Source organism: Salminus brasiliensis, chromosome 5 (genome assembly GCF_030463535.1).
Source record: "Salminus brasiliensis chromosome 5, fSalBra1.hap2, whole genome shotgun sequence".
NCBI classification, from domain to species: Eukaryota; Metazoa; Chordata; class Actinopteri; order Characiformes; family Bryconidae; genus Salminus; species Salminus brasiliensis.
In genome coordinates, this window is record NC_132882.1 from 20,800,886 (window position 1) to 20,852,630 (window position 51,745).

The 51,745-nt window shown below is 39.4% G+C and overlaps 4 protein-coding genes across 4 annotated transcripts; 1 reads left to right on the forward strand and 3 right to left on the reverse strand.

The window, feature by feature from the left end:
* Positions 1-2,832: 2,832 nt before the first annotated feature.
* On the reverse strand, positions 2,833-5,279 carry gpn2 (GPN-loop GTPase 2). Its single transcript, XM_072678827.1, has 5 exons — positions 4,416-5,279; positions 4,159-4,315; positions 3,600-3,760; positions 3,370-3,500; positions 2,833-3,118 (listed from the first exon to the last, which is right to left on the reverse strand). The coding sequence occupies exons 1-5, from the start codon at positions 4,830-4,832 to the stop codon at positions 3,046-3,048; spliced, it is 939 nt and encodes a 312-aa protein (XP_072534928.1). The 5' UTR covers positions 4,833-5,279; the 3' UTR covers positions 2,833-3,045.
* Positions 5,280-6,730: 1,451 nt separating this feature from the next.
* On the reverse strand, positions 6,731-11,352 carry snip1 (Smad nuclear interacting protein). The gene is made up of 4 exons (XM_072678828.1): positions 11,066-11,352; positions 9,297-9,420; positions 8,084-8,607; positions 6,731-7,653 (listed from the first exon to the last, which is right to left on the reverse strand). The coding sequence occupies exons 1-4, from the start codon at positions 11,227-11,229 to the stop codon at positions 7,395-7,397; spliced, it is 1,071 nt and encodes a 356-aa protein (XP_072534929.1). The 5' UTR covers positions 11,230-11,352; the 3' UTR covers positions 6,731-7,394.
* Positions 11,353-12,271: 919 nt separating this feature from the next.
* dnali1 (dynein, axonemal, light intermediate chain 1) lies at positions 12,272-15,455 on the forward strand. The gene is made up of 6 exons (XM_072679829.1): positions 12,272-12,462; positions 12,677-12,798; positions 12,889-13,058; positions 14,499-14,674; positions 14,771-14,935; positions 15,026-15,455. The coding sequence occupies exons 1-6, from the start codon at positions 12,382-12,384 to the stop codon at positions 15,059-15,061; spliced, it is 750 nt and encodes a 249-aa protein (XP_072535930.1). The 5' UTR covers positions 12,272-12,381; the 3' UTR covers positions 15,062-15,455.
* Positions 15,112-28,316, reverse strand: gnl2 (G protein nucleolar 2). The gene is made up of 16 exons (XM_072679826.1): positions 28,164-28,316; positions 27,336-27,420; positions 27,059-27,153; positions 25,511-25,650; positions 23,079-23,263; positions 22,871-22,937; positions 22,629-22,787; positions 21,614-21,727; positions 20,303-20,431; positions 18,646-18,750; positions 18,400-18,558; positions 17,427-17,534; positions 16,722-17,230; positions 16,323-16,408; positions 15,814-15,893; positions 15,112-15,621 (listed from the first exon to the last, which is right to left on the reverse strand). Exons 1-16 carry the CDS (start codon positions 28,225-28,227, stop codon positions 15,487-15,489), a joined length of 2,220 nt encoding a protein of 739 aa, XP_072535927.1. The 5' UTR covers positions 28,228-28,316; the 3' UTR covers positions 15,112-15,486.
* Positions 28,317-51,745: the final 23,429 nt, after the last annotated feature.

The window sequence follows — 51,745 nt, forward strand, 5'->3', positions numbered from 1 at the left end:
GGGTGGGCTTTGCGTGAGGAGGCGAGAGAGAGAGAGAGAGAGAGAGAGAGAGAGAGAGAGAGAGAGAGTGAGAGTGAGGAGGCGAGAGAGAGAGAGAGAGAGAGTGAGAGAGAGTGAGAGTGAGGAGGCGAGAGAGAGAGAGAGAGAGAGTGAGTGAGAGAGAGAGTGTGTGTGTGTGAGAGAGAGTGAGAGAGAGAGAGAGTGTGTGTGTGTGAGAGAGAGAGAGAGTGTGAGAGAGAGAGAGAGTGAGAGTGAGGAGGCGAGAGAGAGTGAGTGAGAGAGAGAGTGTGTGTGTGTGAGAGAGAGTGAGAGAGAGAGAGAGAGTGTGTGTGTGTGAGAGAGAGAGAGAGAGAGAGTGTGTGTGTGAGAGAGAGAGAGAGTGAGAGAGAGTGTGTGTGAGAGAGTGAGAGAGAGAGAGAGAGAGAGACTGGAAGACTGGATCTACAAAAAGTGCTGTTTTGTCAGTAAAACAGCTGAACCAACCTCTGAACTCTGAGACCTTCATTACCTCCATGAGATCCAGCTGAATTTAGTCATTTATACTCATGGTGCTGTAGACTCCCTATATTGTTTAATGTATGGGAATAGAGGTGCACAGACAGTGTAATGAGAGCCTTCCCTTGGAAATAGATGAGTAGTAGTTGAATAGAGAGTAAAGTCAGTCGGTTAATGATGCTTATTTTCAGCTGCAAGACCACTTCATCTGTCACAGCGAGGCAGATACTGTAGCTTTTAAACGATAGCCATAGATGGGACCTGTCACTATGTTCAAGACTAATTGCTCTCCGTTTTTAAGGCACACTATATGTCCAACTATTTGTGGACACACCTTTATAATGACTGCATTCAGATACTTTAAGTTGCACCCATTAACGACCCAGATATGTAAATGCACACCTTACTTCAACAAAGGCGGGAGACACTCCTTTTTGTATTTAATTTGATTTCAATTAAACATAATATAGATCTCATGTTTTGTAGAGTAGCTAAAAAAACTATGGATATCCTCTTTTTTCCCATGTTGTTTTAACATGTATGGAACTAATAATTATTATAAGGACAAGCCAAACAGACCATTTTAGTTAGAATTTAAAAATGTTTAATGAGCATAAAGAGTTTTTTTTAAATAATTTGATAGTTGGCATGCCAGATGTGTTAGGGCGTGCCAAATGGCGTGCCAGCAGTTTTAAAATGTGCCGGTTGTTGTGGCAGCTGCTTTAGGATGTGCCGGATGGTGTGCTTGCTGAAGTGCCTGATGCTGTGCTGGCAGGTGTGACGGCTACTTTAGGATGTGCTGGATGGTGTGCCAGCTACTTTAGGATGTGCTGGATGGTGTGCCGGCTACTTTAGGATGTGCTGGATGGTGTGCCGGCTACTTTAGGATGTGCTGAGTGGTGTGCCGGCTACTTTAGGATGTGCTGGATGGTGTGCCGGCTACTTTAGGATGTGCTGAGGGGTGTGCCGGCTATTTTAGGATGTGCTGGATGGTGTGCCGGCTATTTTAGGATGTGCTGGATGGTGTGCCGGCTACTTTAGGATGTGATGGATGGTGTGCCGGCTACTTTAGGATGTGCTGGATGGTGTGCCGGACGGTGCCAGCTACTTCAGGATGTGCCAGAAGGTGTGCTGGCTGCTTTAAGATTTTCTGCATGGAGTGGCGGGTGGCTAGGGACATACTGGATGGTGTGCCAGATGGTGTTTTGGCTGCTTTAGGATTTGTCGGTTGGCGTAATATGTGCCAGGATATGTCAGATGGCATACTGTCCACTTTAGGATGTGTCCAATGACAGCTTTAGGATATGCTGGTGTGGTGGCTGGTGTGCTTTAAGATGTGCCGGCACCTGGCAGCCAGAAGGTGTACCGGGTGGTGTACCAGGCTGTGTTCCGACCAGAACCTAGCAGCTGGGTGGTTTGTCTGTAATGCAAGTCCCGGGTGAAGTGCCGGCTGGCCAGATCTCTGAAGTAGGTACATTCTTTACACAAAATGAGAAAGTAATTACTTTAAGAAGACAATCAAATGCTGAACATTAGTTACAATTCTACAATTTTTGTGGATCTGAAAGATCTACACAACCCTTTACATTCCAAACCAATCTTAGCTTGTTGTTCTGTCTGGCACCCTCTGGTGGCAGATCTTATTCAAAACACACTATCAGCTTTTCCCAAACCATTCCCTCCTCACTGACACTCCATATGAAGTCACACTCTGTGCTGTGAAGGGTGCTTCCGATTAATGGGAAGAGCTGCTTTCTAAGCTGCCCCTCTGTGGCGTTTTGTGGTTTAGTCATCTCTGGTGCTCACTCACTGTTGGAGGATTTTATAGCCCATTCCCCCTCCAGACTGATCATTTAGGGACAGCCCTTATGGTGGGAAGCCCGCCACATCAACAAGCAAATGGAAGCAGAGTGGACAGGCGAAGTGAGTAGGGAACAGACTGAGATTTGGGGTATGGGCTCATTTTTAGGACATGGGTTAGTTCTAGTCTAGGACTACACAGCATTCTGAATGGAGATTCTTCACTGAAGGGAAAATGTAGTACAAGGCTAGGCTTAATCCCTGGGAAACGACCCATTTGTCCAACAGTATTTAGATACACCATCTATTAGTGACTTTAGCTACATTAAGAGGCACCTATTGCTATTTGATTTCCTGTCATTTTAACCACACACAATTACATTTAACTGTAGTCTGTGTGGTATATGGTCGAAGTGGTATATGATGAAAACTAAAGTTTTTGTTTGATTTGTCAGTTATTTCTAATCATTAAAATATAATAAAACATTTTGTACAGAAATTGTGCTTAATAGCTTCATCAAATAAAGCAAACAGAACTTATTGAACATATTTTATTAAAAATAACTTTATTATTATTAAGCAATAGTTTTCCTTGCAAAATATCAGTTGACAAACTAAAAATATCCATGCCGACTGTTAACAGTCAACTGGTTTAGACTTTCATCATCCACTGATCTTTTCTTAAAAAACCTAAGAAAATCAGTTGAAATACCAAGCTGCCGGGTTAGGCTTCCACTGGTAAAAGCACAGTTACAAGTCCATAACCTCTTCTTCCAAAGTCTTTTTACTGGGTTCCACATATCTCTCTTGTACTCCGAGAGTTCTGAAATAAAAACAACGTTAAGGAAGATGTAAACATGCATTAGCCAACTAGTCTATGAAAGTCTGCTTTGTTTCTGTGAAAGTCTTTCCTAAAACAATACCCACCTCCTCCCACACACACACACACACACACACACACAATATATATTTTTTAAAGCTGATTTAGTATCCCCCTAACTGGGTATTAAAAAAAACCCAACAACATAAACAAAAAAAAAAACGGAGACAAAGAGACTGATCAGGCAAGGATACGAGCTGAACTGAAAATCTGCCCCCACAGCCGCAGACATCATGGCCTGTAGATTCCTTTCCTCCATGTCACCAAAACAGTAACCATTGGCCTTGTCCACTGTCCGCAAGACTTGCGTCATGCTCTCCTTATCCTTAGAAAATAAGTCACAGGTAAAAGATCATTATTTAGCCTGTGTAAAAAAAAACTGTGGCTGCGAACAGAGTGAAAGGGGCAGATTGAAAGCACTCACTTGCACATTCAGAGGTACAAAAGACACCAGACCATAGTCCTGAATGACCTCAGCCAGCTTCACATTTAGGTGATGGAATTTCTTGAAGAACGGGTCTGAAGCTAGATGTTCCACCAGGTATGATAAGTCCATAACCTCAGTGTAGAAATCAAGGTTGAAAGCTACAAGGGACGATAAGACATTATCATACTATGCTTAACTGAAAAGACAAGATAAGTGCTTGCCCACATAGTAGAGATGATATTTTGGAAGTGTTATTGGTGTTGGTCCAAGATCAGCAGAAAATTGATATTTAATGGAATGGATATGAGAGGGAAAATCAATTTCATAAGCGTTACATATCTATGCTCAGATAGGACACACTCACACTGTATGATGTGATGTGAGCTGTGTATTTCTTGTGACGTAGTTGTTTTTTTTTAGATGCTCATCTTAAGTTAAATGATTTAAGCTTAATAGTTCTTAATAGACATGTATATGTTTATTATTGTCATCAGAAAAGAAAAATGGTACCCAATGGTATCTAATACACATAACACAATCTATCACACCTACTCACCCAGCCTGCCGTACTGTTCAATCAGATCCATCTTGGAGAGAACGTTGACATGAGGCAGCTCCACCTGGAGCATGGTGGACAGGGAGGTGCAGAGCACAGAAATGAACTTGGCTGGTTCAGCACAGTAATGGGAGTCCACCAGATGCACTGCTGTCAACTAGAAGCATTTTCAAGGGTTACTGACCAAAGATATCAGTGCTGTAACTCAACCTCTCAATTTGCCAGAGCAGCTTCAACTATATGCCTTTGTTACCTACCCTGAAATTCCACTTGGACAGCTGGGCAAATATATTTTTGACTGAACTGTGGTGAGTGTACAGCTCCACCTGGCCAGGACAGTCGAACAGAAAGTAGTGATCATGGTGCTCCTTCAACTTGCCCTCCAACCAGTCCAAATTGGCCTCCAAGTATTCCATGCTGTAAATAAGGCCACCATTAGGGCCCAGTTTCAGACCATCCATCACATCGTCCAGGGTGATGAGCTCTGATATGTCCACTGCACACGTGTATGGCAGGCCCTCGTTTGCGGGGTCCATGTTTATCACCACCACCTTACGGCCCAGGTGGCTCAGGAACTCTTGCATTGCACGGCAGTAGGTTGTTTTGCCTGAGCCAGGTGGCCCAATAACAACTTGACCGAAACGCAGAGGTGGCTGTTGAGGCTGAGAAGACATGATGGAGGTCCACCACTACGCAAAGTAACGTTAACTATAAAAAATGAGAGGCTTTACAAGGTACAGGCAGCAGGTCACTCACGAGACACTACATACTGCTATATACTGACCTGACGGCTCTGACATGCTACACAGTGCCCTGAAATAATGAGGCTCGCAATCACATTACTGCTTTCACTCGAGTACCATTTAGTCCGCCTTTAAAGGGCTAATTTTACAGCAAAGCCCAGAAAGGGAGACTTTTTTAATCACAAATATCTAACTACTTGGATTTAGAGAAATTGATGCTAGGAAAGCTAGCGCTAGCTAGCTACATCATTAAGAGTTACAGTGTTAAAAAGCAATGCGAGTACAAAAATCAAGCTAGACATATGATACAAAATGAATAAGTTAAATTATAAAAGAGCTACCAAGTACTCATGTCGAGAAATACCGGCATACACTAACGATACACCCCCAACGTGAGTAAAGGCTGCTGATAATACAGCCGGGTCAACGGCTCACTGGGCTTCAAAATAAAAGTCTCTTAATGCAACGAGACTGAACATGCAGTTCCCTGAGAAAGTGTTCAACTCTTAAGAGTTATACTCAGAGCAGCAAACGATATATAATGTTTTATTTTTTACTACAACAGAAAATCACTTTAAGAACACTTAAAACTTGAATATTTTGTTTGCAAAAATAAAGAAATTCAAAAAGCAGTCTATACTATATAACACTATATAACACTATATAACTTAAATGAATGGATGGGCTACTGAATAGGCAGATATACATAAATTATATATATAATTATATATAAATATAATATATATAAATATACAGTAATTTATGTTAGTAATATTAAGTCCTTATTATTCCCACATTTTTAATGTAAAGAGATTTTATTCCAGGTTATAATTAGCATATTAGCCCAGATCAGCAGGAAATGTATGCAAAATGTAGAGAACTGCTGTAATTAAACAAATAAGACCCTACAAAGTGAGATACAGTACTGTATGTAGACAGTATGAACTAGGGTTAGTGGTACATTTTAAATGTTAATTACTGTACTATATATATTACAACAAATGTGTTTTCAAAAAGTATGGAAACCTTTGGTTTTTGTCTATCATATGGGTCCTTAAATATTTGCAAATGTGGTCAGTGACTACAGTCTGTAGCTAGCTATAGGCATGCTGGCATTTTAACTTAACATTGGAAATTATGAAAATGTATTTGGTGTTTTAATTCAGACTATCTGATTAACAGCTATCATTATATGATAGAGCGTTGTGGAACATGTAGCTCTATGCATACATTAAATCTGTTTACATATATATATAATATGTAAACATATTTAATGTATGCATATAGCTACATGTTCCACAATGCTCTGCTGACTAAATAACTGCAGTTTCAAACTCTTTAACATGGCTTTAACATTAGCAGACAATGCTTCACCCTGGACTCTGGAGCAGTAGAAACATGTGTTCTGTGGTGTGAACAATCACACTTCTTTATCTGCCAGTCTGATGGATGGGTCTGGGTTTGGGCGAATGCAAGGAGAATGTTACCTGTCTGACTGCATTGTGCCAACTAAAAAGTTTGGTAGAGGAGGGATAATGCTATGGGGTTCTTTGTGAGAGGTTTGCCTAGGCCCATTAGTACAGAGCCCTGGCCTAAACCCCATCAAACGCCTTTGGGATAAACTCTAATGGAGATTAAGAGTCATGCCCTCTTGTCCAACATCAGGGTCTAACATCACAAATGCTCTTCTGGATAAATGGCCAAACATTTCCAAACTTTTGTTGAAATTGGGATCAACTCCATATTAGTGCCTATGGATTTAGAATGGGATGCCGTTACACATACACACAATCTGCAAAATACTTTGTTCAGATATACCAGAAACACAATTATTTCTGCCTGTTTTTATTTTACCATACAAAACATCTAAAAATACAAACAGGATACTGATCTGCAACTCAAAATTTGTCAAGCAAGAATGTCATCACCTGTGGACCAGAATACAGTCTTAGCTGTCTTAGTTTTACAGAACAACAATGAAGACATTTTACTGCTATGTAACATTAAAATAAGAACATCTACAAACTACAAACAGCTTTTCATATCAAAGCAATCAGAAACTAAAATAAGTGAAACCGCTCACACTGCCTATATCCAGTGTATTTACAATGACAAAGTCTGGATGGAACATTTTTATTGACAACAAATTATAATTATCCAAAATATATGTAAAGTAATTTGCTCTGGCACTGAACATTTGATTTAAAAGTACTACAATTCGGCAGTGCTAGACAATGCAAAGCTGATAGAAAGCGTATGCTGTTCACCTGAGAATAAGAGTTAAACATAGAAAGTTGTCAGGCTGAAGCCCATCAGTTTTTTTTTCTTTTTAATTTTAGACCTTGTCCACAATGTAACGGTCATGTCAAAACCAATAATAAAAGAACAACCCATCATTTTCTGGGTCAATCACAGCGATCTTGATCGTGTAGTCAGAGCTCCTTTTAAGAGTCCTATACAAACAAAAGTACTTTGGTGAACTTTGAGTGGTCACTACTCGTCAAGGCCTTCGTCCTCCTCATCCATCTCCGTCTTACTATCAACCTCAGCGGTGTCAGAGAATTCATGCAGGAGCACATACTCCCGGCTACTGAATCCAAATTTCAGCACATCTTTCTCCTTGAGCTCATAGTACCGCTGTGGTTCTATGCGCTGGTTGTTCAGGTATGTTCCATTGCCTGAACCAAGGTCAATAATGTACGGCTTCACTCTCCTGCCTGTGGTCCCGTCTGCTCGCGTGTGCTCCACCAACCTGGAGAGGACAAATACTAAGCGTTACATTAAGAAATGATATGGTACAAACCCATAAGCATGAACATGCTCCTGAATTCCAATTATACTCTCTGTGACTCCTGGGAACAAGAACATGAATTACAGGATGTTGACCTTTCAGATCTTTATCCTCATATCATACCACAGTTATTACTTTAAGGAGAAGTTTCAATCTTTCTATATAGCCTGTCCAAATCACATTGTCAGTCTCACACATGCTACTCCTATCTTGCTCTTACTTTTATTTTTGTTCCATTACAGATGTCTGATAAATGTGAGCACATTCAAACAAAAATGCAAAGCAAAGTCGCTCTTTATAGGAATCTCTCATGTACTTACAACTAATGCTTGACCAGATGTAAAACAATTATGCCAATTATGCCACACTAACTGCTGTAAACCATCCTCACCTGTACTGAAACACAGCATGCTGTTTGGAACAGGAGGGGTGGTCAATAGGTATGTCAGCTATCTTCCTTTGTCTGCCAAGAAGATACGCACTCTGCCGGTGGATATACATTACTGGAAGAGGCTCATCATTCTTGAAGGGGTACAAACGCCATCTCCTTTTTGGGATTCTGGCCTCAGGAGGCTCGTTGTACTTAATAACCACCCCTCGAAATGTGTTTGTGTCTTCCACCAGAGCACCCGACAGTTCAAAGTTGGGCTTCTCTTTCTCAGTGTTAGGGGCAGGCTCGTTTTCCTCTTTGTCACCAAAATCTTGCATCTCATTTCCACTGTCATTTGCCTCCTGCCTAAGACGGTTTTCTCTTCGCCGCTCATTGTGGTGTTCCCTTTCTGCTTGCTGTTGCAGGCGTGCTTCCCGCTCACGGGATCTTGCTCTCCGTCGCTCTTGCCCTCTTTCACGGCCTTCCTCCCTCTTAACCCGCCTCTCATCCTGCCTATTTCCTCTTTCACGATGGTCATCTTTTTCCTAAGCAACAGATTATGATTAGCATCCACTAAAACAGCAACTTAATTCAGCAACATCACAAATGCAACAATGAAAAGGAGTTCCGCTGAATGCTTATGACAGCAAAATGTAAATGACAAGGAATCTGCTTTTGAAACATGATGCTAAAGAATATCAAGATTTTTTTTTATCCACTTCCTGCCCTTTTCCATCTCATGAAGCCCTTGTTAAACAATCTCTTCTGTTCCATTGTGTCCCTGAACCCAGGGGCATAAAAAATAAATCATGTAATTATATTACTTTAGCTGACTACGCAATGACACAGATCCTTCTCAAATACAAATTAGAAATGGGTGAGTGATATTTAGAGCATCCAGTACTTACTTACAGCTGAAGTGCCATTACATACTAAGCAACTATGTTACTGTCATGTGATATACAATTCAGTTATTAAACATCTTTTTAATAACAACTTAACCATCCTTTATATGTTATGCCATTCTGTGGGGCCAAGCAATCCTTAATTATACACAGAATGAAATTAAACATTTATATTCTATGTACTATTGAATACAGAGTAAGCTATACACCATAACTTAAAACCATAAACCTGCCAGAATCTTAAAAACATAGTGATTCAGATTTTTGGTCATACTCCCCAGCCGTACACCAAACAAATTACGATAACTGAATCGTGCAGTTCAAGTCACCCGCTTTATCCGAACATCAGTGCTGCGATGTGGACTTCGACGCCCTCTGGGAGATCGGTCCCTTTCCCTGTCCTGTTGCTGTCCTGACGATCGGTCCTTTCTTCCTGGTGATCTGTCTTGTCCTCTGTTTAAAAAAAAAAAAAAAAAAAAAAAAGACAAAGATTTGTTTTCACTCTAAAGTGCAGATTTGACCTGTCTGACACATGACCACCACAACTACTACCAATACTAGCTACCTACATTACTTCTATTAGTACTACTATTACTGCTTCTACAAATACTATAATTACTACTACCACCGACACTACCTATATTACTTTACTACTGCTACTATGCAACTATTACCACTCCAGCTACTATTATTATCACCACCACCACTAATGCTACCTCCATTACTTTTATTACTACTACCTCCATTACCTTTACTACTACTACCACCACCACCAGCACCAATAGTACCTCCATTACCTTTACTACCACCAGCCCTTCTACCTAAGTTACCTTTACTACTACCACCACCTGCACCGATACTACCTCTACTACTATTACTACTACTACCACCACCACCACCATTACCTTTACTACTACCACCACCTGCACCGATACTACCTCTACTATTACTACTACTACCACCACCATTACCTTTACTACTACCACCACCTGCACCGATACTACCTCTACTACTATTACTACTACTACCACCACCACCATTACCTTTACTACTACCACCACCTGCACCGATACTACCTCTACTACTATTACTACTACTACCACCACCACCACCATTACCTTTACTACTACCACCACCTGCACCGATACTACCTCTACTACTATTACTACTACTACCACCACCACCACCATTACCTTTACTACTACCACCACCACCAATACAGCCTCCATTACCTTTACTACTACCACCACCACCACCACCAATACAGCCTCCATTACCTTTACTACTACCACCACCACCACCAATACAGCCTCCATTACCTTTACTACTACTACCACCACCACCAATACAGCCTCCATTACCTTTACTACTACCACCACCACCATTACCTTTACTACTACCACCACCTGCACCGATACTACCTCTACTACTATTACTACTACTACCACCACCACCACCATTACCTTTACTACTACCACCACCACCAATACAGCCTCCATTACCTTTACTACTACCACCACCACCACCACCAATACAGCCTCCATTACCTTTACTACTACCACCACCACCACCAATACAGCCTCCATTACCTTTACTACTACTACCACCACCACCAATACAGCCTATATTTCCTTTACTACTACCACCACCACCAATACAGCCTCCATTACCTTTACTACTACCACCACCACCACCACCAATACAGCCTCCATTACCTTTACTACTACCACCACCACCACCAATACAGCCTCCATTACCTTTACTACTACTACCACCACCACCAATACAGCCTCCATTACCTTTACTACTACCACCACCACCACCACCAATACAGCCTCCATTACCTTTACTACTACCACCACCACCACCAATACAGCCTCCATTACCTTTACTACTACTACCACCACCACCAATACAGCCTCCATTACCTTTACTACTACCACCACCACCACCAATACAGCCTCCATTACCTTTACTACTACCACCACCACTACTACTAGCTACCTCCATTACCTTTACTACTGCTACAGCATCGAGAGAGCGTGTGCGTGTTTGTGAGTGATGGACAAAGAAAGAGAGCAGAGAGTGTGTTGCTGACCGGTGGTCGTGTCTCCTCGGGGGGCTGCGGCTGCTGCTGCGGCTGGAGTGTGAACTGGAGCGGCGCGCTCTCTGAGGCCTAGCGGGGCTAACTTTCTCCTCCTTGATTCTAACTTTGCCATCGCGAGGAGAAGACCGTCTGTCTCGTTTTCTGGCATCCATCATGAAAGCCGAGTATTTTCTTTTATCTTCGCGAAGCTAAAACCGAGAAAACCCCGCTTCTAAAAGCTACATGCTTTACAAGAAAACTTCTACCTCCTCCTCCTCCCGCTGATCCGTGTACGCTCACGAAATAAGCACTGCCAGGCTGTGGGGACGGAAATTTAGTTCCGCTTGGTGGAAACCTTCATCGCCATCTGGTGGAGACGCTGACCAGTTCATACACCATCATCTCGTGTATCACCAAAACACAGATCTGCCACTTCTCGAATTTGTTTCAGAGTAAGACATAACAACGTGCGCAATATTTGCAGAATCAATGTCAACACAATATTTAGATAATGGACAAAAATAATACTGAATTGAAAAGAACAAATAAAATTGCCTACTGCCCTACATATGCAAAAACATATTCTGGTCTTGAAATCTTGCGTTACAGATTAAATCAAATGTAAAATACATCTCTATTAATAACGTTACTGCTTTAGGTAGCACGGTGCTATGTATAGTATGGTACTATGGTACTGGTGTTATTGAATTATGTGACCGTACAGAGCGCTGTCAGAATCACTGACCCCTGTCCCAAAACCTGTATTTTTCACTGAAGGATTAAAAGTTAAATCATAAGGTTGGTGTTTCACTGTTTGTTTTTGGAGATGTTGTGGGCTCAAATGTTCTTCAACCAGCTTTGCATCATATCTAAATATCTTACCAGCTGTCTCTAAATATCATAATCATCATTTACGTAATACATCTTGAGTGTTTTGCATGTCCAAAATGTTGTATTGTGCCTGGGATTTTATTTGGACGAATAAAATGATCTCTCTACAGAAAGAAAAATAATCGCTACTCTTAGTTATCTCTGTGTTGTGGATCATGTCTGAGCTTTCATATGTATAAAACCTCGAATGGAAATCTGCACACATTTGTGGAAAAAGTCCACAGAAAATGTTTCGTGTCGTTCGGCTTGTTGAAGAGTGGTCTGCGCATGTGAGCAGGCATCGTGAAACAGCGCCTCACCGGTCACAGATTTCGGTGTAACACCTGTTACGTTCGAGCATCGCCATAGTAACTGTAAACAACTCCGCCAGTATCCTCCGACTTTCTAATCTAGCAATTCTGAAACTTTCACAATTTTCTTAAATTCACTTTGTAAAAATGATCCCTGCAGTCGACTCTTTGGTGAAGTATGAACCCCCGGTGCTGCTGACCAAGACCACAGACAATAAATCACCTAAGGTAACCTGCTGGAGACATTTTACCTTAGCTAGTGAAGTTAGTGAAGTTAGCTGTAGCTCCGCTATCTAACCTGGCGCTGTTGTAGCTATAGCTAGCTATACATAAGTGATGAACTGAAAGAAAGACAGCAGCATTCTGGTCCATATTCTTGTTCTTATGCTAGCTAACATCCCATTTAATCCCATTTTCTCACCCACACACCTAATGAATCCAGGCTCGATCCTTGAAAGTGAGTCCACAGCCGCCGGCCGTGTCCGGCCCCGTCCCGCCTCCACCGAAGCCCAAATCTACCTCAGCAGAAACCGAGGACATACTTAATGCCATTCTGCCACCAAGGTATGGCCTGTGTCTCGTAATGCTTCTGTGAGAGCTCCTCGTAGCTTTAAGAGTGTTCATGGTTACCAGTTGCAAGCCATGGTGTTGCAGGGAATGGATGGAGAACAACCAGCGCTGGGTGCAGCAGGTTTCCAGTGCTAATGCCACACGAATGGATGTAGTTCACCTGCAAGAGCAGCTGGGCCTCAAACTGCTGCAGAGTCAGGCCAGAGAAACCGGCATCTGCCCCGTCCGCAGTGAGCTTTACTCACAGTGCTTTGGTGAGTTAAAACATCTACTAGAGCAGCCAGATGCCCCATGACTTATTATTTCAAAAGGTGTTACTAGACACTAATAGCACTGTTTTAAAGTTTATAGTTTTTTTTTTACATTATATATTTTTACTGACTTGAAATTACATTATAGAGGCCTGTTTTCACTTTGACATGAGGCTATAGATTGATTTGTAAATTCTTGTTGAAAAAGCCAAGTTATTTTGACCTTAAATCCATTTATAAAAGCAATTAAGGGGGTAAAGGCTGTAGAATAGTCTTGCCAATGGAATATGACTCTCTGGAGAAGATAACCACAAACCTATTGGCAGCATGGCTAATGCCAGGTGTGGATGAGAGGGTATTAAGCCTCCCAGCACTGAGCTGTGGAGCAGTGGAAATGGGTTCTCTGGAATGACTCTGGAATCACTTTTTTGTATGTAAAATAATTTCTTTCTGCATAAAGTTTCTCATTTTTGTCATCCAATCCACATTTGGGATCAGTTGGGGAGTTGGGGATGAGGTAGGGTGATGTCTAGTAGAAATCAAGACATTACAAATCTAGTAGAAAGTCTTCACTGGACAGTAGAGACAGTTACTCCAACAACTACAGGATAAACTCTCTTGTAATGCTCTTGATTTTGGAAGAAACATTGTGTCCATATAGTGTACCTCTTGGCCCATACATTCTCAAATCTGTCACAAAATGACATCAGGCAACTGTGTACTATGTAACCATGTATTCAGATAGAACAAAACAGACAGTAAAAAGAGCTTATGTCCCCAATACAGTGCCTATAAAATTATTCAACCCCTTGGACATTTGTCCCATTGTATTGCTTTTACTAATTGAATCATGCTCAATATAATTTGGCTTTTTTCCACAAGAATGTGAAAAGTGTTGTACTTTCTTTGTACTACAAATCACATTCACTGCACTCAGATGATCTCTATTTAACTAATTGTGAGAATACTAGCACCATCTGCCTGGACCTCTATTAAATTAGGTCGGTCACTTTAACTTTCTACTCAATTGTATTACCCTAAATCCATTTATGAAAGCAATAACATGGGTAAAGACTGTAGTAGAGTCTTGTCAATAGCATATGACAATATGAGCAGCTAAACATGAACCTATTAGCACTACGGCTAATTGGGATGAGCTGGAGAGTTGAGGGGATGAAGCAGAATGGTAATCATCTAACATCTTGAGCGTAGTAACACTTTGATCATTGAATGCAATCAAATCATCACAGCAATGCTCCAAAATGTCACAGAAAGCTATAACTTTGCTTGTGACATTGTACTGCACTAGCAAAAAAAAAAAGTTCAGAACGATTTATAATGTATACTTTTTCAATATTCTTTAAGACCATAATGTCACAGTCTTGTTAATAATACTTAACAAGAAATGTAAACACTTTAAAAAGCATACTGTTTTTTCTTTAGATGAGCTAATCAGGCAGATCACCATCAACTGTACTGAAAGAGGGTTGCTGCTTCTACGAGTGCGTGATGAGATTCGTATGACTAACGCAGTCTATCACACCCTGCATGCAAGCTGTATAGCCTTTGGCATAAGGAAAGCCATGCAGGCTGAGCAAGGGCCGTCTGGCAAGAAGAGGGTAAGAACTGCTGGTTGCCTTAGAGTCTCTCCAACTCTAAGACTCTGTACTTTGTATCTTCTGTAAACAGAATCATAACAGAGCTGTACTCTTAAGATTTCAGACTTGGAGAACGAGAAGAGGGATCTGGAAAGGCAGGTGAATGAGCAAAAGGCTAAACTGGAGGAAACCGAGAGGCAAGAAGCTGAGCGGCGACAGGTTGAGGAGAAGCAGCACACAGAACAGATCCAGCTCCTCAAACGCACCAACCAGCAACTAAAGGTACAACCAAGGGAAGCTGCTAGTGTCCATGCCGTCTTAGCATGACAGTGAAATGTAAATGTAAACATCTCGTCTTCTCCCTTTTTTTAGGCCTACCTGGAGGAAATAATCACTCCAAAGAAATGAAAGTCTTCAGGCAGAGGCTTTTCGGCTAGACCTCTACTAAACAATGCATGTTTGACATGTGCACATCTGTCCACATTATTGATTTATTGGTGATATGATTTATTGGTGATTCTCCCATCCTAGAGAACACCCAGTTTCAGTATTGCTGAATAACAACATTTACTTAAGGCAGACATACTCAGGTAATCAGTGATGAAATCTACTTGAGTGTTTTCAAATAAAGATGGTGTAGTGGCTCATAACCATCATTTTCACGTGGGTGGACGGATGACGCCATTAATAAAGTGCATCTGTAAAGTAGTGATTTGATCACAGATGAATCAAACCATCACAGTAAATGCTCTTCATACACGTCTCTCTACGTCCCATCCCAATGTCCAAAACTTGACAGGTCCATGACCAGACACTTGTTCAAGCATATGGCCTTATCGCTTTGCTCTTTTGCCTTTACTGCCTTCAGTGGGCATTTTCCGGTTCTTGTTTTTGTTCTTGACGTTGTGTGTGTCATAATAACGAACGCCAACTTTCTTCACCCTCTGGGCACGCTCCATTCTTCTTTTCTGTATGGGGGAGATGGGCAAAAAAACAAAATGGAGAAAGAGAAGATTAATGTGAGTGATGTGGGCTGAGGAAGACCAGAAGCATTCTCTCTACCCTTAGAACACTATAAAGAGCACACATCCATCTGAAGTGTCTGCATAGATAGATGAGATGTCTGACATCAGTAGGGGATCTAGGAGAACAGCACGTACCTCTTTAGATGTGAGTTTGTTCGGCCGCGCCGTCTCCTCGTCTTCCAGAGCTTTCCTCTTTCTGCCGATATGCGTCACAGCTGAAGAACAAAGGGAAGCTGATGAGTGTGACTGTTTGCTCCTTAGAAACACTAAACCATTCTCTTATCATCCTGAGCCTGCACTGCTCCAAAGAAAGTGTGGTCTCTTACCCTGATGTGTTTGTGTGTGGGAGAGGAGGCCACACGCAAGCTAATCTATTTTATTCACGTCTCCAAACAAAAGCAGGGATATAGTAGTACCTTATATTATGTAAACACATACTCCATTAGGAACTTCTGAAGCATTGTATGGAATTTATGAAATAGTCTCTAAAAGAGTTTTCCTGTGAGACACAGTTTATAGTTAAGTTTATAGTTAACTGCCAGATTTATTGGTGTGTTTGTGCAGGGAAATCAACAAACCAAATCCCTTTAAAAAAAAAAAAAAAGTAGTTGGTTTATTGACAATTCTTATTGAATTGCATTTACCTTTCTGTTGTGGTTTTTTCGTGCTCTTCTGTTCTGTTTTCACTTCACTTGAAACCAAAACCTTCTCAGAAAGGCCCTTGGGAATTCTGTTTAACACAAAAACAGAAACCTTATTACTTACAGGACACCCCACATATTGTCTAGAGTCTTAGAGGTGCTGCCAGGTCTGTTTCAGCCTCATGGGCTGAAAACAACAACAAAGCAATGACGCAGAACATACTGGAAAATGCAACATAAATCAGTAGACGAGGCCAATGCTCCTGCCAGTCTAGAGGCGAAAAAAGGGCACAAGTTCACCTTACGGAACCCGAGTCTGGTTTTGACTGCCTTGGACAACCTTGTTAGAACAAAGGAAAGCACACATGAATAGAGAGGGGAAAAATGAAGGGGTATACAGACCGGATGGCAGAGAAGCGCTTGGACTTGGCGCGGTCCAGGAAATGCTTCAATTTGGATATCTTCTCGTCCAACTCTTTGTTCACCTCGCGTGCACTCTTGCCCTCCGCTTTGGTAGAAGGGCCAGCTGCAGACAATTCCTTATCATCCTCCGCTTCTCCCCTCTCTTCTTCTTGCTCTTCAATCTCGCTGTTCTCCACCTCTTCCTCCTGCTCGTCCTCACTCCCCTCTTCTTTTTCATCCTCCTCTGATCCAGAAGCGTCAATGAGGTCAGGCATCTCAACTGGCACAAGGTCTTCCTCACTGAACTCCGGTGCTACATTAATTTTGCCAAAGTTCTGTCTGACGCTGGCCAAGATCTTTTGCATCTGTTCATGTTTCTGTCTCTGCTGCAGTGGCACACCCTGCTCAGTGGCCTCTGTGGCCTCGGTACTCTGCTGTTCAGGCATTTCTTCACAGCCATTCTGCTCTGCCTCTAGTTCAGATGCCTCCATTGGCAGCAGTGCCTTGCCCTGACAGGAAGGACAAATGTACAAATGTGAGATCCTATGTAGACCAAACCAGAAACGGGTCATACTTTCAAATTCTTTAAAAAATCCTCTGTTATAAACTCACTTTGTTGGCCGTGCGTTATATTGTTTTAAACATATCTGAATCATAAAAAAATAGGATTAGCATTCACAAGCATGAATCATTCCTTAGGTTTACCTCTTCATCAGGATCAAATCCAGGTGGTTTCACGAAAAAGGGGATACGCCCCCTCTGCCAGTCATTTAGCACCATTTTGGAGACAGTGGACAGGTCAGGTTCTCCTCCCTATATACCAAATGACAGTGAGACTTTGTGTTTATGATCCCTTACTCTCTATTTAATACTGTACTACCATAACGCAAGAACACAGAAATGACTGAAGATAGAGCATCTGCTAAAGCACTGATAATCACATCAAATCATACCAGACCTTAACATTCATAATATGTTTTATAAGCCCTGACAAGGGTGCTGCTCAGCCCAACCATCTCTGGTAAAAAAAAAAACCCAAAACAAAACAAAACTCTGGAATGACTACAGATTATATGGAATATTAATATGATTGCAATAAATTAATATTGTAAAATTGCAGATTTATTGTCACATTTAGATCAAGCAATCACAATGAATCAATCTATTTTAGCATTCCTTAGAGCGATACATGCATTCAAAAAGATGATGTTTTATGTAAAATATGTATGTAACCATCTTTGTACTGTGAATTTGTAATCAAACCTATGTGAAGAGCTTCATTAGCATTGGCTTGCCACAGGGCTCATTCTTTCCCAATGCAGATACCTGCAACCCTTGACAAAGACTGGCCAAACTCCCGCAGGAGCTACAAAAGCGTGCAGAAATTATTTTCATTTACCTTTTACTCAATTTTTATAAAAACTTATCATGCCTTTCTCATTTAAATTGAAAACCTTTGCATAGTTAAAAGCAGGTTTTCATTAACAATCAGAAATATAAAAAAAAACATATTGCTGCTCAAACTGATTCCAGACCTATTCTGGATTCTACTTCTTCCATTGGCATGCTTAAGCATGTCTGAAACTGGGCTTGTTTACTGAGAACACAGAGTAAACAAACACTGAGCTGGAACTGCACTTCAATGTGCTGTGCGATCCTTCACAATCAGAAGCCAGACCTTGAGTAGTTTCCCCGTCCGGAAGGCCAGCTTTTCCAGAAAGTCCTCGGCTGAGCTCCAGGACGGGATGCGATATGTTTTCTGGACGTACTCAGCCTTCGCTCTCTCCAAAACAGCTCCAATGTGATCCTCTGGACTGCGAATCTTCTCCACCTGGACCTAGGATACAAGTGTGAGTGAACACAACGTGATCCGATGAATAGGGCAAGACGCCCACAGAAGCCACGCTGAGACGGAAACTCTTACCACTCCCTTCAACACAATGTCAGTCTCACTGTCCTCAGAAGGGTAGACAACACCAGGGCAGTCAATCAGGAAAATACGCCTCATCAGTGTGATGTATTGCCAAACCTAGGAAGCAAGGAGTAAATAAATATGAAGGGATCATTATGACCATCCTTTATGGTGACTGGACAGCAGTACAACACAACGTAGCCTCTGCATTTAACTTACACATGGTGAGCACACACGTGGAGCAGTGGACAGCCACCTCAACACCCAGGGTGCATTTGTGGGTTAGGTACCTTGCTCTAGGGCACCTCAGCTGTAAATATCAATCCCTCCAGGGAATCGTACCAGTGACCTTTTGGTCCCAAGCCCACTTCTCTATTACAATGTTCATTAAATGTGACCTAAATTAAATGTGTCTAATCACATATGAGATTCTAGAAAAAATGTTGGTTACAGTTGTTCACTTGTCCCAGTTATAGCTGCTGGACAAGTGAGCTCAACAGCCATCTGATAAACATAAGCTGAATAAAATAAATATTCTGAAAATGGTTAACCCTTTTGTTTCAGATCTTTTTGTAGTTTATTTGGGGTTTGTGTTCATTTCTGATTTGGACATGATTATGGAGTATACACTAATGACAAATTTAGGTTAGGTTTTAGGATTATACAAGTCTCTCTTTGAAAGAAGCCTTTACTGGCAAAGGCATGACTGGATGTCTGATTCCTAGGCACCACACTTACACATGCATTTAAAAATACTGAAGCTGGGATTTTCACTTTTGAGAAAACAAAGAGAAATAAGGTGGTCCGATTAAATAATGGCAACTGAAACACATAATAGTGATTTCAGTCTGAATTCAATCACTTCAATTAACATTATGTAGCATGTTGACTTTAAAATAATAGCTTTAAAAACTCCACTGACTAGAAATAGGACTAGGAATAGGAAGAAAGGCATCTCCATCATTGCTTCTCTGGACTTGAACTGCTGCAGGCCACTTCTTAGGAGAACTGTATAATGCTCCAGTACCAAGTCATATTTATGTAAAATCCTTTAATATAACCAGCACCTCAGTCTACATGCTTCTTTCACTTTTAATAATGAGTCTGCATCTCCCAGCTTGTCCAGAAATGTGTAAAGCATGTCCTTCCCGACTGTAAGGGGAGCCCAGGAGCAAGAAATGCCAATTTTCGAAAATGCTGCTTAAATAGCTCCCTTTTATGCCGAGAAAACACATACCCACTTCTCTTTGTACAGTGAGAGGAAAAGTTTGAAAAGCTGGGAAGGGGTAAACAGGCCATTTACACACCCTGGAGTGAATACAAGGTTGTTGTGGCCAAAATGGAACTGCTGGAAACTTAAGACATTCAAAATGTTAACACATGTCACAACCTGGTGGTGTGCCTTACTTGCATGTAATCTTTTGATCACAAGTGTGCTCTGCATTAAACAATTTCAAAACGGTTTAAACTAATGTGTAACAAGAAACACATAGTAGTTCAATGTCAAAGATTCAATCAATGATTTAATATTATAATCCACCTCACTACCCCCCCCCCCCCCCCCCGCCCCACCACCCTGGAACAAACTAGTACACAATCACATTGTGCAAATTAATAAACTTTGCTTTACTTTTTTTTTTAAATCCATATTTCTTTTTTTAAATCATACCTTAGTCTCACCAGCGAGGGGCGCCACATTGCAGACCTTTTTGGAGCGCAGGGTGTTAATAATGGAGCTCTTCCCTACATTGGGGTAACCAATAAAACCCACACTGATCTGCTTCTTGTCTGCGTGGAGCTGGAGAGGAACAAGACATAGAACAAGAAAATGAACAATGTGAATTAAAGGGGCTGTTAACTCCACTGCAAATATTACAAAGATCTCAATACTGGTGAGGCATGATTATGATGACCAAAGTTAGGAAAACAATTCTTAAATATATCTAAGCTAAACTTAAATGTCAAAAACAAAAACAATATGCTTAATTAGCTTTGTGTTGGCATTACAGACCACATTGTGATTGACAAAAGTGTTGGTATAGCAATAAAAGAAACCAGCAGGGCTAAATAAAAAAACAAAACAAAACAAAAAAATAAATAAATAAAACCCTTTTGAAATGAAAATGTTAAAATAAAAATAAAATAAGACAAGAACAAATACATTCTTTCTATCTACATTATTTCTATGGATTCTATTTGGAAAGTAGGCTCACCTCAAATCTAACCCAGGAAAAAAACAATTACAAGAAACGTTCAATCAAATTCAAAATAAATGTGTGAGAAATGGTATATAAACATTTAAAATGAACACAGACAATAAAAATCAGCTGTACAACACCACACTGTCTTGTTAGCACAGTCAAAACTATTTCCACCACAATCTCAGCCAGGACATATAAAAATAAGCACCACATCAACTTCTCAAAAAGATCAACAAAAATTTGAATGGTTTCCCATTGTTCACATGTTCATGTCTAAAATCTTTGTAAAGGGGGAGACCAAAGGAAGAAAAAAAAAAACAGTTTGATACATGCCTTATGCAAGCCTCTTTAAAGTCATTAGATGGCTGGATTTACAACCCTCTCCAGGTAACCATGATATTCTGCGCTGTTGTTTTCCCAAACCTAAGAGTTCTTCTGTTGTATAACTTTCAACTGAATTTATATTTTCAAACCACCTTTCTTCTTTTGTGTGCTTCCAAGCCTTTGTTTACGGTTAAAGTCCCAAAAATAGCCCTGAAGCAGATGTGAAGACAGAAGTGGAGCCCAGTAGCTGTGAAGGTGATGGAAGAAGGGTGCCAAACTGCTCTCCAAGCCTCTGCTCTGCTGCCTTTACGGACCAGATAACTGATAACATCTTTAAACACCAATCAGTCGGATAGAACTTGAGCGTGCTGGTCACTGTGGTGCCTCTTACTGATTGTGGTCTGCTTCAGTGGAACGAGAGCAAATGTATGAAAACAGCTTGCAAAGACACTCACCTTTCCAAACTGCCGGAGGAGCTGAATAAGAGAGCCCTTGCCGAAAGAGTTGGTTAGGCTGGCATGAAAGGCGAGAGTGGGGTACTCCTGAGACAGCACTGCAACCCAGCGTTTCTGATGAGCGAGCATACACACAAGCACATCTGCTTTACTACCACCATTACTTTGTGTATTACTGTAGGCTAATGCCACATCTACACCCACCCCGAACCATAATCACAACCCTAATTTTAGGTAACTTATAACTAAACCTAACCCTTGTAACACTAAGCTTAGTCTCAGTAATTTACAAACCTATAAACCCTAAACTTCACTTTATCTGAATTGATCTTTCTGTTATCCCCCCCCACAAATGTCAAAAAAATAAATAAAAAAAAGCTGTAGATTTGTGTTGAAAACAAAACAAAACTGAAGTCCTCAATTAAAGCATGTTATTCAACTACTGTGAGGACAGTTGGTTCTTACAGAAATATAGTAGAACAAGAACACACACTTCTACGTCTGAATTTTAAACGTCTGCTGAAAATATGGCACTGGTGTCTAATGACATCAATGCTGTCTCTCCCAGGCCTAGACAAAATAAGTGATCAAGTTGCTGGTTCTGACATAACACACACTCATGCCAGTCTAACATCATACCACCGAAAGCAGGACAACAAAAGCTGCTATGATTTAGTCTTTGGTGTCCAAAATAAATCAGCAATTCGGACACAAAAGAAAATAACCCCCCCCCGCCCTCCCTCCCTCTCTCCCACCAAACAAATGCTAACGATCCACAATGCAAAAGCCTGTAACTTATAAACAGTTATCTGTTTAGTCTTGGTTTCTACACAATTTTAGATTAAAAAACAAGTATCTAAGTAACTAGTAACTAAGTATCTACACATCCTTTGCAATTAGTGAAATGTATTGTGTGTTCAGTAAAAAGTGCTTAACTGCACAAAGACAGGTGGCGTAGGTGTCTACAAAAAAGTATAAAATCACAATAGGAGAAAAAGTCCTATTAAAGGCTCACCGTCACCCAAGTGGGAATAAGGTCACACTTGTTGAGCACAAAGATGAGGTGTTTCCAGGGCTTCTCCTTCTTCAGGTAAGTCTCAATGTTCTGGGACCGGGTGCCCATGGGGTCCCGAGCATCCAGCACTTGGATAATAACATCTGAAGAGTCGATTACCTGCAAAGAGAAGAGGCCATTAGCGAGGCTAGTAGAAGCTAGTAGAGGCCATAATACCTTAAATGATGAGGTCACAAAACTACCTTATAGAGCTCTCCCCAGATTCTCTTTGACTGTCCCTTCTTGAAGATCTCCTCACGAACTTCTTCTCTAAAGCAATAGGTTTGAACATGTTTATTTAGTTCAAGTCTCAAACAACTTTGAATGACACACATCCTTGCTACATCAGCCCTGACAGAGCATGCCTCTTTGCCCAGGAGCTGTAAATGACATTAAATGTGGTCTTCTCACCGGACACCACTGTCCTCAGTCATCAGGTCTCGGTCTTTCTCTGCGCTGTAGCCCTGAGTTGAAGCCTCAGCCTTCTCAGCCAGCTCCTTCAGTTCCCCAACACTCAGGTTAGGCCTCTTTCTCTGAGCCTTAGGCCCAAATGTGGTCTCAAATGTCTCTGTGTCCAGAATATGTACTTTGGAGTTCTGAAAGCACAAAGAGAACATCTTCACTGCTAGGTTCTTTCTAACTCGCCCTTCGTGGGACAAACAACAAAGGTAGTTTCACACACACACAAAAACAAATAAACAAACAAAAAAAAATGAAATTGGGAGGCTTTTTCTCCACCCTGTGTTCCATTTCTCCCCAACTTCATCCATCATGACCCCAGGCCTTTTTCAAAAGCTTCGCCTGACGTCTGAACTCTATTAAGAGTTCTCAAGTCGATCAGTTCTCAGACTCTCCAAGGCCAGGAAAGCTCAGCCACAAACCTCTTCTGTACCAGTACAATTTACGGCCTGCTGCATTGGATTAAAAAGCTCTTTTGTATAAAATGCAAACCAAACATTTCATTAGAGCATAATTAACAGTGAGCAACTTCTAAATGCATAAGCACTAAAACAGCTAGCACACACAAGAGTATAAAGCCATTAGACTCATCTGCACCGTCGGTCATGTCAGTGAGATTACCAACCATGCCCTAGATGCAAAGCTTTTTTTTTTTTGGCTGTTGTCTCTCTGAGCCCCAAAGAAGTTTTAAGAAACAATATTTTTTTTTAATAAATCCATCAAAGTGCTGGACTCAAATTTTCAAGCTGTAATTCAAAAACATCAAGAACACACCAGTGAGTTCAACAACGGCAAAGAACCAGGGGCATAAACCAAAAAGCACAGGCCGTACAGATCTGGGACAAAGTCTGATAGACAGATCAGCGAATATGGGCTCTTTATGATCTAATGCACACTAGCTCATCTGTGAAACACCATACTCATATTCCTAGTTATATTTAAGTAAAATTCAGTGTGCTGAAATATGGAACACTACGTTTTCACTATCCAATTGCTTATGGATTCTTAAAACTCTGAAAGAATCCCTAAAACAAAATTTACACAGTTAAAATTGTATTCTTTTATGATCACAGGCTCTGTATAAAGTCTGGAAAATGCCAGCAACAAAGCGAGTGAGCAGCTCCATAAACAAAAATCTCCTCAAAGCACTTCTCCTGAAGCACAGCACCAGGAGAAATTACAGCTAGGGCAGATTGACACCATTAATACTCAGGCCTCAATTACAAAGTAATATTTAAAAAAAAAAAAAAAAAAAAAACCCAGACAAATTCACCAACACCACACGTAAATTACAAGAAAAACAATTTTGGTGTAGCTGTAAATTAGGGTCCAGCAGTGTGCCAAACCAAAGTTAGACCCATAATGACCCCTAAAAACGGAAAAGAAGTCATAATGGTTGTAACACACAGGCTGGACAGGCAATTTACAATTCCTGTCAGAATTGTCAGAACGGATAACTTTTAAAGATATCTTTCATTTCTCAATAAAATCAAATGTTCCAATCAAAACAAATTATGAGAAACAACCTGATGTGTGCAAATCATACACACCTTCAAGGGAGCAGAAAGAAAAACATGTTCAGATAATGCCCAGCTGACACCCACAAGCACACATTTCTGAAAGACGGCCAACACTAGGCCAGCACACACTGGATCAGAGTAGCCTAGGGCAGTTGGTCAGAGCTTACAGAGACTCACCACAAATCAATGCAAGCATTAAAATCAACAACAGGGCATAACGTCAGGTTTTTTTTTCCCCCTACCACAACCCTGAGGCATATTTAAAAAAGAAAAAAAGAAAGTGTCATGGGTGTGAAAAGGAGAACGAAAGGGAAGCAGACATTCATCTCTCACTGCTTTAAGCCCTGAAAGGTCTTACTAACACATGGAACCGATTAAGGGGGAAAAATCCCACTGAAAGTCAACAACATTTGCCGAGGGAACATGAGGAACCAAGCAAAACGTTAAGTGTTATTTCAAGCATGTTTTACTCTCACTATTCTTTAGTATTGGCAGAGACAAAGTCCAGAAAAGCCAGAGAGAAAGGTTTCCCTCCACACTGATCTCACCTTAAAATACATAAATCAATTCGTACACAGAGAACATTTCCACAATACCACAACGATGAAGATCAATGGTTTGGCCTTTGTGTCTTTGTACTCAACAGCATGTACTGGTCTTCACAGTCTGCATTCCTTACTCCACCTACCTCCTATTACATACTTTCCCCATTAGCACCATCAGTAATCTACCTCTACCATCAGGAATGCATTTTGGTAGCAACATTAATAGGATGTACTTGGTGCAACTTACAGCCTGATTCAGAAGCTTTTAACAAGTGTACTAGCAGAAGGAGCTTTTTTTTGTATTTGTTTTTATACATACGTGAGCTTTGATTCGGTCGTGGAGCAGAGACATGGGAAGCTTGCTCTGGCGCATAACCACTCTGTATGGATCCTTCTTTACAGCGCCCATCTCGTCCTGAAACTTCTGCAGGGATGACTGCTTGATGACCCGAGTATTAGCTGCATAAGTATCAGCGTAGACAGAAACAAAGAAAAAAAAAAGCAGTCTGACACACACTCTACGAACTTTACATATAATAATGCACTGGTTTAAATGTTTACCATTTACTAAAAACACTGGATAGGTGTGATTACAAGTGTAGTGTGAGTAGGGAGAAGTCTTTGTGGGTGCAGTGTGACTAAGCATAGGAACACTTCCAGTAAGTAAGTGCAGGATGCAGAGTGTGTTTGTATGGAGTAAAAGTGTGAGGAGACCGGTGAGATAACTTGTGGGCTGTAGACTGGTACACTTTGCTGTCTGTTCAGCAGCCTAACTGCTTGGGGCTAGAAGCTGTCTCTGAACAGACTATTCATATTACAAAAACACCATCAAGTCTCAAGTCTCCTGCTCATACACCAGCAAGGTTCATGTCATCATAAAACAATATAATTAACATATTTAAACTTGAAATTAATGAAACAGATGGAGTGGGGAAATGGGCACAACAAACATGGGGGAAACATTTGTTGTCCCCTCTCATATTCTCTTATTTTCTCATATTCGCATAGCAGTGCCATCTATACATTTCCAAAGCAATTACACATATATTTCCTCAGGAAGATCATTTTTGAACCATAAAAGTAACTGTTTAACTTTTGATTACTTATTTGTATGTACAAGTCAGATGATTAAGACCTTTACTGTTCGTTTCAGCACGGTGTTTAACAAGTGCATATAATAATAATAATAATAATAAGTTTTTTTTCTGCACAATAAATATTATTGCTGTCATTTCTATTGGTAAATTCATTGTGTTCCTTACATTTTTGTACAATGTAAAGGACAACTGAGAGATTCACTTAGTCAAAAACATGGCAAAAACATAGATATAAGGTGTAAAATGCAAGTATTTCAAATACACTTTTAAATACTTCCAGCCATATGGATCTGAATACTACTAAACTTTGCCAACAGTTGAGAATATTGCACAGAGAGAAAGCAAATTCAAAGACTTCCAACAGGAAAGAAAGTTTTACATAAGCATATGGAGACAGCCCTGGTTTCTTGCATCAGAGATCTGCTACAAAACTGTACTGTGCAGCGGATGGAAAGTGTATTTATTAAGCTTCACTTGATGTTTTTTCTTCTGCGGTATGTACAGGGCTACTGTTTAACTACAGCTTTGTATCCTTTAAATGTTGTTGCCTGCATAGTAGCACCATCCCGACAGTCCTTTTTCCTATTGGACCTGTCTGGTTTTTAGTCTAACGCCATGTCGATTGAAAGATTTTTAGTTGTTAGAGAAGAGCCATTTGTTATCAGAGCACACATCCAACATGAGCAAACCTGAACACCTATTCTATTTACTTAAAGCAACGTATGGTTACCCAGATCATGATCAATGCAATCAATGTCATTGCAACTCACCAAACCACTTGATGTTGGGTTCAACTCTGGCTACAGTCCCTGGAGCCACAGTGGACTGGTACTGTAATGGCTTGATGACTTTACCCCGATTATTACTGGGGAGAGAGAGAAGAAAACACAGCAACAAATTTTATATATATAAATTCACATTATAACGCAAAAAAAAGTATGACTGACATTAGGAGAAACACATTTCATCTAATTTTTCCAGTTGTCATTACTCATTAATACATCATTTGACAGTCTGTCATCACAGAAGTGTAAATGCCAGGATTACCATCTCTGTTTTTGTCTGTACATATTCAGACGCTTGATAGTAGCACGGTCCCTCATGTTGTTTCCTCCAGTTCCTTTTACTCGATCTAGAAAAAAACAAAAAAACAATGACATCAATCAGAGGCTAAAGACAAGAATAACAATGACAGCAGAAATTAATATTTTAAATAAATATTAAGACTGCATACTTGCACACACACACACACACACACACACACACACACTTGTATTATGTATAAATAATAAATTACATTGTATCATTTTTATTGCCATTCTTCGTTACTGCAGAGCATTGTGTTGGCATGCTGTACCTTGTGTGTGTCTGTGTGTGTATTAAAATATCTATAGATGTTGTTACTGGTACCTCTACACAGTCCAGTCATACAATGTGTAGTAATGGATGCTAACTCAAACCCTTCTAAAGTTTAAATCTGTGGATTAAAGAGGGGGTAAAACAACAAACCAGAAAGATCAACTCTGATCTTGGTGCATTTACACAAGGAAACCAAGCTTCTCTTGTTACCAAAAACAAGCCTCCTCGCAAAAGTGAAGGAAATCCAGACAGTGAGCGAGCTGGATCCGATGATTGTCGTACATTATCGTTTCTGAGGTTTCGGCTTCGTGACTTTGCTAGGCATCACGTCAGTTCGCATGCAGACATAAATAATGATTTAAAAACAAGAAAGCTGTACAGATCATGCAAATGCACTTAAATGCGCCAATCGTGACATCGTGCGTTCAGTATTAACGTAAACATCCACTGTCCATAGCTGGCTAGCTAACGTTAGCTGTTTACATCTAGGCTGAGAAGAGTGAAGTCGTATCTTACCGGGGTTGGAACTGGAGTTGGACGGGTTTATGGAACTTTTGCCTTTGAATTTCGGCTTCGTCATTTTGGTCAGTGATCGAGGATCCCCTTGTTGTGGTTAAATAGACAGACCTGCTCCGCTCTGTTCAAATACACGTGTTACCGTGAAGGTCCACATGCAGCTCGACGGAAATGCGTCATCAGACGAGCGACTCCTTTATGAACTTTGAATGTGAGTCTGAAGGTCTGCTTTTGACAATGAATATTTGTTTATAGTTTAGAGTTTAGCCTGACTAAACTATCTGACAAATTAAACAAACAACCCCATACGCACCTACAATCTGTCCTCTTTAAAATCATGTTCCTACCAGAAAGAATAATATTTTAGATATTTTTAATTTGAACATAATATGAATCGTCGTTGTTTACATGCTGTACTTATTTCTAAAATGGGCCAATATAAATGCTTTAAAATGAACAAATCCACTGTAAATTTGTCTAAATTAGAAATACAGAGCTTTGCTCTGACAGCAACAGTATTTTATTTCTCTGTGATTGGAAATCCTAGCAAACTGGGTTCTACATTATGTACACTATTCTATATCAGCTGTAGCATTAACACCACTGACAGATGAAGTGAAAAACACTGAGTATCTACATCTACAGAGGCATCTGTCAGGGGTGGGATATATTAGGCAGCGAGTGAACAGTCTTTTCTTGAAGGTGATGTGTTAAAAGCAGGACAAATGGGCAAATGTAAGGATCTTCACCACTTTGACAAGGGCCCAATTGTGATGGATTCACAACAGGGTCATAACATCTCCAAAACATCGGGCAGGTCTTGTGAGGTTTTTCAGGTATGCAGTGCCTTCAGTATCTCCTAGAACTGGGTGAAGAATGAACACCCGGTTCACCAGCGACAGGGTCACGGGCACCTAAGGCAAGTCACAACTTGCAGCACTTAAAGGATCTTAGGGTAACATTTTGATGCCAGATGCCTTCAGGGGTCTTGTGGAGTCCATGCTGTGAATGGTCCGATCTGTTGTGGCAGCACAAGGGGGGCACCAGAGGAGCCCATTTCTGAAGCTATAGAAGATTTCCATTAGTTTAATTATTATTATTATTATTATTTATTTATTTAATCTCTTTAAAAGGTAAAAACCCTAGGTTGGTAAATGCTGTTGGTCATTTACTGGGTCTTGTAAAGCAGGGTAGTCTGTTCAGATTCATTCAAGTGTCGCAATCTTACTTTACCTTATTTACCAGTTTGAAGAGATATAGTTGTAGAAAAACAAAAACAAGGCAGCTCAGAGAAGACAAAAATTAAAAAGAAGGATTTAGTAAAATGCCCCAAAATTTTGTCTATATTCAAGCGGGAGGGCTGTCAGACATGAGACGTGCTGATGGGTATCTGTCTCTGCTTATTAGCTGTTAGGTACTGAAAAGCTATGATCAGTTTTCAGAAATAAAAACTAGAGGTATATCTGAATGTTAGCCTTGGCTTTGAGGTAGAATCAGTGGTCTCAGAATTTCCAGTAATGTTACCAGTGTTGGAAACGTTGACTTAAATGTCAGAATGTGACTGCTGCTAAAATAGGCTAGATATCTAAAAAAGCCACCAAAATGCAGAACTTGAACTGACTACAAGTAGGTGGCACTAATAAATGACCATGATGCTTGTTCTTATTACACTATATGGACAAAAGTAACACCTACACTTACAGAACCTTTTACAACTTCCCATTCTAAATCCACATGCATTAATATGGAGTTGCTTTAACAGCTTCCACTCTTCTGGAAAGGCTACAAGATTTTGGAGTGTGTCTATGGGACTTTTTGTCCATTCTTGCGTAGAGCATTTGTGAGGTTAGGCACTCATATTGGACAAGAGGGCCTGGCTCTCGATCTGTGTCCTATGTGTTTAAAGGTGCCAGAGCTCCATGCAAGCCAGTCAAGTTCTTCAACACCAAACTCCAGAGTCCAGTGGCTGTGTGCCTTACACAACTCCATCCGTCACTTGGCATTGTGCTTAGTGATGTAAGACTTGCATGCAGCTGCTCAACCATGGAAACCCATGCCATGAAGCTCTCAGAGCTCAGGTTCTGTGCTGATGTTAATGCCAGGGGAGATTTGGAACTGTTGGGCAGTTGTTAAGTCAGCAAAGTGCTGGGGACTTTTATGCACTATGTGCCTCAGCACTCGGCAACCCCGCTCTGTAAGTTTTCATGGTCTGCCACATCATGGCCGAGTTGCTGGGGTTCTGTCTTAGTACTTCTGTCCATATTAGTATATCTCTCAGTTGTCTTGGGCCAGTCATCTGAGAATCAGTTTTTTTGAGTAGTGAACTAGTAGTGTTGTATGGCCCAGTGAAACCTAGCAATGCTCGTACTGTCACCTGTCAGACTGGCCGCTCCAAGTCTTGTCTTCACAGTTGAATCTGATATTTCAGCATTAAGCTTTGTTACAAGGTTTTGACAGGCTCTTGACTCAGAAACTTGTCTTCTGATGCTGTTGTGGATTTGAGTCTGTCAGACCTCTTCCAGTACCAGACCTCTTTAAGTTTTCTTCAGTTTCCACGAGATGTGTAGATGGTAGGGAACTCCAGACACTTTGAGATCTACAGTCAAGCTTGAAAGTTTGTGAAGCCTTCAAGGTATTTATTTGTAATTTCAGTTATAACAGTTATAATGCTCTGTATGTGTTTCTTTGTAAAGTTCTTATTCTTATTCTTATTCTAAAGCCCAATTTTCTTCCATTGCTACATACCAGCTGCAAGGTGTTAACCAATAACTTAAACACCCCCCCCCTTCTTTTTTATACAAAACATTTTCTACCAATTGAGGTAACTTGGAAAAATTAGGGGTGTTCAAAAACATTTGACCAGAAGTGTACCTTATTTACTTCACTGCAAGCATCTGATTTTGAAGGCCTTTATTCTAATGCTCCCTATTATTAGAGCGGATTGTGTGAACAGTAAGAACTTCAGTGCATCCAGAAGAGGGCATACATGCATAGGTCTCGTAATTACTCACTGGCATCCTGTCCAATGTATAGCCTAATGTACCATAGGAAAGTTGATTCTGCAGTATCCTACAGAGTATTTTCTTAAGGTTTATGTTGGCTAAGGTACTATTGTCTTTTTCTATGAATTTTGTAAGTCTGCGTAACTTTGAGAGATAATCTTTAACAATGCCATAATCATCTCAACCCATTTTTGAGGGTTCTTTACTTACCCACATGTTTATCAATAAGAAATGCTGTTTTCTCATTGGACGCTGTTTACAATACCAGTACATTTCCCTAGAGTCCAAGTTTATGCACCGGATCAAAACAACATTTGGAGAAATTAACTAAGTGGTACAACGCAGACAGTTTTGAACGTACACTCAGCCTTCGGTTTCCTACAGTAGAAGAGTCCAGACCATGGAATGTTCTCTGTTCACTTTCACATGGACAGGATTGAAACTGACAGCGTCAGAAATGTGCCGCAAATGCACTCAAATCACAGACACGGCAGCTGCCTTTTTTTGCCAAGTACATGCCATAGTCTTATTCAACCAAGAAAGAAGACCCAGAAACCCTTTTTAATTATTTTCAGATTTTATTTCTCCCCTTAAGATCATCTTTCTACAACATACAACATGTAGTAAACAAGAAATCACAAGAATTAAAAACAAGTTAAAAATAAAATCGAATTGTGGTTTTCCTATGGGTCCGCAATGTCAAGAAAGTTTATATTTGAGTGGGAATGTAGTGTATACTTTTTCATTTGACAACTGCAGGACTTCAAAGCTCACTTTTTTAAACACTGAAAGCGCCATGTTGTTCCTAAAGATTGTGTTTTGCTAGAAGTCCAACAGATTCTAGGAGAGTTGTTTATGCATGCCATCACCCCATCATTTACATCTGTAAAGAGGAAAGAACAGGGTCACATTTAGGTTTTCACTGACTGACTGATGTGAACACTGTTTCACCAAGTGATTTAAACCCAGGATTATGGGGATTGGGGACAAAAAAACAAAACAAAATACGGCATTGTGCCATCTGCATGGTGGAGAGTACTGTCTAATACATTAGACATTAGACAAGGTTGGGCGGTATCCACTTTTTTCACACCATCAAAAAGTCTCCAATTATAATTGTGCTTTACAGTATTAGCATATATTTAATAAAGGGTGGTCTTCAAATAGGAATGATCGTGCACATCTTGCAGACTGATTAATCCAGGTTGGCTTGTTCTCGGTTTCATTTAGAAGGACTCAATTAGTTGGTAAACTGGCAGCTATGGCGGGCCTGTGTCTTCATTTTGGAGATGCCATCCTCATTTGTACCATAGTACTGTTACAGGCCAGGATGTCCTCATCAGTAGGTTGCGATCTGGTGGCTGGGAAGAATATGTGATTTGGTTGGAGGGAATATGCAGGTACATCCTGTGCAAGAACCCCAGTTCAGTGTTTGTATTGTTGATGTGCCACTTCTCCAAAGGAAGCTAGGCCCTGGGTGATGCTTCAGGTGGACATACATGTCTTGGCAGAGTTATGATTGAGTTTGGAATGACTTTCACTTTCATATAATTTGTCTAACAATGGATTTCTGAATGGACATCAGCTTAAAACCTTAATTTGTTAAATGTGTACACTTTTGTAATTGTGTTTTTACTGTTAATTAATTTAGTGTATTATCAAGTACATATGGCTTGAAGCTTCTGTACTTTCATATAACTGCTATGTATGCTATATATTAAAATACCTTTTTTGTAAACTAATGCTCCTACTATTTTCTATGGTTCATTTATTTATGTATGGTTTATTTATTTCTCAGAAGGTTGAACACACTATTGCACAGAAGTTGTCTAGAAAGTGTCCAACCCAGCTTTCCAAACATGCTTGCAGAGCGTGCACCGACATCTTGCGTTTTAACTTTTCTCAAAGTGGAGTCAGGTCTCCATGCTCTCGTGCAGACACCGAGTACAGCAGCAGCCAAAGCAAATTAAACCACTGCAATAAATAGCAGACTTAGTAAGCAATCTTATACCAAAATAAAGGATTCAGCATGTATTAGATTTTATAGAACTGCATAACAGTTGCAGACAGGGAAGCCCCATGTGCTCTTGCGCTCCATCCAAGAAGTTTGAGTGAAAGGTGCTTGAAAGATGGCTTGCTGAGACCTCCACCCACCCCTTTACCCCCTATGACCCAAGTGCATTGCAGTGCAGGAGGGAAAGCTTGTTTGTTTCATTTCTCTTTCTGGACTGAGTAAAGGTGCGGGGTCATGACATCCTTCTTGGTACACACTTAATCTGTTTTCTGAGCTGCCAGCAAACTGCCTAGCAGCCATTTAGGAGAAAGTGATGATGGATCGAGATTACAGCCCGGGTTTTGTGCATGTCTGACCTTTTGGAGAATGAACATGGACTCCCCTGAACACAACGCCCATTGGCCCCGATTGGTCAGCAGGTTAAGGGCCCAGTGAGTAGCTTCATCAATCTTAAACTGACAGGTCTTGTCTGACGGAGGATTTCAGTTTTTTAAACAGTCACACGTTGCTGCTTTCTTGTTCTAATCGTGGCCTATGTAATTTGTTTTTTGAGATCTGGATAAGCCTGTTGTTTATCTACTAAACCATGAAAGCTCTAGTATGTCCAAATGTTTGTGGACACCCATTCTAATGAATGCATTCAGCTTCTTTACGTTGCACCTGTTGCTGAAACAGATGTGCAAATGAACACACAAAGCTTATCTAGTCTCTGAAAAGAGGTATTTCTAGTAAAATAGGACTGTCATGAACCATCCCTAATGCCAGGCATAGTTTAGAGGGGTACAACGCCCCCCAGCATTGAGCTGTGGAGCAGTGGAACTGGGTTCTTTGGAATGATGGTGCTCCATCCAGTACTTTTGGGATGAGTTGGGGAGTTGTGTGAATGAGGTGAGGTGGTGATCATTCAACATCCTAAATCCCTAACTCTGTTGTTGCTGAATGCAATCAAATCCTTATAGCAATGCTCCAAAATCTAGTAGAAATCCTCTCTGGACAGTAGAGACAGTTACTCCACTGAAAGCAGGATAAACTTTTCTGAATTTAGAAACAATGAATAAGCAGGTGTCCCAATACTTTTTCCATATAGTGTATTTAAACACGCTATAGTGTCCCACTTCAATAAGCCATGACTAAATCTGCTAAATATGGTCACATGAAGAAATCAAGAAATGCACTGTAGCAGCTTTGCATTGAGAAGATCAGATAGTTGGGAGGAGTCCATGATTTGAGGAATTTTGGTCTAAGTGCTCACTGTTTGAATATCCTTTACACTTTCTATTATAAACTTGGATGTAATGCAGGAGTAGTGCAGGAATGACTCCCCAGACAAAATAAAAGTAATTTTCTGTTGGTGGCCATTTCCTGTGTTGTCTGTATGATGTCTGCAAGATTACTGAATAAATACATGTGTACATTTCAGGGAAAAATATTATGAGTTGTTGCTGGGTACATTTTATTAGTGAATTGCTCACTGTTTTTGTAACTGGCAGCGTGAGCTCATAGGTCAGGTACTGGGGTCTGTATTAAATTATGTGATCTATTTTGGACTGCTGGCTTGGAACCTCAGTCAGAGGGGAAATACTTTGGGTGAGAGGTCAGAAAGGGACCTAACCATCCCTTTGCAGCAAGTGACGAAAGGTTACTATAAAAATACGTAATGCAAAGGAAAGAATGCAAACGACTAATTAAAAAATGGAATAATCCTGGAACTGCTAGGAAAAACATCCGGGTTCAATTTTTCTATAAGAGATTAAAAGTATTCTTTCTATTTGCCTGAAGAAAGTCAGAACCAGACATGTCTTTTCGTTTCCATGCTACCTGGTCATTTTGTCGTTTAAGACTTCTCTCTTCTTACATACCATAATGGACTATAAAGGTTAGAATGAGCATGCCCCATTAAAGGGATATAGTAAACACAAATTAGCTGTGCATTGTCAGAGCTTGCAATTGTTATTGTGCTATTAGTAACATTACTATTAATGTTAATGTTGAATTTTAAAATAATTAGTGAAAATTAGTGGAGATGAACTTGACTGTTAATCTGACTGAACAAAATATATGACTGTATTAGTACATGCCAATTTCTAATTCAAATAAATTAATAAAAATGATTAGGCCAAATTTACTTTTTGCTCTGCAGTCTCTAAAGAAGGCTGATGAAAATGAGGGATTCTACCTAAACCTCACAGACAAATGCTAATTAATACATCATAAACAATGCAATTAGGCCATTACTCTTCCACTGTTCTTTAGAGCCCTAATATGCTCTGGCAGGAATTATAAATATTTTCATTTCGTTGAAAACATGTGATCTGCCCCTCCATTTCGAGACAAATGCCAGATGCAGATGATGCTACAGGCTAAAAAGGTATGTGCCTCTTTCAAATCGACAACACGCCGAGGAATAATCAAAACAGGCCCAGTGTCAGATATTCCATTGCAGTGCACAGGCACGTCAAATGGAAGTGCCTTGCCTAATAATTGTATGTGTGGTTTTGTGGATAATATTTCAGCTCCGCTCATTAGTTGTGTCTCTGTTTTGAATCAGACATGGATAGCCAACGTGGTGAAAGAGTGCAGACTTCAACTGGTATGACAAAACAAAAGGAGACAAATTACTGATGGCTAGAACTTTAGTTACGCATGTAAATGTGGTTCTATAAATTCTGGATGATCACCAGAGGCAGTATGAACCTCAGTGGATACTCCTTGTGCGCCTGTGCATAGGTTGGGACCTAAAGTGAGCAGTAATGTTTGATAACGTAGTTAATATTGATGCCCTGCTATCGTGAAAAACATCCTTGCCCTTTGAGATTGACAGACATTTCTGCCTGTCAGTCAAAAGGAATGGAAGCACAGTAACATATATAATTTGCTCTCCTGTCATTCCTACTGTCTGAGTTTTGGCGATTCACAATAGATGACTAATGCCAACAAGGTCACAAGGAACAGCATTCCCTTAGGATGAAGCATGATGCTTTTCCCTTTAAGGAGAAGAGGTGAATTCTATAGTCTAATAAGTAATTTGACAGCCACTGCTGAAATCTGTGTTTTACCATTACTTTTGATGGAATAATAGGGCCGCAATCTCACCATTGGCATCCATCCATCTATCCTCATATCTGCTGTCATTTCTGGTCATTGTTGTGGTGGGTATGGACACACCTGGAATCATTGGGTGCAAAAGAGAAATACCCCCTGGATGGGGTGCCAGTCCATCACAGGGTACCACACACACCTGTTCAATCACACGTAGGGGCAATTTGGCACAGCCGATTCATGTGTGTTTTTGAGATGTGGGAGGAAACCACAGTACCCAGAGAAAACCCATGCAGATCCTCTCAGGCAGTTTGTTTCTTGGCTTTGTGCTTGAACAACATCATTTTACCTTCATCCAAGTAAAAACAATAAATGAAGATAATTTGGTTTACCCACTAACGCTTTAACATTTTAAGAATGACATCTCTATTATACAACAAGTTTAAAAAGTTCATAGGTTTAATGTGACCCACCATATAAAAATACCATTTAGCTGGGTTATATTGTAATTGAATAAAAGACATTTTGGAACTAGGAAGACAAGATGAACCATATAAAACTGAGGGATTAAAGATGCTTGTCTAAATGCTGTTGCTGGGTACTCATCAATTCACAGTCAGGAAGGTAGTATAAAAATGCAACATATTCAGGGGACGCATCCTACAAGGATTAACAGCAGTGAATTTGCAATATTTATTGAAATATCTGTGACGTAAAGTTCAAAGTAAGCTCAGTCATGCAACGTGAAAGGGGCCGAAAACAGGAATAAACCAAATAAAGGATCAAACAAAGCAAGTTGCATATTTTAGCATATCCCAGTCAGAGCTCAGACCCTAATTCCATTTAAAGGCTGGGGCATGATCTGAAACAGGTCATTTAAACAATCTTACAGACTGCACAACTCCACAGGAGACAGTGCCAGCAACTACACAAACCACTTCAAGTTCAAGTTTGACTGGCAATAAAATAGATTTAATGTCTGTTATTATATATACGTTATTAATATAAATGCACCAGCGGTGATCTAGTAGAGTGTGTGTGTGTGTGTGTGTGTGTGTGTGTGTGTGTATATATGTGTATGTGTATATCTGTACTGGGTCTTGGAGTATGAAAAAAAAAATGTGTGTGTGTGTGTATATATATATATATATATATATATATATATATATATATATATATACACATTATTTTTTTTCATACTCCAAGAACCAGTACAGTTGCTTTTTCATCATTCCTTTTAATGTACCGGAAGGAAAGGAATATTAGAAATATTAAAATATTAAATATTAAACTATTTCATCCATTCTTTATAGCCATGATCCCCTATGCATGCATATATATATATATATATATATATATATATATATATATATATTTTTTTTTTTTTTTTTTTTTTTTAATGCCTATATATAATTATGTAGGTTGTTAAGCTAATTTCTGGCCATTCCTGGTGTGTTGTAATCTTGTGACTACAAGGCTTTCCCCACCCCTTTACACTCTGCGGACAGGCCAAACAAACCACCCACTCGTTATGCATTCATTCTACACCTCATTCATATAATGATGAATCACAGCCCGTTCAAACATCACTAGAACAAGCTGCAATTCATGGAGAAGGAAAAAGGAAGATGAGAACAAAGAATGAAAATGATACAACATTGCTAATAACTTGTTCTGCTAATGTGTTTTATTCTGTTTATGTTGCTCCACCTCCTCAAATCCTCCACTTGTTTAGTTCTGCACTCTCTGTAGCCACAGTTTTCACAGCACATAAATCACTGCATTATCTGTTGGCAAAGGCCAAGGCAGGGAGTAACAGAACCATGCTTGTCAAATGAATTGTGTTTACCACATGTAATCCACCATTTAATGTAAGAAGGTCCAAACATTTGTGTTTACATTTATTCCTGTCAATTGTCTCTCTGCTTTATAGAAAACTGCACCATCATCTCTAGAGACTTTATTTCATTGAAATAACCAGACAGCTATTCTTATAATCTAAAAGTAAACAATATAATGGTATATATTTCTATGTTCTTTATATAAGCAGTGAAAATAGTCTCTTTATCAGGCGTAGTAAATAACTGTACTAACACAGAAAATGAACAATTAATTAGCATACTTCTTTATGTGCTTATAAGACTTGAGCTGCATATATGTTGAATCTGATCTGCTTAAAGAAGCATTTGTCACAATTCTAAAAACAATGACCTCTGGCGGTTAAGTATGTAAACACTGTAACACTGGACCAACCCTTTGCAACCCTGCAACCCTTTGGCTCTGCCTTCCATTCCCAACCATGAACACAAAGACCTCCAAGATCTCTTCAACATTTAGACTCTCTAAAGTAAAACTATAAACCTATAAACACTTAGAATTCAGCTCATAAGGATCATTATTCAGTTCACTGTCCAGTAGTTATTTGTAATGAGCTCCCAAGAGTTTCAGTCACTACCTGTGTTAGCAGGAGTAGCATTGTTAGCTGTCACTGACCAGTATTACATACATTTCTCTGAATGAGGTAAATGCAAAGTATTACTTTTACTTTTCAAGTGATGAAGATTTATCTGCTCAATTCAGTATGCAAAGCACATTTTTTTCAACACATTTTACAGATTTACAGCATTTACAGACATGTCCAGGAAGAGTTTCGCTAATTCTGTGTCCAACTTCATCCCCTTTGTGTTTAATAATTCTCTCCTTCTTGGAAAAGCACTAAATGTTACCTCCTATTTAGCATGTTTCTAGTGACGTTTTTTGGCAGTACAGCAGATTTTTGTGCCTACAGCAATGCAGAAATGCTTTGGCCATGTTTATCTAACCAAACAGACAGAGATAGTGAAATGTAGTGGAAAAATGGGGGGTTGTCTTCCCCCATAGAGACTGACAGGAGTTCAGTGTAAACACAGACAAAGATCTGGGGACCATGGCCCTGGTTTCCTTGGCACCTAATTCACATATGCACATATTTTACCATTCTTTTAATTAGTAAGAAAAAGGGAGAGGGAGATGACATTAAACGCACATTTAATGTCATTCATGAAACATGGGAGAATCTAAATCACCTTTCTCTCACTGGTCTTTTGTCAAGATTAGCAACTTTGAAAAGCAGTTATTAACAAAGAAATACAAACATGATAGGACAAATCTGTGGTGTTCCGAGAATGAGGTTTAAGAGATGCATCTTCTTTAGAAATCTCCAAAATGTACCTCAAATGCACTCATTGGTTTCTTATGTCCTATAATCCTAATAAACAGAATCCTAGAAGGCAGGTATGCAAACTATCCTGCTGTGTTTAAAGCAATAATAAAACAATTATCTTCCGATAAGAAAAATATGTGTGGTAAAGGTTTCTCGGAAACACGGTGCTAATCTAAAGTGAAACCTGAAAATGGTTCCTCACCCGCAATCTTGATTTCCCGAGCTTTTCTGAAGCTGCCAGAGCACTTGCTTAGAGAAGCTGGCAGATGTAGGTCTGTCTATACCTTGGCCAAAACAAACAAGCTCTTTCCTCTTAAAAGGCAGACAATGGACTGTCATGGAGTTTGGATCTCTCTGCAGTGTGTCTGCATTTTTAGTCCATGGCATGAGAAATGCTGTTCGTGAGAGAGAAACTCTGAATAGCTGGCAGGTCATCCAATCCTGAATTGAGACTATTAGCTTTTAAAGATGACTAAAATAATAGGCAACTTGCAGTCATTAAATAAAGATTTATGATAAACATTTGTCTTTTATTAACCCAAAAAACTACCAGTTAATATTTATTAAGTCCTTAAGTCTGAGTCAGTAGCATATGAAGTGGTCTGTTTTGCTTTCCTTTCCCAAATGAGCCCAAATCTGAAACGTATCAAAGCCTTCTGTACAATCCTTGTGCAGGAGGCCAAAAGTAGAATAAACGTTGAATGGGTAGCGTGCTGTGACTGCTGAGTTTATCAGCTGCCCTTTTACTCAGATAGGCACAACAGAGCAGGCCATTTTTGCTCTTGATGATGTTGTTATTAACACAGACTTCTGTTCTCCATGTGCTATCTACACTGCAGGCCATGACGTGAACATCACTCCATAGGGCCCAGCTCAGGGAAGATCAAAAGAGGCCACACACTGCACCATTTGTTTCAGGTGACAGCACCATTGGAGAAGTATACTTGATTCGTTTCCCTCTATTTATACAAAAGATAGTGGGATTTCTATTTACTTCTTCCATTCTTTGAGACGATGGTGCTGTCTCCTGCACTGGGTTTCTGTGAGTTACTACAGGCAAAATCATTAGACAACTAAGTTTGCATATGGAGAAAAAAATATCTGGTTTGCAGTTATTACCTCTTCTGGAAACATTTCTTTCAACAACATGCTACGAAAGAAATCTCATACATATCTGAACTCAAAGACAAACTGATTAATCGAAAGGCAAGTTGAAAGAGAATATGAAAAGAAAGACTGGGCTTTTTTCTTTGCACAAAAAGATTTGTTGAATTTGGTTTGGCTTTGATTCCAGTCCTTAGCTATACCTTTGGAGTGTCATATGACCATTCATCACCCTCATCATATTCTCTGGTGATTTCCACTGGAAAGAATCAGTGTGCTTCCAAGGCACAGAGTTGATAGCTACATTCTGGTTCCAGGAACTTGTGGAGCTATGTCAGATGCAGGGTTGGATCACCCACCATGAGCCAACAGAGGTGGGCAGTTGGGGCTTTGTAGGCTGATCACTCTTTAAAGTCCTGATCCTGCTTGGCATAGTGGATTGGCAAAATGAGAGGCCATAAAATCCATTAATGATTCCACAGAGCGAGCAACAAGGGCTCTGGATTAAGAGGGTAAACCTGTGGGCTAGTGCTGCTGGGACACAAGCTTGGGACTGATTACCCATTGGCTAAGTTGCCTGCACAAGGGTGTGTGATGTGGAACGAACTAAAATCTCCAATTACCACATGTAAGGCCACTGATGATGTGTCCCAGTGTGCATTTATGTACAATGTGGCTTAAAAGTTTCATCCTGTTAAAAATAGGTCGACCCATTTAAACCTAGCTTTTTCCCAGATATGTGATTAGATTTATTAGTTTTGCTACTTGACACATAAAAAAAGAAAAGGAAGTGTAAAAACGTGTTTTATTCCTGGTCATAACTGACCATTTGCAAAATAATGATTGACATTTCCAATCACAACCAGCTTTAAATATTACTTCCCGTGTTTTTACTGAGCTGAAAGCTGAAAATGTTTCCCCATCAATGATGAGAAAGACCACACTAACAGCCCAATGTTGAAACTATGAGTAGGAAACCGACTTTTGTTGGCTTTAAGGTTAGCTAAAGTGAGTTATTGTATTTGCTGATATACGTTTTATTATGATATCTAAAGATAAATACTTTTCTTAATTCAAACCTCCTTTTAGACATGAAAATCCCCAGAATGTCTGGATTCAACCAGCTGATATTACATTATGCACAATGGTCACATAAATTAATAAATTAATTTAAATAATAATAAATTAAAACCCATTTTAAATGCTATATTTCAAATCCATTGAGGTAGTGTAAGGCATACTTACACAAATTGTCACAGTCTGAATACTTATGGACCTGACTGTATGAATCACTTGAATCAGTGATAACCAACCAATGTATCCAATAGGACCAGTGTTTATACCTAACATGTTGCCTGCCCTGCTACATTTATTATCCATTATATCAGCTCCACTTACCACATAGGAGCACTTTGTAGTTCTATCATTATAGACTGCAGTAACAGACTGTATCTGTTTCTCTGATTACTTGAATAGCCTCCTTTCACCCTGTTCTTCAATGGTCATGACCCCACAGGACCACCACAGAGCAGGTGTTTTTATCAGCACTGCAGTGACACGGTCATGGTGGTGGCATGTTAGTGTGTGTTGCACTGGTACAAGTATATTTGACACAGTAGTGCTGCTGGAGTTTTTAAACACCTCAGTGTCACTGCTGGACTGAACAGTCCACCAACCAAATAACCAGCCAGCAGCATCCTATGGGCAGCGTCCATGGACCACTGATGAAGGACTAGAGGATGACCATCAAAAACTGTGCAGCAACAGATAAGTTTCTGCCTCTGATTTTACATCCACAAGGTGGACCAACTAGGTAGAAGTGTCCAGTAGAGTGGACAGTGAGTGGACACAGTGATTAAAAACTCCAGCAGCACTGAAGTGTCTGGTCCACTCATACGAACCTAACAAACAGTAACGCATGACCACTATGTCAGTGTCACTGCAGTGCTGAAAATGACCCACCACCCAAATAATTCTGTGGTGGTCCTGTAGGGTCCTGACCATTAAAGGACAGGGTAAAAGGAGGCTAACAAAGTATGCAGAGAAACAGATGGACTACAGTCTGGAATTATAGAACTATATGGTAAGTGGGGCGGATAAAATTAACAATAAGTGTGGAAACAAGTAGAAGAACATGGCAATAATGTAATGGTTTTCTAAGCTACCGTTTCTACTGTTAATGTTTGCATATAGTGCTCTGTCTTCTGCTGTAAGTTTCAAACCAACCTCAGCAGAAAAAAAAAAAGTCTTAATACCTGACCTGAACTGACCTCAGTTTAAAACGAGGCCAGTGAGGTCTCTTTTAATAGCTGTCCTGCACAATGCCTGGGGCTGTGTTTACTTAGTACTGTCATGGTCCTTTGAATCAAGATGCTGCGGCTCTAGCTTCATTTAATGACCTTGGCCAAGGTGGTCATAAAATGAGAAAGTCAACCCCCGGCCTCAATCCCGTTTACCATCTGCACTCTTCTTTCAGCTTGCACTCTTGTCTCCCCCTTTACTTTTCTTCCAGTGACTCTTCTTGCAGCTGATCAAACAAGAACGTTTATCACGGATGGCGTTATTCCCTCTCTTTCAGCTCCAAACGTGGAGCAGAGCATTTTATCATGACTTTGTGAAGTATATTGCTTTCTTACACTCTGTCACCTAGATTTGTAAGGGAGGGATTTCAAGCTTACAGACACTGAAAGAGCATCAGTGAGTTTTATGAGTTTCTGTACAAGTAGCGTAAAACCTTCCTCAAATACTTAACTGTATGCTAGTTTAGAGACATGCATAGTAAAGCAATACATGTAGCAGACAGAATGTCTATGTACAGTCAGTCAGAAAAGGGAGGAAATAATAAATACGTTTGCATTAACCATAGTTAATTAAGAGTTAATTTAAAGAATGACTGACTCTAGAAGCATAATACCAGTGATCTGTTACATATTCAGAAATCACAAAAAACAACAATGCATGTTGATTAGCATTTGCAATTGGATGCTGCAAATTGGTAATTCAGTATTGCTGATATAACCCTAACTATGTTTACATGAACACCATCAGTTCTATATTCGTGTGTGATTGTGTAAACTGATTGACATGGTTTGTCTAATGTCTTAATCAAGCTGCTGGATGCTTGATGGATTTGTAGTATTTATACTCCACAAACTTTTTTTACTACTATTCTCTGTAGTAACACACATGATGACAACTTTCTGATAAACAAACATGGGTCACAAATGGTCTTTATAGACAAGGCCTTTGCACTTGTCTAATTACCTGCTATTTTATATGTAATGATTACACCATTTAACAGTTAACAGTTCAAAAAATAATTATATTTAGCTTTGATGTTGTTATTGCTAGTATTCTTGTTGATGTTGCAATAAGCATCTAAATTCCCAGGCTTACTACATCCAGCAATGCAAGATTTATTAAGTAAAATGGAGGTCTGGACCACGTGGACGCCTCTGGCTTTCCTTCTGTTTTTAGAACTGACATGTGATGAACATAAAGTCCTTTTTAAATAGAAAATAAAGAATGCAAAATATACAGTGTACATACTATATACTATAGTGATATATTATTCAATAAAGCTGATTGAAATTCTAATAAATAACCCTGTAAGGGGTAAATAGCTGAAATACAGAAAGCATACTATTGTCTTACTAGTACACACTGTTGCCTCTGGATTAGAAAATGTTCAGTTTAGAGGCAGCAGTGACATTCTCAGCCAACAACAATATTTCTTTAGATGCAAGCCCCAGGACCTGTAAATTAGAGTGAGGTCCCCCTATGCTTCCATGTGATGAATGACCCATGCCGAATAATGGTGTTTTCTAACTGGGCACGCATCTGCACCAGCATCGGCACAGCCAAGGCTGTCTTGCAGTACTTCCCTCCATAAATTCAGCCCCTCTTTTGGTGTAACTGAGGTCATTCTACCTCTGTCTGCTCAAGCACTTTCTGTGTGAATGGTGCAGAACGACACTTATCAAGCCCAAGTTATAGCAGACTGTAACCTCTGCGCCAGGTTACAGTCTCCTTTTTGCTTTCAGGACTCTACTAAACCTTTAACAAAACAATTTACTACTTCTTTTTCATATTTTGACAGGGAGAATTTGTCATGCTTAGCTTAGCGTTTCACAGGTCACACTGCTGTGTGTGTTGGAGACAACAAACCATGGGTCTTATCTCACGGCAGCCTCAGAAAACCACTTGGAACATAGTATTTAATCACTCTGGTATTCAGTAGCTTTGTCTGTGTTTCGCTTTGTCTAGTCTCAATGTGGAATCTATGCCAGCATTTGTACCACTAGAAACTGTCCCAATACTTTGTGGTAAAACAAATTCTGTAAGAAACATTTTCTATGTTTTTCCTTATTTTTTAAACATTTTCATAATCAAGTTTACCTAAAAACACCACAAAATTACAGAGGAGCCATCTGACATCAACATTATTATCTCTTCACAGTAAACAAACGCCTTCATGAAAATCCAGTCACAAAACATTCTCCCGTCTTGAAAAATGAATCCGGTCTGAAGAAGCATGCATTTTTCATTTCCAGTTTCTGTGAATACACACAAAAGGTGAGTGGCCTGAAGCATAACACATTCATGTGCCAGTGTCTTAAAAGGTATTAAACATTTTTAGTTATTCTAAAAAAAATGGATGACAAAATATTTGGTACTGGAAAAATGTAGGTCAGGAATTTCCAAAGTCAGTTCTGGAGGACTAAAGTTCAGCTCGTCAGCAAATGAATAAAGCTTCATGACCATGTGTTAAGCAGGGAGCATGGTAAACCATGCACTGTAGTGATTTCTCAACTAAGGATAGAGATTTTCGACAATACATTCATGTAATCAGCATATTACAGTCCTTTATTAGTCCAGCTCAAGCACACACAGTTCTACAAAACGTTTTACTGTTTATGATGGAGAACTATTTGTTGATAGATCACATCAACTCGATCTGCTGAAAACCTAGTTGAGAAATGTTGCAATCTAGCAATCAAGTTACACTATATATACACTATATATACTATAGTTGTACAACAGTATCAATCTTACCCCAGTATGCTTGTGTATACTCCAAAGGCATAAGAGAGTGTACTAAAATATCCAGTATATCCCTTAGCTAAGTACCAGCTGTTTTGCGTGTCTGTGAATTGGAATCTTACTAAACACGAGCCAACTATGCACTTTCAAAAGGAACAGTTTGAGGTTTCATTCAGTGCAGATCTATGCATTTTGGTATGCTCTTGAAGCCACAGCTCAGCTTTTGCACTGGCACTGCACTGGCTTCCCACAACCAGCTATAATCTTATATAATCTGAATCCCTTACAGTAAAGGGCATTTCATTCAAATAGATGTCCTATTTTTAACAGACATAAACAGAAATGAGTCTTATTTGATTAGTCTAATCTATGATTTGTGGTAATACACTCATTTAAGATAAGATAATCCTTTATTAGTCCCACAGTGGGGAAATTCTCAATTCTAATTGGTCTTCATTAGTTTGATCCCTTCACTGAAACCTCATTAAACTTATCCTAAATACATAGAACATGGACCAGGATGCTCTGAAGCAGGCACACATGAGCCTAAGTTCACCACAGCCAATAGCATATGCTGGAAAACCTCCCCCAGCTTTAGACTGTGGAGCAGTGGCAGTCAGACTGTGCTCTCTGAAAGGATGGCGCACCATCCAATACCTTTGGGACAAGCTGGAGTGCTGTTTGTGAAATTAATGTAAATGATACTTAAGGAATTTCTTTTGTTTTGTGTTTTGATAATTATTTATTCTGAAATAATAGCCTGTGCTAAATGCACTATAAATCTAGGCCTACACTCTGCTGAGTTTACAACCACAAATGAACAGCTACCGTTTTAGTCTTATCATCCCAACCAAGGACATTATTACCATATTTCAGTAGTTTTTAGCCAAGTAATAAAATATTTAGTGCTAGCAGAGTCCTGCTGGAACAATCTAGAATGAACTCAATGTTTGGACTGAGAGTTACTTGCCAAGAGATGAACTCACACTTAAACTCCCTGCAGTGACTGAGTTATGTCTAGGTGAGTATGTGCCTGTGTATGAATTGCAGGAAAAGGCAAGAAATACATTACTTGCTCAGTTTTGTAGATTGATAAACAGGCTAATCTGTTTAGCTAAATAACAACAAAGTCCTTCTGTAACAATTCAAGTTAAACTGCGAAATAAAACACGTAATACCATTAGGTTTTTAGAAGTCATTGAAATGGAGGATATGTCTGGCAGTGTTTTAGTACTTGGGTTCTGGCTTAGTTTTGAGTTCGGCCTCAAGACCACAAATTAATGGCCTCAGTCTTGTCCAGATATTGATTTTATTTAGCCTTGTCTCTGTGTTTTTCAAGTCTGGTCAATGTCAAGTGACCCACAGTTTAAACCAAAAATGAACAACAACAACAACAAAAATGCTAAGGCAGCATGTGCAGGGGCTACGAATGGTTATTTGAGCAGTGCCATAGAGAAACTACTTTTGGTTCTATAAAGAACTATAGAGCTTATTCACCAATATTCACCCATTAAATATGTTCTTGTTTTATTCATTCACATTCTAGCATTTAGTATTAAAAAGTGCTTGCCACATGGCTTCTGGTATAAAATGCTGTATCTTAATTTGTGCTATTTGACATATTATACTAAGAATAGAAAAGGCATACTGTGAAAAAGGACAGCATTTGCTTCTGGTAGCAATTAATTTACTGAATTAATTTAGGTGAACTTTAACTTACAGATTTGTGAACCTCAGATGCATAAGCCAATAGAAAACAAGAGAGCAAGCTTTCTAAAGAAACCTAATTGGAGGAACTGCTCCACAGTCTATGTACAGCATAGCATTGCTTTTTACAGTATTAACATTGCTTATTCTTACCTGCTACTGGCCCTAATCTTGACATGGAATTGACCACTACAAAGCCTTGGTCTTAACTCTGGGCCTAATCTCTACTGATCTTAACTACAACACTTACAGTACAGGTAGTTCAAACCCAGCATGCCCTCTACCAGAAGAAATTACCCTGTTTTAGGTAAGAAGACATGGCACACAAACACGGCTATTGCTAATAAACACTGTATTAAAGCATAGCTAACTGTGAGCTTTTTTTCTTTCTGCTTAACTCACACTAAACGTGTTGAAAGGTATATTTATTGGAGCAAGACTGTGAGGGTTGTTTCACATGGTTTCAATTCATCAGCCAGATTTTACATCTGTTCCTGGTTCAGACAGACAATGAAAAGAGCTTAACTTACAAAAAATGTTTATTTTGAATTAACTTTTAGACAATGTTTCCAATTATGATATGTTGTAATGCATGTCCTCTAGTTTGGTACATTATGTGGGGTCATGTATAAAATCTAATAATAAAACAACAACAACAACAAAAAAAAAACACCCAGATTTAATTAGTCAGTATAATACAAATTCTAGACACTTAAAAATGAGGTGTTACACAAGGTTATTGATGTTAGAGACGAACCATTGTTGGTTCCATAAAGAACAATTTCTATTGTAAAAGATGTTTGTGAACCTGTAAATGTAAAGTTTTTTTCAAAATAACATCTCTTTTACAAAAGTGTTACTTTTATTGCATCAATCAAAGATGCATTTGTAGCACATTTATTTTTAAAAATGTATGTGACCTCACAACTTGTTTTCTATGGTCGAATACAGAAATATTTGCAATTTTCCTCTTATTGGTATGATTGGTATGAACTGTTTATGGCCTTCATTAAAATAGTCACTACCTATGTTTCTGTCAAAAGTTTAATTCTAAAGTCTTGATGAAGGTCTGTGAATTAGAAATCCTCAGTTTCTGTGCTGTGGAGTTAGGCCTGAATGCTCACAGAAGTTAAACATTGGAAAGTGTGGTTTTTCCACTGGGAGATATAACAAGGGAAAAGTGCCATTTCTGCTCAACGACCAGGTTTTGGTTTATGTGTACGAAAGCTTGTAATTTGATATTTTCATTTACAGTTTGTATGAAAAACTTGCAATGTCACTTGAGCTTGCTGAATCAGCTTGACAGAAGGATGCTTGGCTTGATCACAACATGTGGAGCACATTAGGTTGAACATGTTTAAATCTTGACAGCAGTTTTTGGTCTCGATCATTGCTCTGACAGTTTCATGTGTCATTAACACTGACTGTGATATGCCATTTTTTGTTTATTACAGCAGGCCAGTGTTTTTCTCAAATGATGTCAACTAAGAGTAGGACAAAATAAGACTATTTAGAGGTGTCTGTGTGGTAACTTTTTGACCCATTTTGACATTTTGACATTTTCACATGTTTGTAAAAAAAAAAAGGTACATTCATATTTTATTGCAACAATAATCTGTCTGTATCTCATGCAAACAACACAATATTAGAAGTCTTACTATTTCTGTAACACATTATGTTGCAAACAATTATCCTAATCATCCTTATTTAAAGTCATTCATATATTCACTTAATGACTTAAAATACCAATTGTGTCATTTAGCTTCCCACATTTATGACTTATATAATCAGTAGTAATGCGTTTGTTAGCTGACCTTCCACAAACTCATCCCTGTGGAGTAAGATCATGATCTTTTTCCTTTTCCAAAGGCTCAAAGCACTTTTTTCACCTTTGCTGCTCTTTATGTCAAACTCAACAAGACAATCGAAGTATGACTGGTAAATAAATAAATAAAAATAAATGTTCATCAACAGCCAGTTAATCAACAATTAACAAGCTCCCTAAGGCTAAACTACTGGATTCTTAGTCCACAGTTAATTAACTGTAATTCATTTTTCTTACATAGAAATTATTTTTGAAATAATATTCAGATATATTCAGATTCCTAATGAGCGTGCCACAGGTGATAGTACCAAAAAACATCCTCAGAGCTTTATGAAGAAACACGAAGGAATCAACTCTCAAAAAGGGGATCTTGACACTGGACAGTGGACTTACAATACCAATACTTTGAGTCTATCCTTGAAATTAAGCAGAGGCACTTGGAATTGAATAGAGGACAGATCAGTGAGATAATGTTTAAAGTATGTCAGAAAAAACTATCTTGTGGAGTACTGATTACCCAACACATACAGGATGATACATATAAGAGAAAGGCAGGTAAGGAGTGCAGTGTGTATGACCATGTAGCAGTGTTTTTCTCTAGCCAGTGTAGAATCTCTCTGAAGTCAGTAGGGTAAAGGTAGGTTTGGTCATTTACATTTCAAAATTAGACAGCGTTTTAGATGATGGGATAATGATATGTGAGGGAGTGTGTATACAGCCCAATCTGTGCGCTAAAGTCTAATTATTGATGTTTTAATGGTTTGCTAGGTGGTAGGTGTTAATGTGCACATGTACCAAAGGTATCTTGAGAGATTTACATGCTCTCAGAATTTGTCCCAAGGTAGCTGTAAAAGCACATTTGTGGATTCCCAATGCAACAGTGTTAAACAAAGACATGCAGTTTTGCATGTGACATGCCTGCTACAACTCAAGGACTAAGAGCTTTCTTTTTTCAGCTGCAGAAAGTCTATGCGTGATCTGTTGTTTAAAAAAAGTTGAATACAAAGCTAAGTGAAGCCAAGTCAAACATCATGCACTGCTTGCCATCAAGCCTTCCAACCTCCTAAACAAAACGCTACAAATTCTCAGCATCATGTACATTCTGTGAGCATTTCAGAAAAAAAATCCAACATCTCAGTATTTAATGACTCTAAGCACTTACTTAACTATATTGTATCATCTGTATTTTTGAGGGAAAGTTTTTAAAAAGGGATTTTTAAAAGGTAATTTGAGAAGAGCCTCCACATAATTCAAATGTTCTAGGAAGAATGTTTGCAATCACTTATAATCTGTACACTATGTGAATGTTCTCTAAACCCCCTTTTTTTATCTTATTAAAATAAGTTTTTTTTTAGATTTTTAATGGGGCACTTGAGTTCGGTTTGCACGGTTAACATTCTGGAGGTTAAGGAAGGACCCGTGACACAGGTGTTGGTACACAATTTGCATCTACTAAAAAGTATCGTTCTCTCATTATCCATTACTCTCACTTTATTAGAAAACACTTAGTGTCTAAGTAAATAGAGGGCAAACTAATCAGGTGAGGCAATTAAAGTAAAAGAGAGTTGTGGAAAAATAATAAAACTAATTAACCCAAATGCAGGAGTGGAGCAAAGAAATGAAGCACAGCGATTAAAAAAACAATCAACTTCTCGGTGTAAGTTTCATTAGCTTCCTGATGTGAAAAGCACAACAGTTGAATGTGGTGCAAAAGGGAGGAATCAACAGAGCAAAAGTGTCATTTCCTCTAATTAACACTTTGTATTAAAATTAAATTAATAAAATACACAGAAAATGGACAAACTGATGCTATGTTTGCAGGACCTGAGCAAACAGGAAACATTGCCATTGCAGTTCACTATCAAAAAAAGGTAAAGGTGCACGTATTTGTCACTGTACAGTGTACACTGTACAGCGAAATGCGTCCTCCGCATTTAACCCATCTATGGTAGTGAACATACACTCTAGTAAACTAGCAGTGAGTACACACACACACCCAGAGCGGTGGGCAGCCAACTCCAGCGCCCGGGGAGCAGAGAAGGTAAAGGGCCTTGCTCAAGGGCCCAACAGTGGCAGCTTGCTGAGCCCGGGAATCAAACCCACAACCCTGTTATCGATAGCCCGGCGCTCTAACCTCTGAGCCACCACTGCCCAGGATCATTTTACCAGTAGGTATAAAAAAAAAAGCAATGAGTAGCATAAGAAGAAGAGTGCGTAGAATAAACCATTACTTCTAAAAACAATACAAAAACAATGTTTTTAACCACACATAAATCAAAACACTTCATCTTTGTAGATGATTCAACTCTGGAAGCTAACAAGTCATATCCAGGATTACATGTAGGCATATCAGAATTGTTTACCAGATATTTATTCTGGAACCATCCTTGTTATGAACTTGATTTTTCATGTTTAAATGACCTACAGATAGACAGTAACCTCATAATTAAAACTATTCTTAACTAGCAGAAAATGCTTTATTTGTTGTACCTTCTGGGATGTATCATAGTGTCTATGAAGGAAGTTTGTTTATATGTATTTTGTAATTAAAATTGCTAACATGTCATGCCTTAATCAAATGTCAAACTGTTTATAAAATGTCAAAGGTCTACCTTTTTTTTTTTTTTTAGTTTGAGGGCTTGAGAA

Coding starts and splice junctions, on each gene's coding strand:
- dnali1 (XM_072679829.1), top strand. CDS start 12,382: ATGATCCCTGCAGTCGACTCTTTGGTGAAGTATGAACCCCCGGTGCTG. Junction 14,675..14,770: donor GGCCGTCTGGCAAGAAGAGG/GTAAGAACTGCT, acceptor TGTACTCTTAAG/ATTTCAGACTTGGAGAACGA. Junction 14,936..15,025: donor GCACCAACCAGCAACTAAAG/GTACAACCAAGG, acceptor CCCTTTTTTTAG/GCCTACCTGGAGGAAATAAT.
- gpn2 (XM_072678827.1), bottom strand. CDS start 4,832: ATGTCTTCTCAGCCTCAACAGCCACCTCTGCGTTTCGGTCAAGTTGTT. Junction 4,316..4,415: donor TGTCCAAGTGGAATTTCAGG/GTAGGTAACAAA, acceptor AAATGCTTCTAG/TTGACAGCAGTGCATCTGGT. Junction 3,501..3,599: donor TTGTACCTCTGAATGTGCAA/GTGAGTGCTTTC, acceptor TTATTTTCTAAG/GATAAGGAGAGCATGACGCA.
- gnl2 (XM_072679826.1), bottom strand. CDS start 28,227: ATGACGAAGCCGAAATTCAAAGGCAAAAGTTCCATAAACCCGTCCAAC. Junction 18,751..20,302: donor CCCTCGCTGGTGAGACTAAG/GTATGATTTAAA, acceptor CTTGCTTCCTAG/GTTTGGCAATACATCACACT. Junction 17,535..18,399: donor GGACGGGGAAACTACTCAAG/GTCTGGCTTCTG, acceptor TTTGGTATATAG/GGAGGAGAACCTGACCTGTC.
- snip1 (XM_072678828.1), bottom strand. CDS start 11,229: ATGATGGATGCCAGAAAACGAGACAGACGGTCTTCTCCTCGCGATGGC. Junction 9,421..11,065: donor CCGAGGAGACACGACCACCG/GTCAGCAACACA, acceptor TTTTTTAAACAG/AGGACAAGACAGATCACCAG. Junction 8,608..9,296: donor CTGATGTTCGGATAAAGCGG/GTGACTTGAACT, acceptor TCTGTTGCTTAG/GAAAAAGATGACCATCGTGA.